The sequence below is a fragment of the Bactrocera latifrons genome, unplaced genomic scaffold (genome assembly GCF_001853355.1).
Source record: "Bactrocera latifrons isolate USDA-ARS-PBARC rearing strain unplaced genomic scaffold, ASM185335v1 scaffold_11, whole genome shotgun sequence".
Classification (NCBI taxonomy): Eukaryota; Metazoa; Arthropoda; class Insecta; order Diptera; family Tephritidae; genus Bactrocera; species Bactrocera latifrons.
The window spans coordinates 30959-103047 of NW_017534519.1; the positions used below are offsets into that span (position 1 = coordinate 30959).

Consider the following 72089-nt stretch of genomic DNA (forward strand, 5'->3'; position numbering starts at 1 on the left):
CTTCAGTCGCTGYCAGTCASCACTTTGGTTAGCCAATGATGGTGGCTTCGATGATATTGGACATTTTTTGCACGATCRGCATAGTGACTAATAAGCAACAAATCATTGTGGACCGAAAGCGATTTCAATTAAAATGTTAGTACTCGCTGGATTTCAATTTTGCGCTAATAATGGTAAACGAATGAAAAGCAACAAGCGCGAAAAATCAAATAACAGGCGTTAAATTGGGCTATATATTCGCTTATGTAAAATGGATACTTATGTATAAAAAAAAACACGTGTTTTGTACCATTGATGTTTTCTGGAATGCCTTGTCCGGTAGTAATTACATCTCGTATGGGGGGGTGTTTCCTAAGATACTGGGAGTTTCGAAAACCAAAGGTGGTGCAATTTCTGAGGCTCTTTACGCGTTTATAAACAGTGATTCATTTCGAGGTTCTCTTCTCTACAAATGAAAACACAGAAATTTTAAATTTCATGTAGTGTTTGAAAGAAYAGCCTTTGGTATTTATTTTTTGAAAATTATCTCTGGCAAATGTTGGCATCCGTTGAGTTCAATTTTCGWTGACTCGTTCGAGCAAGCATTTCAACTGGAAGTTGTAATACCAAAAGAAATTCACGAACGAGTGTTAGAAGTGTATGACTAATTGTTCACCTACAGGTAGAATAGTAGAAAGATGGGTCACGATCCACGTGAAGGACGTCCAAAAAGCGCATCAACACCAGAAATCATAGCCAAACAAAAAAAAAAAAAAAAAGTTAATGGTTTTGGAATATCGTCGATTCATTGAGAGAGATTTAGTAGAGGCTCAATACATCTCATTCGGAGTGTGAGCCGTATTTTAAGTGAAATTTTGGGTTTTAGAAAACTGTGTGCTCAAAAGCATTCGCTAACAATGGAACAAAAACACATTCGAATGCGACTTTCACAGCAACATTTGGAGCATTTTAAAAAGAATAAAGTGGATTTTGTGCGTCGATTCATCACTATGGACGAGACTTGGGTAAATCACTATGATCTTGAATCAGAACTAGAGAGTAAATAGTGGTGTGAACCTAGTTGTTCAGCTTCGAACAAAGTTGGTGTCCCGAAATCGGCCAACAAATGGATTTCTTACAAACTGGTAAATTAATTCTGAATGTTATTGCAACCTTTTGGACCAGTCGAAGGAAAAAAATTCGTGAAAAAGACCCGATTTGCAGAAGAAAAAAATCCTTTTTCATCAGGACATGACACAAGAGCATTTTCACAATGGCTAAAATCCATAAACTAAAGTTCGAAATGCTGGAGCAGGGACTTCGATTTGTTTCCAGAACTTAGAAAATTAGTGCGCGGCAAGCGTTTTTCATCAAAAGACGGCGTCATAACGGCTGTTGAAGGGTATTTTACTGACCTTCCGGATTCTCACTTCAGGGTATTTAAATATATTTTGAGCAATTAAAACACATAAGTACAAATAGGGTAATCTTTACTATGATATCAATATAAGTTATGAATAGTCAAAAGCTTCGGAGAGCTTTATTGCATTTGGACATGCCAAAGAGGTTAGAGGTAGATACTAAACGGTGTTTATATTGCAACCAAGGATATATTGTGTTCTATGTAATGCGTTAGTACACTTTTCTTTTAGAATTTTTCGAATGGGAAAAGGCTTGTGATCAAAAAATTTTCTTCCAGTTTTAAATATGCAAGACTTTTACCCGGTTTCACAGTCCATACTTAAGTTATGCTTAAGTACTGAAAATGTGAGTGTCCGTCCGCTTGCATTCGATGTCAACTTTATACTTGCTCTGACTCGTTAGCGGTGAAATTYGGAGTTGTTTTGTTGTTTTCATCCATTTTCGATATAACTATCCTCTCAAATTGATGTATTGTCTGCTATAATTTAAATATTTCAAACATATTTTTATGGATGGMATTTGTAAAACATATGTTGCCATATATGATAATAAAATTTTATAGAAATTAAGCATTGATTCTAAAACGCAAAAGAACATTGAAACAATGTTTAGCTAAGGTTTTATTTAGGCAAAAYTTAAGTGTGGACTGAGAAACCGGCATTTAAGTTTTTAACAAGTCATCCGCACTATAATATAACACCCAAACAGCAAGAAAAAATATTAAGAGAAATGATTTGCTCATACAAAGCTTTTTAAATAAGCAATCATCGGTCCTCACACATATGGATATTAAGAGTTATTGTGGGATTAACGTCAAATAAGCCAAAGCACAAGGCAATCGCTTCGTAAATAACAAAGCTGCCAAAGGTTACAATGCAAAGGCGAAATACCAATAAGCTGACGCTAGCGCTAACCACAATGCAGCAGAAGCAGCAGCGTCTGTGTGAGCGGTGGGCAGGGTGATTAGCAGCAGCATTGCGCACGCATCTCCGGCATGCAATGTGACGCAAATGTTGCAAAGCCTTCGAGTTGCTGCTGGCGCGTTCGAAGACAGCGGGCAGAGCCTCCCGGTACCAGATGGGCGGCTGATGGCGCGCGGCCGGAACTTTCTGGGTGCCGCGAACAAGCGCGCGAAGAGTGCCAAGAAAGATCATAAATATACCGAAGGCAAACCTTAAGCAACAATTTCTGAGGTTGTTGACTTGTCGCTGCCGCTTAATCTGACGCTGATCTGCATGCCAGCATATACATTTATWAACACATTTCACAAGCGCATGCGCAAACATATGCGTGCATAGAGAAGMCAGTGTGCGCGTGAGTGTAAGGATGTGTGCGCTCATACCTACCAAATGACATAAGCCGTGAGTTGAWGAGCGCAATAGCTAGGCAAATAGCCAACAACAATACCAACAGCAAATCCGCTAAAAGTCAACTAACTGATCAGACCGCCTGCGTGCCGATCAGTGCATCMAAAGCTGGTAACCCCAYCACGCGCTTATTTGTATGCGCAGTTACATGTGCTCGCACACAGGCCCGAACGCGAACACACCCGTAGACRCCGCTCGAATCTGGGGCATTGAAAAGCGAAATGGTTTTCAGATTATGATGACTTGCGATCGCCGAGCGGTGTCTATGCGCCAGCACATAACAAGCATGTAAATTACAAATAAATGCCTCGAGCATTGATTATCCGCTTATTTTGAGCATATTACGAACGGCTTTTGCTGAGTACACGAAATAAACTTAGGGAAAACTAAACAGTGCTCGAGACGCTTTTTTTATAAGACGGGAGCGATTTCGGGAGAAATTAGGGAATTCCTTCGTTTCTTCAGTTTACTTTTTGTTGTCAGTCAAGTCAGTATGAGGGGTATTAAAAACGGAAAATTCATACATATACTTAAATCATAAGAATTTCCTCAGTTAAAGGTAAATAAGCCAGTTTGGATTATATTATTTTCTTTAATTGCTAGTACCAGTACGAATGTAAGATTTGGCAAGGACCTATGTTAAACTGAGTGAAGCTGGCCAGAGTTTGTCAAGGCAATGCGATGCCGCGACTATTTCTTGGAGGAGAATTTTAATTAATTTTCAATTTATATGTCCGTGTGACGCATTTTCTCGCTGACCGGAGCATATTATTGTAGATCTGCTAGAGGCGATCTAGTGATGCCCAGAGCATACTAAAATAATGGAGAGTACACTTTTCTAGCCTGCCGAATGGCAGTGAACGTACAACGCCAGGAAAAGGCGAAGACGATTCCCCAAGCGATGACGATGGACCAGACGTTCCATTGCCTGACTATGAAGAAGTTCGAATAGCGAATACCCACGGGAGCAAATAACTGATAAGAAACGTACATCAGCTTCTTTATAGAATATGGATGGGCGAAAGCATGCCCGACGATTGGAATTTAAGTGTACTGCGCAGAATCCAAAAAAGAGACAGCTCACAATCTGCGCCTACCACTGTGATAGAGCTACGCCCACCATCAACAAACTGATTGGGTCTTATCAGTATGGCTTTAGGTCTGGAATATCAACAACTTACCAGTTAGTCATCATGCGCAAAGTCTTGGAAAAGACCCGTGAAAATAGTATCGAAACACATCATCTCTCCGTCGAAGGCAAAACGAAGTACCTCCTGTCATCAAACAAACACTTGTCGTATTCGCGACTTGGTACACATGCCACTGTTGACAGTCACAAATTCGAAGTCGTAGATAACTTTGTCTATCTTGTAGCCTCAAAATCCAACGCAGAATAACTCTTGCCAACAGGTCCTATTTCGGACTGAGTAGACAATTAAGAAGTAATGGACGATAACAACAACCGATTAGTCGACCTTACGAGTTTTCGACAGAAGAGTTCTACGGAGGGTTTATGGCGAACACCGCAGTCGATGGAACGCTGAACTGTACGAGATATACGACGACATTGACATCGTTCAGAGAATTAAGAGAGAGCGAGTACGCTGGCTAAGTCATGTCGTCCCAATTGATGAACACACTCCAGCTCTGAGAGTATTCGACCAGTACTCGCCGGGGAAGCAGACAAATAGGAAAACATCCTCACTGCACTAATATTCTCTAACAGTGAAAACTAAGAACGACTGGCGCGCTCTTGTAAACTCGGCTACAAACTATATATATAAAGAAGAAGAAAATTTGTACAGAAAATTTTTCCAGTGCATCCACATGCTGCAAGGGCCAACGCTGCGATATTCATTACTCCGCTGAGATTCCGCTAGTTATGAGACGACACGCAACACTGCTGATTTGATGTATTTAGTGCAAATGCTCTAACCATTTGAAGTGTCGAAATTGATTTCACCGTTTTTACAAGCGCTGGCTCCGCTTAAGCTTTTTCATTGTTTAACGGCGGCGCTAATTGCATTTTAATGATGTTTACAGTAACAAATTGCATAGAGATATTCATGTTCATGCGTCTCTGCCAACAAATTATGTCTCCATGAGTGACGAAACTGCCCAAAATTACAACACGAAAACACGACATTTTATTGTAAYTGTCCAGAAAGAAAGCAAAAAGCCTCAAAATCGGCGAATTGTCGGGCAGCGTAATGAGCGGCGCTGGAGTTGCAAAAAGAGATGCGGAACTCAACTTGAAATTAAGGCTCCAACATTTGCGTACACACACTTGCATCGAAGAGTACGTGGATGGCGACAAAATGCAATTTTTGCGTCAGCAAATAGCGGAATTGCCAATTCATTATTGCATTTTTTGCGCCGCGGCCGCGAACGGTTCTAAAAAATACTGCTAGACTTRGCGCGTGTGTGTGCTGGCGCGCATTCGCAATTGTTGGCGGCAAATAGCGGTAAATGCGGCAATTAAAATGCAGCGCATCGCTTGCGACAGCAACACGTCACAACAAMGCSGCGTTGTAGTCGCCGTCGCCGTCGCCGATGCTTAATTGAATGAAAAAGAAGAAAATGAACAAATAAAAAGCGGAATGTGAAGAGCAGAGAGCCAGCAACGGTAGGTGCCGCGGTTACACCCGCCGCCACGCGGTCGCTGCCCACTTTTGCTGTCGTTCAAAAAAGCTGCGCTGTGCTAACGCACAACGGTACTTCATGCATCATTTGTTTGTGCATTAATCAATTCTAGTTTCGTGTCTTCTTCGATTTTCCGTGTCGCTTTAGTCATCGCACACCGCCGCCTCGGCCTTTCGGTAAGCCCATGCAAGTGTGCAGTTGTTTTTGTACGCACCGTGTTGTATAAATTACCAGCGATTAAGTGTAGGCAGGTTTTAATATTTATAAGCGCAGTGCATGTATTYGGGTTTTTAGAAGTGCGCGATCAAATATCCATTAGCCGGAGCTAAAAASGAGAAAAAGGTTAATGTTATGCGAACTTGTGTGAACATGCAACAATTGAATGCATATCAAGCACCAATTTGTTGTTGTTTTGTGGTATGCTCGCAATTAGAAAAACATGCGCCATCCGCTATTTATTTTGGCATCCTTCTAATAGTATTTRAATTTCCTCGTTCTTTCGCACAATTATCCTTCGAAATTGGAGCCATTTTCGAAATCAGAAGGCTTGACAACAGAATCTTTCTAGGAAGRAAACACCTTATGAAATACTCGTATTAGCCCAGTTTAACGGAAGTGAGAAGAATTCAATCTTACGGATTAAATTCAAGGTTTGCAGTGTTTAATCAGATTATTGTCTGCTTAAATTTGATTTTTTATCATAAAAGTATGAATAATCATCGTGTGCTAGATTTATTAGTTTTATTCTAGTTTTGACTGCGCGAACGAAACTATTGTGACAGCAGCTTACCTTTGCAAATCTTATAAAAAATTCAAAAAATAGAATCACATATAAAATTTTGTCGTATTGGTTTCTGAGTGGATACTTCTATTTTTCCATCTTTCTGGCAATTTATAGACTCCGTTCTAAAAAAATTGCGCCCGCTTGGCGGCCAAGAATAAAGCAAGCCAATTTTTGATACCATGTTATGATGTGAAACCTATTCCAATGAGGATATTCTGCATTGACAGGAAAAATTGGAGTAAGAAGGGGGAAGTGTGGGTTGCAAGGCGGGTGAAGCAAAACTTCCCAGCCGTTCCAAATAGATTTTAACCGATCTTGCAACATGAGGCCAAGCAGAATTTTATAATTYAGCACAGTCTTCTGATCGTACCAAATACAGAGGAATACCTTGGGTTCATGTTATTGATTTCGCTGCCGGTCAGTTTCGCATACAATTTTTTGCTTTTAGAGTTGTCATTCACCATCAGTCATAACTCTATGTAAAATGAGTTATTTTAGTAGCGTTCAAGCAGCCTTTCTGACATGCAAACTAATCTGTCTCCTGGCTTCAATTCATATCTGACTCAATTTTCTTGCTTTTGAATGTACNAACTAATCTGTCTCCTGGCTTCAATTCATATCTGACTCAATTTTCTTGCTTTTGAATGTACACATCTGTCTACATTTAAACTTTTTAAAATAGCTGTTTACGGTCTCCATAAGATTCAGCGAGCTTTTGAACTTCATCGAATTTTTGAACTTTATGCACCGCCCAGGCGGTCACAARSTGCCACCAAAGTGCGAYAAATTTCAGCTGAGATTTTCTTCTMATAAAAGCAATGGAGAAGAACTCCGCCCAAAGACATATTTTTAGGCAGAAAGTTCGTCATATTGGAGCGAAAAAATTCTTGTTTAGTTTTCAAATGAATGACACATATTGAAAAGAYGCACATGGTTAGAAGCTTTCCAGCGCAAGTTCGAAATATTGGAACAATGGTAATGGCATCGAGCCTCACGAATATAGCTATAATACATTTTGATTTATAAATTTTAATACAGAATTCTATATATTGTTTCCCAGGAACATTATTTAAAATCGAGACAACTCCCCAATTCCATTTTTCTAAATAACTACAGAAAACAGTGAAGTCAAATTTAATTACTTATTAATATGTATATATTAAGCCTTATATATTTATAAGATATTAATGGGTCATAAGGAACTTAAATTCCACTTCCACTGGTAGTCTCAAAAGCTCAGAGATGATCATATCCATTTGATGATAACACTCTAAACTCATGTCTGCAACTTTTCGTTTGCACTTTTCTTAATGTTGAGCTCCAAATATCAAACAGAAGCAGCAATAAAACATCTGATACCAACTTTATTTGTCTTCGGTAATGGCAATTTGCTCGGCGGGGCCGCCGCCGCTTTCTTCAGCTCCGCTATTATCTTTCGTTAAAGTCTTTTGTGTGGACGTCGTTTTATGTATTTGCGGCACCGCACCCTTGCTGATGCAAGTTTTGCATTATTTAARCAAATTTGTTCAGCTGGAGAAAAAATGCGGTTTCCTTTGTATGTGTGTGTGTGTTGCAATAAATAAAATGTTGATCAGTGAGCAGTATTTTGATTTAATAATTTATTATATAAATCCACAAATAAGCGTGCGTGTATGTATGCCAGTTGGTGAATCGAGAATGTTGTTCACTTTGAGGCGATCGCGGACACAATGGCCACATACCTTATGCAGTTACACCCGAGTAAGTATTGAATGCCGGCTTCGTAGATTGATCTGTATGTACGTGTATATATGTGTGTGTGTGTGAATGCTACTGCTCATATTTATTTTGAGTGTGAACAAGTGTTTCGACAAGAATTATGAGCATTTTTCAACTCTCCTAAAGCACTTTACTGGATTACCTCATGCCGAGTAATTATAGAAAAATTCATATCTGATACATTTGTCAGTAATTGAATTATATTGAAATGAAGAAAAGGTAAGAATGTATAAAATTATAAAACGCAAAGAATGCGAACTTTTGCAAAGTGACTATTTTGCTAGAGTTGAGCAGACTGTCAAAGACGAACATTTTATGCGAAATAATTGTTCGTCCACGATCGAGCGCTAAATCTGTAGCTATGAGCTTCAGGCGCTTTTAAACTTCTCACATTTAATATTCGAGCGGAAGTGAGCTGTAGTGGGTTAATTATTATTATGAAACCAAACGCAATTCGCTGTGACAATTGTCGGTTCAAAACATGTTTGTTAACCACAAAATTAMCAATTTTCGTTTGTTTGTGGAAATAAGTCACCTCCGAACCTTCACGCGATGCGCGCCGAGGGAAACATAAATCATATCTCCAACCTTATTACAGTTAGGTGAATTAATGATATTTTACACACAACGTGAACGCGCTTAACAGCATACGTAATCATTTCGCTTTCATTTACTTTTGCTTTGAGTTTTGGTAAAAGCTTTGCACTTTACTCCGTTGCTGGTCTTTTTGTCTTTAGTGCATCAAAGGGTTGGTAAACGGATGTAATTAGTACGAAATGGAAGCGATTATGTTAGTTCATTGGCTTACATGCAACTTACGGTAAAAAACGAGCACGAGCACGAGCACGAACTCGAGCTACCAGTTTTGGTTACACCCAAAGCACATAACTCTTCCCAAAATTTAAGCGGAAAGSAGAAAAACATGAAATACCGATGTATTGCAAGCCAAACACAAGCGAAAGTACAAAAGATAAATTAACAAAAAACAACAAATATTAGTTTTGAAAATACTGGAACATAATATTTTGCATGAAAGTAAAACTATTTACCAAAAGGGTTTTTCGCGGAGTTGGGCATTCGAACTGCTCGCGTTTGCGTTGAAGTTTGAAAGAAACTTGCGTCAAAGTTGTTGTTTTGGTGATGTAGAAATAAAGATGCAGCAATTAASGAAGCTCTCCAATGATTATGAAGCCCCAGCTGACTTGATAACGAACGGTAGAGGCGCGCTTTTCATCCTCAAAAATCTTAGACAATCTGTCAATCGACAACAGATAATTGCTCCTTGTCCTCAAAAAACATGATTTGAATCAAGAAAAGTGAAGAATCAGATCTCATTAGGTCAGTCTCCATAAATCAACAAATATTTGACACTTCATCGTCACAAAAATAAACARAACGGAAGTCTTAGCTTGGTCGGTGGCATTTCGGTGAAATAAGAAAAGTGCTGCGAAGCAGATTGCGAACGGGTTCGCTTCAAGTAAGGCATAAACGAGTGGATACATGTCTCACAATGCTATTGCAACAATCTGTTGATGGTCAGCCACTATTCAGCGCGCTTGCGAGCAAGCAAGTACAGCTACTAAGCTGCGATCAAACTCATTAATAAATCTACTTTTCATTTTGCGCAAACGAGCTTACATTAAAATGCATAAAAGCATATAATTATTGTGGATGCAACTCGGGCGACCCGCATACCCGCATGCAACCTATACAAGCCGCGCTTGGCTTGCTTGACCGACTGCCCCGACTACATATCTGACTAATMATACCCAAGTAYACACACYCGATCCACATAYAGACCGAATCGGAGCGCAGGTGCGTGTGTGTGTGCAGTRCGTTGCCTTGCAASCAGCGCTGAGAGGCTGTRTCGTGTTGGACCGATTAATSAATGCGAAATGCAATGAAATCAAAAGTGACCTACACGCCGCGCTGGCCAGGGCATTTGCAACGGTTCTATGGCAAGTCATTTTTCTTTCTTAACAATTTCAAGACAGCCCCGCTCTTTCCCTGCRGCAATCGCCTGTTGTTGTTGCGGTCGGAGTCCAGACMCGAACGAACGAACGAATGGAGCCACAGCCAATCGCTGGTCCAAAAAGTGAACTGTAATGAACCATAATGTGATTCAAGGCTTTGGAATTCAGGAAGAGTATTGAATTACCTTTTCAACGCAAAGCAACACCCATGTCAGCGGCTGCGTTGGCTATGAAAATATTTGTGCAGCAAATGGCAACAAGCAAGAGGCGAGAAACAGCAAAAATGAAAAACAGAAAAACTCGTGTGTTGGTCGCAGTCAAGGCAGTTAAGTTTTTCCCGACAACATAGCCACCGCACACACACACACACACATAAGCATTTATACAAGCAAAACGTGGACGTTTGTCGCCATTTACCTATTTTCACACACACACATACACATGCAGTGCATACTCATGTAAACAATGTCTGCAGTGGAATTGCAACACAAAGCAAATAGCTTACGAACACCACTCAGCGAAGATAATCGATCGAGAAGTTGGCTTGCTGCCTCCAAGAGTGGTGAAGAAAGATATTGGTTTGTTGTTGCCATTTGTGTTTGCTAACTGTGTATGCACTCGTGCTTGGCTTCGTGCAGATATTCACCTATCGGAGACTTTGCTCCTTTCCCTTTTCCCTTCACGTCTTCAATACACTTTCAATGCGATCGATTATCGGCGACAGTTGCTAGCTGTACTGGTTTGGCGCTTGCTGCTGTAACCGTTATGTGTGTATTGGCATTTGCTCGCGTTTACATAAAGCCTGTTTGGCCATAAAGATTATGTGATTATTCATACCGAGGCAAATATGGGATAAAATCAACAATTTAGTGAGACGAAATTGCCTGGCTTTCATTAGATCAGGCGATTGCGATCCACGGATTTGTGGGAGAGGTCGGCGTGGAAATTATTTTACTAAACCATTAATTGACCTTTGTGTTTAGTGATCTTTGCTGAGATTTAGATTTTGGATTCTAGCAAACCGGTGATCCGATTTGAAGAGTTTTCTAAATATTTTGTAATTCTGATGACTTTYTTGCCTTTGAAGTGTGAGCTCATCACTACTAAAATAAATGCAACATACATTTTTTAGATATATCGTTGGTTGACTGAACGRCTGTTACAGCTGTTCAAAAATGAGTGAAAATAATGAATTTGCTATATTTTGGAAATTTTGCATAAGAAGGGAAGAATGCCACGCAAGCCACCAATGAAATTTGTCGAGTTTACGGAGACGATGCTTTGTCAGTTCGTGTACCATTAAAAATGATTCGCTCGCTTCCTTTCTGAAAATTTCGATGCGAAGGAGGCACCTCGCTCTGGTCGACCTATCGTTAAAAAAGTGGATGAAATTATGGAAAAAATTGACCAGRACAATCACATGACATCGCTAAGGAATCTAGCATTCAACATCAAATGTTTTTGAACCATTTAAGAAGCGCGATGTTTGGGTACCACATGAATTGTCTGTGAAAAATTTAATGGACCGAATAACATCTGTGATTCTTTGTTGAACGAAATGAAATCTAGCCATTTCTGAAGCGAGTGGTAACAGGGGACGAAAAGTGAATCAAATAYGACAATAATGTGCGAAAAAGAGCATGGTCCAAGCGTGATGAAGCTCAATAAATGTTCGCAAAGCCGGGATTGACGCCTCGTAAGGTTATACTGGGTGTTTGGTGGGATTGGAAAGAAATCCTCCACTATGAGCTGCGCCAGCCGGGTCTCACAATTAATTTTACATTTTACTGTCAACAACTGATAAGATTGAAGCAAGCAATCGAAAAAAACGACCAGAACTGATAATTTTTTTTAAAAATATATGTAGAAGTTTAGKTAGAAATACGGAAAGACTTTTTCGACTACCCAATACTTCCAAAAAATTGTTAGATGAAATATATATATGAATGAAGTAAGAAGGRTTGCGCTTAGCCATTACTCATTGCTTTAAAGTCCCATATTTTTTTGCTGGATTTTTGGAAATGCATACTTTGTGACCTTTGTGTTTCATAGCACCAAATACCCGAAATATTTGACATTTCGTGTAAAAGTTTTAATGAAACACCTCCCAGCGTTGATTTGCATTTTGCACTACAAAGCTGTGCTATTTAATTGATGATATTGGTAGTCATTGACGAGCAGCAAATAGTAGTGATCTCAGCTCACAGCTACCACACTGCGCTCACAAGCAAAAGCGTCGGAGCTTGTGTTCTAGGTAAAGAGACCTTTAAGAAAACYAAGTAACCCAAATATCAAAAGCTAAAGGTTTTTTGTTTCAAGACCCAGCGGCAAAGGGCAGAGTTCAGTATTATTTCAAATGGAGTTGGGATATTTTGCCATGTCACCTCGTTTATTTCAGTTCAGGTGTATGTGAATGTGTATTTTTAGATATTGACACATATGAATTTATATAAATATGTAAAGCAAACAAGTTTCGATTTTATTGACTTCTACTTGTTGTTATTCCCGCATTATTGTGCTTGGCGCGCCGCGGCGTTGCAAAATTCGCAAACTAGTTTGTTCGAAATTTGCGCTTTATTCGCTATTGTTATACTCGCGTTTGTTTGTTTACTATGGAGCTATGGAGCGAAATATCAAGTAAAATCCAGTCGGCCATTTGGACGGCATGTCGCGAGAGCGATAAAGGCCGTTCAGTAGTGCATTGTAAAGCACTGGCACAGAAGACTTAAGGAACGAACGCGCTCTTGCAGAGACACACACTTGCACATCACATGTAAATTATTTCGCTTCAGGCTTTGTGTGTGTGTATGTGCAGATGCCACAAGTAAGCAAGTATATAGCCTTTGTTGAAATCTGTTGGCATTTCTAAAGGCATTTTCTAAATAACTTACTTGCATTTTGATTTGAAATGCATTCCTGGATGTCATGAATATGAATTTGTTACAATAGAAGTATGATCTGCCAATWTTTGTTTCAATCGCTTTATTTTGATTGTGCAATGGAAAAATTAAGGAAATGAGGCTCAAAGTGAAACACTGAAGATCAACAAAGCGATCGACAGTGGAAGGAAGTGAACTAAAAAGTTGCAACTGACTTAATATTTGTACTGTCATGTACTCTAACGGTTGGCCTCTAAGGGGAATACTAGGAAGGGGCAGAGCTACTCAGGCATTCTTATTCTAAGATTTGAAGTCTGAAGATAATTATATCACAAGCATGAAGCAATTAGTTCTGGGCATGTTAATAAACCTAACTCTAACAAGCCTTTATCTGATAAGTGAAAAGCTACAGGAAAATCAATATGGTTAGAGAAAGGGTGCTGAAGACCAATTCGATGTGCTGTACTCATTGCAATTTGATAAAAAAGAAAAGAAAATGATAACTTATAGAAATTCAAAACTAAAACGGCCGTTATTACAGTGCTAGGAGAATATTGCGGTCAAGCGTTCGCAGAGTAGAAAGCAACCCACGACTTACATAGCTGCAATAAAAGGCATTCTAGGCAGAAAGTTGTCGCCCGGACTTTTATGTCAGCCAGKGCGAGTTCTACGCGGCTTTGCGTGCGGAATACAAATCGAAAATTGTAGTTTAATGGCTAGTAGAATGAGCGCCGCTGCTTGGCAGTAGTATGTATGAGTGTTTGGAAAAAGAACGGTTGCGAGAAGTAAAGAGAAATAAACAACGCGCAAAGAATGCATTCCAATGAACGCCAAACGTGTAGTCACCACCCGCGCTAATAAAGTCGCATACGCGCTGCAAGCCAGTGTTGCTGCGCGCTACTCGCGCCGGCAGTTCAACGACAACGCTGCGCATGCGTCACTTGCATAGCGCGAATAGCACAAAGTGTAGGCAAGGCGCGCGCAAATGTTACGCCATGTTTGTGGCTCCAGTGTTTATTAGCTGTGCGAAAGTGGTAACAAAAGCGAACGGCAAACAACTAGCGAAGCAAATGCGAAATGCAGAGCGCTGACTGCCGAAGAAACCGTGGAATAACAAAAGTCACAATGGAAATATGAAACGGCAAAACTACAACTTCAACAGTTAAAACGGCACCAGCTCTTGGCGACTAAAAGCCAGCGCCGCTATTTTCTGCCGCTAGCAAGCTAGGCGCAGTAGCGGCGTCAGAGGAATTTCTTGCGCTCMCCAACGTCAGCAAATTGTATTCGTACTGTGCGCTCAGCTTACATTTGCTTCWTTGGTATTTGCTGTAGCGGTTTTCGGTTTTGTGCTTTATCTTTCGCGCTGGCTTTCGCGTGCTATTTACAAGACAACATAATTTAGCATTTCGTTTTGCTCGCCTCTTTATGGTTTTTTTCCTCCAGCTGCAGTKCTGGCGCGCGCTCACATTGGCGAGAGCGCAAGCGTAAACGCCGATTGACAATTATTGTTGGCTATATTGGCGCGCTCTGCAACGGCAGTGGCGACWGCGGGCGTCAGCAGCAGACGCGCGCAGCGACAGCGACAATTTCTTACATTGATTACTTGGCGTTGTTCGCCTCGCTCCGTCTGCGGCGGAGGCAAGTGAGCGGCGTGGCTTGTCGCCCAGGTGGTTGGCGGCGCACGGGCGCAGACGCGGAGGACGCTGTTGCGCAGCCGTACGCGTGCGCACGCTACACATGGCCGGTATAAAAAGCGAATGTACGTCAACTTACCACACATAGTCGGTCCCAGTGGTTCCCTGTCAGACGTTGTGCATATCAACGGCATCTTTTGGAAAAGCAAACGAAGCAATTAGAGAAAAAGCGAAAAGGAAATTCCATTTTCTAACCAAACGGAATATACCTACGAGTATTTAAGAGCATTAACGCCTACGCAGTCACTTTTTAGCGCGTTAAATTTTGTTAAAAACTAAATCTACTAAAATGAATAAGTTTTTGTTCGTGTTTGTTGCACTYTTTGGAGCCGGTATGTACAAAATCCACCACATATTTTTCTAGAATAAAGTGAAATGAAAAATTGAGAATTATAAAAAAGAGTAAAATTATCATAAGACTTGAAGGAAAAGCGGAACATTTGCTGCTTGTTCGAAAAACTGTATAAAACGAGTATGTAAATATTCGTATTTGTTCGTGCATAGTGTGTTCAGTGCCACGCAAGGATAATGGCGATTGTGAAAATGCTTTGAGAAGTTCATTTTGAAAATGCGCAAAAATTAAAAATGTCTGAGATTGTTTTGCGGAAGTTTTCGAAACAATTTGAGATGAGTTTTCGAAAAAAATTCCATTCGAATAAGAAGTGATTTTTAAGTATTTAGATAATATCTTATTTGTCATTCATTGAAATCAAGTGTTTTGACATCTACTTGATCGATTTATCGCTAWATCATAAATTCTTTTTAATAATATTAATATTTAAATACACTTYTTATTCTACTGGAATACCAAACATCTCACATCTTTACCAAAAGATCTGCGGATCTAATAAAAGAAAAATACGTCCATAAGGACTATATTTTGGTATTTTAAACTTTATCGACCATTTAAGTACAATTTATTTTACGAAAGAGTCTCCAAAATGGGTAGAACTAACCCAAATTACGACCTGATCCATTTACTTGGATTTGGTTAAAGTTTTTTTTTTTAAATTTATTTATTTTTTATTTCAAAGCATGAACATCCATATGATAACCATAAGCCAAAGGTCCTTTGTTATAATAATTGTGTTTTCCTAAATTTTTAAGAATTCTCATTGAACAACTCATCTAGTGGGTCTTAATAGAGCATAAGATCCTCTTGGAATATAGACGAAGTATTCAAAATCCAAACTAAGTTATTCTTGGTGATTTGTTTCCACTAAATATTAGCCGTTTAATTCGATTTGGTTTCCTCTCCAATCTGGTATCTTTGTGTGCGCTTGCACTCAAAGTGCCAAACTCGTATTCCACAACTCTAGCTCTTTGCCTGGAATATGGATTTTCACTATTTGCATAATATATGYRAAATATGTAAATACTAAATTTTAATGTTTGATTGTGCATGTGAGTGCCGAAGAGCATCAGCGCTCCTGTGCTTCTCCAGTGATTTCGTGCATTGCCAAACGCGCTCCGTCGCTTTTCGCTCGAAGCTGTTTATCGCAATTGAATTTTACATAATCGCGCAAATCGCTTGCATTTGGGAAATTGAATAAAATGTTAAGTAATATKGAGTCGAAAAGGAGGAATAAGCTAGTACGCTGCAACTTAGCCTTTGAGAARGAAAGAAGAAGAAAGATGTACTAAATTTACAGCCGTAACATRAGGCACTWACACACATAGCAGAACATAGAAGTTACTGTAAACTCAAAAAACCAAAAAAGTCACCACTCTGTAACTTTYCGCCTCAGTTATCTTGCTATATCTAAAGACAGCAATGCAATTTAATTTAAATATTTTGTTGATCTCCAATGCACGTTTAAGTCAATCACACTCCGCTCAACCTGTTTATTAACTTTTTTTTTTACAATTTACTACAAACGTGAGTAGTTTTTGCTGTTAAGTCTAGTGCCACTTGCCACGCCTAGGCTCCATCCGGCTCGGCGCAATGGGCGTCGCAGATTTCGTGAGTGCCAATGCAGTCGAGTTTTCTAGCTGACAACTTACTATTTTTGTTGTTTTTTTAAAACAAAACCAAAAACCACTTCGTTAAATATCAGGAGCTGCTCGCCCAACCACTGTTAATCAGCTTTTGAGGCATTGAACTTTTACCGCCAACATTTGACAATTGAAGCTTTGGTTTTTACGAAAARTAATCGAAAAAAGTTTAAAATCCAACATTTYYACTAAATCCCATTGAAGAAGCCAGTTAAGCAATTGCCAATAATAGGCTTAACTGGCACACTTATGCTGCCGAAAGATGCCAACTACGGCGTTAGTAAGCGAACAAATTTCGGTAATCAAAGTAAAGAGGTTCAAAGAAATCAGACCTCAACACACACACTTAYATAAGYCGCCGAAGTGGTCCGGTAATCAGCCCTGCTATGACBCATTGCCAGCCAATCTCAGCGAATAGCGCCACTAATGCAGGTGTGCGACTTGGCTTGTGGCGCGCAGCGGCCGCTTTCAATAGGTCCAGCGATTGRGCAATCGTCGTCATGAAACATGAATGCTTCGTCATGAATGCAGCTCAGCGTTTTGACATTTGATTAACGCACAAAGAGCACTTGTCAAGGCGATTGCGCCGAGGGATGATTTGGCGGCTGACGAGACACAATGCGCAGCGRTTACTCAATATGTGCCGCCGGCRYAGTGCACGTCGACCGCAGCTGGCCGATCAGTGCGAAAAGCAAAGGTCAAGTGTGCTCGCACACGTCGCGTCTCCGCTGCGAAGGCGAATGCCACGAGCGAATAAAGAGAAATAATTAATTCCATAAAAAAGGTATAGAAAATGTTGATGTGATAGGACAGATAGCTAAAACGCACTGGTGAAAGGAAAAGTGTGGCAGGTACGCCGGATGACTGGCATTAATTCCTCAATGAACAGTAAGCCGACTGCTAGCGCTTGATTTTGACGCGATGCTTGAATCAAAAACCGAAAATATGCATTATTGCGCAATGATTTAGCATACGAAATCGCCCGTGTAAAATTCGCTCGGGTTTCCTTTGGCAATTAGCCGCCATGCAGTGTTACACAATTTTTTAATGACTTTGTTTTGCTTGCCTAACGCTTTGGACTTTCACTTTCACATTCGATGAATTAGGAAGGGTAATTTTCAAGTGAGTTGCCAGCTGCCACCTGAAAATGTTGGAACTCTGTAATTGGAAATATTCACTTTGAAGCTAAGACTTTTTAAAGTTGAAGGAACAGGTCTTTGCTAAATCGGCGATCATTATCTTAGTGATGCTAATGTTCCTTATTGTTTCTAGTTGCGGTTGCTTAGAAATTGTTTYTGTGTTTTAATGACTCGCTTAAGCGACAAAAGACCTCATTAAGACGAGGCATTCAAAGCTGACACCAAAACCACTCAAAACAATAGCAAATCTTAATGCCAGCCCCAACAATAACAATAACATATATTTAAAATCTTGGAAGTGTGGTGCGAAGAACAATTTCTCACTTGTGGAGGCTAGACGATGGTGGCTAAGTGCTTAAGCGAGTGAGTAAGTACGTTCGATTGTAATGCAGCGTCAACAACAACAGCAACGAAACCAGTTGGCATTGAAGCCAAGCTTGTTGGACTGCAGCGGATCGGTMGACGGCTAACGGCTAACAGCGTCTGGTAATTGTGCGCCAACAACAACGGCAAGCGCAAGAATGTTGCTGCGCAGATTGGTTGGTACAAAAACACTTAATTGCCGTGTTTTTTAATCGAAAAGTGCGGTGGATGGAATTCTTGTGGTTTTTGCGGTTTTTCAGTGGAAATTAAAAGATTCAATATTTTATAYTCTTTGAAGCAGCGAACAATAGAGCTTTGTCCAAAACAAGAGCACTTCATTAGCATGCAAATTTGGATTGCTTCTCACGCGCGAACRTGAATGCGGAATTGTTTCGCATATTTTGCATATTTTTTGGGTTTCASTTCAAGAAGATCTGCTAGCAACAAGTTCAGGCTTCACCACGTGCTGCAGATACTCAAACATGCTATATTTGACTCGTCAGCATCGACTTGGACTTGATGGCTTAGACCGGTTCTGGGTATGCTTGCGCGATTTTTCCAGAAAACGAAAAGCATCTCGTTGACGCGCTTGACGTTTAACTTGCTGACCTGTAGACCTAAATCAGGTTCGGCAGAGTTATAAAAGTGGCACGCTTTTACAAAGATACACTATCGGCCGGTATGCGGCATTAAATAATCGCTGGCATTAAGACTTTTAGCGAGGACGCTTCCTTCTTCATTTACATTTGTAGCTCATAAACAGCGACAAGATTAGCAAACTCATTAATTACCAATTGTATACGCCGCAACTGCGTATCCGGTTCTCTGGCGACGTTTCGAGTCGGCTTTGTGGCTAAATTTAGCAAATCGCTTTGTGGTTGAGTGCCTACCTGAATTCTGTAATATCTTGCTGACAAGTGGAAATAACTGAGGAGCGTGAAGAAACGAGTTTGATGGATTCTGAATCGCATAGCTCGTACGATTGCTTAATGAGGCAGCTAAATGCGAGTTGAAAGCAAAAAACAGGTTCACCTTTGTTTAAAGTAAAGATTTATTCTGCAGACAAAACAGTTTCTTAAGTCACTTGAAAATGATTTTTAAAAACTGAGCTCTTATATAAAAAGAATCTTACGTRTAGTTCTTTGAACATTGTTTCGGGAGAACTTGGTGGCAAGTCAGTACTAATTAGGCGGCAGTAAGGGTGCTTCGTCAGTGAAAGAAATACTTTCGACCTTTGCCTTATTGAGAATCGACGTTGTATAATTAAGTAATTTGAGGTAGTGCACATTTCGAAGCAACTACCGTCGGCGAGTGGGCGGACRTTCGGGCAAATTGTACTTGCCACATTAGATATGCAAGTACGTGAGAGGCCGCAACATGCACGCCACCGCCTCTTTTTCGGTGTGGCTCTGTTTTATGACTTTGCGTGCATTTCCAGCCATAATTCGAGTGCCTTAAATTTACTGCAATATTCACTTCCGTCTGCTRKMYRSYMGTGTAATTGCATACCGCTGCTCCTCCATTCGTGCGCATAGCGTTTCTCAATGCCAGCAGCTAGAGCTGCCATGCATCACTGGGCCGCGTCCCAATATCTATTATGCAYCGAGGGTATTGAGCCGAGACATTCGCGAATCGACGCGCTGCGCACTGGCTGCCGKTTGGCGCTCGAAAGTGTTAATAACRGCCAAAGCAACAACAAAAATACCTCACTTTTCCAATTTTTTCGAAGTGTATCGGTTGCAGGCTGCATATATGTATATCTTWCTTTTCGCGCACTCCGTTATTTTATATTTTCCTTATAAAGTCTGCGCGCTTGCAGTGGCGACGCTGGTGGTGGCACAGCGGCGCGGCAGTGTTGCACAAGTTGGCGTGAAATAAAATCAATTTCCGCGTACTTTGCAACATGCTCCTATTTGCTTTCGAGCACTCTCCGTCTGCTCGCTTTCTTTCGGCTTTTCGTAATGTTTCGCTGATTTCGCTTATTGACTAAACATTGACTAAACCACAAAATGGTTATGCAAAATAAGTGGATCTGTGCAGCAGAGAGCAAAACGGTGCAACAGACGACTGTTGCAGCTGCTACGAAACAGCAACGATTTGTGTGAAAATAAAAGCGAAATTTAGCGGAAAATCGAAACAATGTGGCAAACTTCAATTTCACAATAATGACGTGATGCAAAAATTACCACAACWATGCCATAAAATGCCGTAAAATGCAACTGACAGTTGCACTGCAAACACTTTAGCTAACTTTAGTAATGGCTTGAAATTGCTTCATCGACTTTTTTGTATTCGAATGAAATTGCATTCTTGGCCCAAAAATTAACAATAATTAGAAAATGCAAGTGTGAACACATTTCCCTGACTCATCTCGGCACTTGCCACTCCTTGAAGAAGCTGAAAAGCGCTACTCGTCTACAATAACGATAGAGCTATGCTTTGTTTTTGTACTGAAGTTCTCCAAAGCCCTTTCAGCTATGGCGGTAAGAACGGGTTTTTCCTTTCAAAGTTTCAGCAGCAACACGTTAGAGACCAGAGAAAGCATGCAGACAGGAAATTTAAGAGCTAAGGAAAGGAAATTTAAAGGATCGATAGATGTATATTTGTATATATGTATACACAGTTGTAGTCCATATSTTAATAATAGTTTGATACAAAAGCCGAGATGCTCACTTCTCGTTTAATGCTAATCGTGGTGTGACATATGCCTCGCATCGCTTGTCACTAGCAACCGCTACACCGAACCACAGGTGTCATAGATTATATTTATTGAGACATATAAATATGATAATGGCAAAAGTGACGCGGGTTTGCCCTGTAGGACCCATACTAAAGCGSTATCATACAACAAACTATTAACTTAAGAGTAGCGAATTCAACTGGATTCATCTTTCATGATATGTAATTACTATTTCTTTATAGTAGAACCACACAAGACACTGTATTTAATATTTATTATTACTTGTTTAGCATTTATAAGAACTATGGCTACCGGGTGCCTACAGTTCCGTGTTTGTTGTCATTCATTGGCTTGCCTGCTTTGCTTTTGTTGCTGGCATCTGCGCTGATGCGTTAAATTTGAAAAATATTGCATTGAATGCCGCTACTGAAGTGTGAATTTTGCGCTTCGCTTATGCGATATGAAATCGAAAAGTTTATGCGCTCTGAGCGTAACTACTAACTACTAGCAGATACCTGCATTGAATTGCTACTTTTCCACAATATAGCTTACAGAGAACTTTAATGGAAGCTCAAATGTACAGTTATTTTGATGTGAACAATTCTCAACTAAGTTTTGTAAATAGAAATTTGAAAATAAGTAAAAATGTTCGAACTGCAGCAGAGCTTTGCAAGTGTATTGTGTATTTGCAGAATGTAACGGTATACAGAATAAAACACTGTGGCTTGAATACTTTTCTGCTGCCTAAAATGATAAGAATTGGTTTTTATTCAAATGAATAAATATCAGGAGAGCCTAAATACYTTCTCCACCTTAATTGCAATTTTTTCAAGTCAACGCCTTCGCCTCCAAAGGCATAGTCATGCCTGATTAGACAAGGCAAATGCCTAAAAATAATGCAATAAAAACCGAAAATGCTAATTGCAGTAGCAGCAAAGGTTGCGCCCACACATCCTGTATACATTCAGCCATCGCCTTAGTATTAAGAACCCGTTATATTTCTCTCTAAAGTTTATTTATTTAAAAACCATAAAGGCTGGCTGGATGAAAACAGTGGCAACAAATCTGTGCCGTGCAGGCATTTCACAACCTCGGCTGCCACAATGTGGCCTGTCGTTGGACGGCTAGACGCGCTGTACATAGCATAATGTTTGCCTCTGCRTCYGCAAACGGCAGAAGAAACTAGCAGAAGGGAAAAGCAAAGAAAGGGAAAAATCCAACACTTGTGTTGAAGACGAATACGAAATGCAGTCAACTTGTCTGAGATYATTCCGATGGCAGCGCTTGCACACACCTGCATGCCTTTCGYAGCGCTCTGTGCCGTCCACAAATGGCAATCACAAGTAATTGCGCAGGCATTATTCTCAATCTACATTCATTTATATAAACATATACAATTCACATTATACATTTGTGTGCGCTGGTTGGCTCAAGAATTTGCGCGCCACTGCAGAGATCGCCGCAGCGGAGGCAATCGGTAGACCCAGCAGCTCCAGCAGAAGGGGGCTGGTGTTTAAGACAGCTTAGCTGTTGGAATGCGCCAAGCTTTAAGACTCGAACGGGTGCATACAGCTCGGGTTCGTATGTGTGAGTGTATGTGGTTTGGATATATTTATTTGTCTTGTGTGTCACAACAAGTTCTGCAGGAATGCAGTTATGCAGAGGCGACGTGTTGCTTCTCGCTCTCRCACAAYCGCGGGTCTCAGTACGTATGTGCATACGTGTCTACATRCTGYTAAGAGCTATTTAGACACATCACCATATTTTACTCCACTCTCGGTTCTTTCACTTAGCGAGGGTCATATCTAATTCTTACGTTTTCAATCAAGAAATTGAGCAACAATGTGATGCCGTTTGCGCTTCCAAAAACACGCACATATATATATATATAGTACATGTATTACATAACATATATTCCATATGCATATGGCACACCGAAATGAGGATAAATTTTTCTGTGACATTTTCCGCGCACAAAATGCCAAAAGTTGCCACACGTGCCCAGTGATTGTAGTTTATTGTTGTAATTTATCATGCACAAGCGAATAACAAAGCGTGTCAGCGCGTCGTGTGCCTGTTGTGAGTGTGTTGGTGCGCACGTAAGCAACACATRCTTGTCACACCTAAATTTGCAGCATGACTGGCATTCTTCCGCCAACAGGCCAACAGCTGCTGGCGCAGTGCGCTTCCAATGCCATTATGTTGCAAGTAGGCGTCGGAGTATGCCAAGCCTCGTTACTTTAATTGTTCAACTGATGAGGTTGTAAAGCTATGTTCAAACCACCTACTCTGCATGCCTATTTCCGGCTTTTATGGGATTTGACTTGCGCTTAGAGAAGATAACGAAACACCCACACACACGCTCTAAAAAACGTGCAAAATTCAAAAATTCTTTCAATATTTGTTGCTGCTTTGGATTGCCATCTTTATTGGCGCGCACAGCGCTTTCTCGGTTATAGCCGATTTTACAACAACCAGAGGTCGGTTTTTTCCTTTCATTGGGTTGTTTTTTACTTGGCGGTTCCCACAACCAGTACACAACCCTAGGGCGGGATTGCACTGTTTGTTAAAATTATGAAATAATAATAGCTGGCGAGTAAGAATATAATTAGCACCCAGCAAATTGGCGCCAACCTTTTTGGCCGCTGAAGTTGCATTTGTTTTTGTCTGCTTTTCGCATTCATTTTAAATGCTTTTCATATTATTTTTTAACTCGTCTTCATGTTTCAGTTAGGGAAGCATAAATTAATAAATATCGGCGGCTCAATGAATAAACAAACACTTGGCGGTGCGATTTCCCGGTAATTGGCAGTTTTTTGACCTAATGCTAAGCGCGTTCAACCGCACGTTGACATTCGATACCGTCAATTTACGGCTATGTAAACGAATTTTCCCATTCGCATGGTTGTTGTTGCAGCATTTGCGTTTTTTGTCCCCGCTAAGCATGCTAAATATTTTATTTAATATTTCATTTGGCAAATATCCGACTTATTTGTGTTTAAGTTTCAATATTTGCCCCGCRGACATGCGCGCAAATGCAATTGAGCGAATTAATTATGCTAATTAACTACTAAAATATTAATATATATTAAATTTGCTGCAAACGCGCTCGATGGCGCTGCAGAATTCATGCAAAACTGTGGTAATTGGCCTTTAAGCTCTGCGTTTTTCCTCAATTCCGCCTTTTTCACGGCGCGAGCGCTTGAATGGCGACCAGTGAGCACAGTGTTTGCATTAAGTATGTGCTGGCGATTGCGCTAATTCAATTATGCTGCAACTTGTTGTCACTTGCACGTGAATTTGAGCGTGTGCAAAGAGCAGCAACGAACAAACAATCCAAATGGTCAGATCGTGGTGAGCGCGTGTACTTTCAAAACGGCAATAACGGTAAAAAATAGCCGAAGGTTTGAGTGAACTGGCGCAGCTGCTCAGTGGCAGTTAAATGATCAATTACCGTTGCTGCAAATAGCGTCAGCGAGGGCAAACTCTTGTACATATTGGCTAGATTGCGTCAGCTGCCAATGTTACTCATACRCCACGTGTTCGCTGTCGTTTAAGGATTCCTTATGAAGCGAAAATTAATAATACATAAATGTAGAAAAAAGTTACTTTTATTTAATTATAATTATATTTGCTTCTGAATTATTTAAATATCGTATTCTGCCTCCACAAGTAAACGTAAATATTGTTTACTTTTCTTAATAAAATCGTATAGTAATATTAATTTCAGATTGATTTCTTTAAAACCGTTCATTTTCTTCAAACGTGAAATTCAAAAGCTCAATTTCGTGTTGGTAACAGTCTACCAGTTAAACTGGACTCGCTGAAGATAAGTCGAACTTTAGCTGATCTCTTCAGATTATTCTGCACATTCAGTTAAGTAGAGCCACTGTATCGAATATTTAATAARTTATAATATACTACGTATGTGATAAAGAACAATAATTTTATATTAGATTCTTTATGTATAAACATATTTCGGTTTCAAAATCTCCTCTTCCTCATGAAGCTTCCTCCACAGATGCCGTCACTAGATTTTTAACCATTGTTTTTATTTTTGAAATCAACAAATCAGGTAGTTATCAGTAGTAGTACACAGCTTCATCAAGTCAAATGGCTGCAGAACGAGTTCAAAAGTGAATGGCTTGTGTAGCGGGTTTATCAATGTCAAAGGTCAAATGCTTACACTTACCTACTCCACATAGTAGTTTAAGATTACGTGATCATGTCAAGAACAAGTTATACTTTATTTTAAAGCTTTGTTAAAATAGACGTGACAACTCGACGAAAATACATGAAATTCGCAATAAACAAACGTCAGACATTATAATTAACAATTAACAGTCAAGCGATGCAATTTATAAAAAAATACATACAAAAGGAATTTCACGAAATCCACAACCTCTTCTTTTCTTGTCTACTTAAAATTGTAAATAATTTTTCTAAGCTCGACTGTTATATTTGTAAGCAGTCTCCGACTTATAATTGATTTATCATCGTTAGAAGCTGCAGAAATAAGCGAGCAAAAAACGTTCACGAGTTCCGCTTATGGCCAAGAGCGATTTAGGCGCGTCGCTACTCGCAAGAATGTCGCTTGTTTACTTCAAAATTACTTTAARCAAAAACTGAAAAACATAGCATAAGCACAAATGCGAAGCATACACAAACTCACAACAACCACAAAAGCTACAAAGCTGCTGATATTCTTAAGAAAACCCAGCGAAAATGCGAAGCYATCGCAAAAATATTTGCACATCAAAAGCGAAGACAATAACAAAGCTTGCTAAGCACGKCTAGTAGCCAGTCTATGAAAACGGCAACAACGAAAACGAGTACCGAGACACGCTTGACGTTGAACAGCAGACCGGTTCTGCTGGCGCGGCGAAGCGAAAAACGTAAATGAAGTGTTCTACATACACAGCCACGCTGAGAAGTCAACCAAAAATGGTTAACAAAACAAAGATTGTGAAGCGCAAAAGAAAAAAGCCAACAATCAACAGATAAAAGTAGCACACTAGCGCCGAAAATTACATAACACAGCCGCTGCTCGGGCGCCACGCGCAGGTTGCGACGCAAAAGCGCCGTAAGAAGCCGAATTTATCTGTGTGGCGTGCTTGTCGGCGAAGAAGCTGCGCAGCARGCGGTGTGGCTGGCCGCCTGTCTGTTGTTGCTGTTGTGATAGTTTTATCTGCTTCTTGTTGGCCCCCAACGAAAAGAAAAGTTGAATTAATTGCGCAGCGCATGAATAAGGTACTAAGCTACGTTGCAAGAAAGGGAAATCAGACCGATCAGTTCGTTAGCACCACCGCTCAGTAACCTAGAAAACTGCTCAGCGCAAGAACACGTACACCAACACTCAGAGAGAGAGAAAGGCGCGCGTTGCATGCACTTCGGCGCAAATTTGCTTTCGATGGTCGACTTTGCTTGGCCAGCGGTTGATACGCGCTCATGTAACCCAGTCAGGGGTACAGTTATAGGGGCTAGCTAATAGTTAGGTATGCAGCAGCACTTGCGCTCATATATTGGCGCTGCTTAGGCGAAATTTCGACCACGCTTGATATGTGGCACGCCCAGTTTATTATATATGCAACACTTTGGCTTGCGCACTTGTTTACTTGCCATTTAATGATTGTTGTAATAGTTGTTGTTGTTGCTGCTGTCAGTGACATAATGACGGCAACAACATTACAGCAGATCTATATTGCATTTCGCAGGCACACACACGCGCAAATGATGTCAATATGTTCGATACGTATATGTGTGTGTGTGTGTGTGGCTGTGTGTTTGCTAATTGAAAAGCGAGAGTAAAAGCAAACAGCATTAAGCGAGCGTGTGCTGGAGACGTAATCGATTACGCGAAAGGGTAAATAAATAATTGARCAACTCCGACAGTTCGTTCAAGCGGTTAACTGTACATCAGGTTTGCGGCAAAACCAGAAACAACACCAACAAAAAAGGCATTGAATAAACAGTACTGCAGGTGAAACACCAAGTCGGAAAATTAGGTTCAGCGCATTGCAAATATTAGACGCTGATGGACTCAGCGCACAGACATAAACATAGATAGGCGCATACATACAACCATATCTACAAAATTCCTAGACTTAACTCCTCCACCTCAATTGGAAAATGAACTGTCAGTAAAGCTGAGGCCTTCCAACCGACTCATGTTCGATGCGTTTTATAAAGTTACCGTTATATATTGGCATCACGGCAAAAATTTGAATTTCCGTTTGTAAAAGACAGCAAAGTTTTCTGTTTCTACATGGCAATGCTGGCGCTCAACAAATAGAACTAACAACAATTGCATCTGCAACAATTATTCAAGTTGTCATTGCTGCAGCATATCCGCAGGTAGCGCCGCACTCTAATTTGCCTTTGCCATCGCCTGCGATTGTAAGCGAGCATAAATGAGTACTTGCACGTGCAGTAGTGTCTCACCAGCCACACCAGTCTCAACCATTGGCTGCTGTCGCTTTTCTCACATGAATGCTTTCATTGTTGTTATTTGTTGCAACTTCCATTGACTCAATGACTAACAACATAATGCTCCATATGTGTTGTGTTGCACTAAACCCTTATGTTATCTCCATTTGTTTCGCACGCTCGAACCAGCACCGCACCGCCACCCGCCTGCAGCWGCCACATATGTTGCTGCRTACGCGATCCGTACCGCAAAAGGAAGCATACGGACGCAAGCAACGATTGCGCTGCTCGCACGTTCTGCACTCGTCGCGCGCAGTTGCTGAGCTTATGTTGCGCTTGGCACTTAGCGTTGAATGTCGGTTGGTGTCGTTACACATATTTTCCCTATTTCATGCAACATTAGTGTAGCGCGCTGCTGTAGCACACGAGCTAGACCACTTGAGCGCGCAGTGTTGCTGTTGTTGCTCRCCACACACAAKCCAAGCGCCATTGTGTAGGGCTGGCGGGCAGCAATATTTATGCTGTTGTTTTTAAACGCATTAGGATCGTCTAACAAGCGACCGACCGACCGACTACCAACGGCCACTTTAAAGTGGAAGCAACAGCGACGGCAACCTGATGTTTGCCGGCAGCGCACGAGTAATTGAGTAGAGTATCTGCTGCTGCTTCTGTGCTGCAGCAACATTTGTTGAACAAACACGTGTACAAATTGAAAGCTCACATGTATGCTCCACACGCACACACACACGAGCGCACACAATAGCTGATACAATAAAGCTGGTGGGTGGGGCTGGCGAACGTGTTGTGCGGATAAATACTCACACCCTCCGAATGTTGCAATAAACAGCTCGGCAGCATGCTACACATTTTGCTGYCATTTGGCCTTTCGCTGGTCGCTGTGTGTGTGTGCGGTTGTTGGTACTTTTAATACTTATTTATTTATGTGTGTTGTTGTTGTGTTGTAGCATGTTGTTTTCATTTAATTTACAGCACTCATTGCACGACTTCWGCTGTGCATTCACCTATTTGCAACATTGCCGCAAATACTTGAGGTGGCCACCGCTTACATTGTCTGSACGTCTGCGCGGTTTAGGCAAATAAGCTTACACATATATTTTGCTTATGTTTGAAAATTGTATGCTTCCAAATTCCCGAAATCACTAAAGAAATGCGAAATAGTTCGGGCTTAAAGCTCTCATAGAGTTTGTATAGAGCACAAAAGTTTTAAAATTTTCATAAAAGCGGTGCTAAGCGGAACACTCATTCACTTCTACAGGCCTCCATGCAGCCCGCTTTTAATTCGAATATTCAAACTAATTTGCAACAAATTGTCGCACGTTCGCACGCCGCTTAACGGCCGATAGTTTTATCAAATAGTTTGTAATTATTTAACACACACACACATGTGAAAGCCTGAATCAGCTGGCGAACAACAACATCCATGTGAGGAGTAATATTGCATTCGCTAACGGTAACTGCGTGATTGCCATGCCAATTGGAGCGCAACGTCAGCGACGGCGACAATGACCGCGGCGTGAGTTGTAATCAGCACACTTAACCACTGTTTTTGTTATTGTTATGCTTTCTTTCTTTTACGCATGTTTTAAGGCCAAGCAATACAGCACCATGTTGTAATCACAATGGTAATTGTTGCTGTTATTGAACACTTATGTAAAGTTGTTAATAACTGCCTTGATTGCTGCTCCAAATAGCTGAARGCCTATAGTTTGCTTTACTTTTGAATTTATCAAAGAGATGTCAGCGAGCATTGCCACACAGCCATTCTTCAAGAGTTTCGGGATTTTTATACTCTCGCAACAAAGTTGCTAAGGAGAGYATTATAGTTTTGTTCACATAACGGTTGTTTGTAAGTCCTAAMACTAAGAGTCAGATATAGGATTACATATACCAAAATGATCAGGGTGACGAGTAGAGWTGAAATCCGGATGTCTGTCTGTCCGTTCGTCCGTCTCACCGTCCGTCCATCCGTGCAAGCTGTAACTTAAGTAAAAATTGAGATATCGTGATGAACCTTGGTACACGTATTTCATGGCTCCATAAAAAGGTTAAGTTCGAAGATGGGCAAAATCGGTCCACTGCCACGCCCACAAAATGGTGAAAACCGAAAACCTATAAAGTGTCATAACTAAGCTATAAATAAMGATATTCAAGTGAAAGGGGAGGGACATATTTGGACGTAATTTTTTGGAAAAGTGGGCGTGGCCCCGCCCCCTACTAAGCTTTTTGTACATATCTCGGAAACTACTGTAGCTATGTCAACCAAACTCTATAGAGTCATTTCCTTCAGGCATTTCCATACACAGTTCAAAAATGGAAGAAATCTAATAATAGCCACGCCCACCTCCCATACAAAGGTTATGTTGAAAATCACTAAAAGTGCGTTAACCGGCTAACAATATAACGCTATTTTGAATTCCATCTGATGCCTTCTCTGTATAATATATACATTAGGAACCAATGATGATGGCATAATATAACTTTACACAAATGCTGTATTTGAGCTGAGGTATCCCTTGTGGAAAAATTGACGTGATCGGACTATAACTTTTCAGGGCCCCTGATATCGAACACGAAGAACTCAGTGCCTAACCTAACCTAACCTAATTTTTCACCGAAAATATCGGTAAATCTCTCAGATATTTTCATGTAATTCAGAGGGCATCATTTTTATACTCTCGCAATAAAGTTGATAATAACGGTATATATCGTCATATGTATGGTTACATATACCAAAGTGATCAGGGTGACGAGTAGAGTTGAAATCCGGATGTCTGTCTGTCCGTCCGTCCGTCTGTCCGTCCGTCCGTCCGTAATTTGAGCGGAAATGCCTGCGATAAATGAGAGTGAAATGACACCAGCAAACCACTCAGCAGTTGTAGCCTGCTAACGCCGGTGGAGCAGTAAGCACTTTAAGGTACTTTCGCTTATATCAATCATTTTCGTAGTTGTAGCGGTTCCGATTTCAGAGAAAGTAAAAGTTTTCAAAATAATAAAAGAAAATCTGAGGCAGAAGAATAATGAAACATTTGGATTCAAGAGACTCTTCTCTGCAAGCGAGAAAAAAATGAAAAAAAATGCAGAAAATGCAAAAGAGAATGTTAAAATGAAGCTAAAAAATTCAGCTTTTCAACATTCTATRGTACGACAAAATGCGAGATATACGACTGTAACGACATCTAATGACAAAATACGAAAAGACTTTTTCGACTACCCAATAGAGTAAAGAAAATAGATTATCTCAACATTCGGAGCAAATTTAATTTAATTATAATTTAATTAGACCTCTCGCATAATGAATGCCTGGCGRCATCAAAAAATACATTGTTTGGTCACATAAAAAATGATATAAAAAAATTATATATTTTAGATATAAATAGCATGACTATACCAAATATATAGAGGCCGGAGCCATGCTTGTACATGTGTAAGTGTGTGTGTATAAAGGTCGTGAGGCGTGGCAATTGTTTCGCGTGTTAATTGTTGGAATTGTTGAGAAATTGCAACAACAACACCACTGACCAAGCGTAAAAAATTGCTAAACCATCAAGCAATTATTATTGCTAATGAATGCAAACTTGTTAAATGTTGGCTAGTGAAAATTTAACAACAACAATTTGCAGCATGTAATTTTATAATTAGAGCAGCCGCTAAGTAAGCGTTGGGAAARGTGCATGCAACATACGCGTWSAGTAAGGTCCGCGTGCGTGTACGYGTACTTCACGCCAAGGTGAACTGCTGGACGGACCCAATTGTGGCTTTGTTGCGTGCGGCAAGTCTGACCTTTCAAATTGGAGTTAATTTGCAGCGCACTCCTTTGTGCCCTGACTTCACCATGACTTTGTTTTTAGCCTAGTTTGTCACTCAAGGTACCTTAAAGAGATSTACGCAGCTGAAACCCGTTTTCCCTTCAGGCCCTTGCCACATCACCGCTTTGCAGAATTTTCCAATTAATTACATTTTATGTACGCAATAATTAYATAACAGTTTGCATGTCGAATCTCCTGCGCGCTTATCGACAACGYATACACGCCATACATGCACACACACACACCCACTTGGCTTTTAGCGATTTTTGCTGCTTTTCTGCTTTGGCGCACTVCTGTTAATTAGTTGTCCGCGCCGTTGTCGCTCGATCACGCCTCCGGAGATGCACCGCCGGCGATAAGTGCAGCAATTTTAATGCACATTTTTTACCGTTGTTCCAGTTGTTTTCGCAAAGCGTGCCACGCAAATGTTGTTAGAATGTGTGTGTGTGTGTTGGTAGCTTAATATGCTTGTAGTTATGTACAGTTAGCGCAAGACTCCGCATTTTCGCATGTTTCGCTTTTTGCACATTTTCGTGTTTCTCGTGCTTTACGCTGCCATAAAATTAGCGTGCAACAGGTAAACGGGCGAAAAAATGTGTTAAAAATCTTGAGCCATCCTCTCGCCAAGCAACGCGCCACAAGTGTAATTTTGGCAGATGACTTTGAAGTGCRGCAGCTGCAATTACAAGCAATAAGCTGCCACAAGGTTGCGACATCAACAAGCCGTAAACGGGCATGTTCGCACACAAAGTAAAAGGCAGTCGGCGGTCGGCAGCCTGCCACAGCAACAAGTCGGCAAAAAGCGGCTTCTGCCGTGAAGACACACTCGTGCAGCAGAAAGAAGCAAGAAAAAATTGTAAAAACTTTAAAAGGAAGGGGAAACCAATTGCCTGGCAAACTTGTTGTCTGCTCTTCTGCCAGTGCCCCCTTCCGCTGTCTGTGCCCACTTGTCACTCTGCGGCGAAGTGCCTGGCTGTGGCATGACCTCTTTTCGTACCTTCCTTTCGGCATGCATTTGCTCATTGCAACATCGACAGCAACCGACCACACATGCACACGCACTCGTCAACAGCAGCGCTGCAGACACCTTCGCCTTTCCTTTCCCTTTCGCTTCGGCWCTTGTAGGTGTATCTTATCTGTCGCCGGCAATCGCCATGAAGGACGTGCAGTTTTTTCGATATTCATTATTAAAGTTTTTGCTGTTTGCTRTTGCTTTTGCATTGCGTAACAACTGGAGTACCTTGAATGGGGCTTAATGTGTCATTATGCAATACTTGCGAACCGTTAAATTGCATGCACACACCGGCGCACAAAGTGTCGCTTTTTTTCAACTGCGGTCCAAACCCGTTCGCTGCCTTCACTTCGTGGCGCCGAGGCTGGTGACACAGGTCAATTTTTTCTCGTCACTTTGCCTTCTGTTGGCACTGTTTTTATATGCTCGCACTCTCTTACGCTACTAATTAACGGTAATTAAACAATGATCATTAGGCAATAACTGGTTTGAGATGCTCTGCCTACGTCCATTACTCTGACGATTCATTTGAGACGATTGCTGGCGCTATTATTAAATATCAAATGAAGAACTAGAAGATATGCCGGGCTGGTGAAGACACTTACGTATATCGTGAACGAGCTCTTTAGAACATGACTTTATGAAATATATGTATATGTAACACACATATACGAGGAGTAAATTTTGATTTCGACTRTAGCCCTTTGAAAAAATCGAAGACTACCGTTTATTTTAGTTAAGGCTACCAGTTCAGGGAGGAAGTTAAGTGGAACTCATTTTGAGGCTGAAATATTTGGCAATTTCGCTCGGTAGAAATCTCGCAATTTTGGCACAAAAATATTTCTTCGAAACACATTTGGAGCTGCACTTTTTGCTTACCGAAATCAATTAAATGCAAATAGATTTAGTGGCGAACCGCATTTTAGAATAATCGCGGGCATTAATGGAAATTGAATTCGCACAAAAAGTTACGCAATAGASAGCAGCAAAAAAACGAGTGACATTAAGGTTTTTCATACATATACACATGCACTTATGTGTATGTGCGTGTAGTCATAATAGAAATACATATTTTTGCTAGAAATTTCAAGTTTTTCGCTCGATTAAATTAAGCGAAGGCAATCGGCAATGTGGCGCGCTGTAACGGGATTGTTCAAACACACAGCGTAAACGCGGTTCTATCGTGTTGCAACAACACACACATGTACACAGGAGCACAGGCTCTTCAATAGATATTTGTTCGAGTGACTAGAGGCTGCCTTTCGCCCGCATACGGCTGCCTGATGAGCGATAACCTAATTGCGAAACCGCAAAAGTGTGGCAACGCTCATCATGCACACTTTAAACGCGTGCGCCACCAATTCGTATGTGCCGTTGCGCTGAAGTTGGCAAATGCTGTTGGCTAGCGGTAAAACAACYAAACGCTACTCAATCCAACCAACATTTGACTGATTGCCAACAAAACAAACAGCCAACAAATGAAACATAAACATGAAGGCAACAACAACAACAAGCACTTGCTTGCCACGCCAAGCGGAGAGTACGACTCGGTGGCTGTTTGCGGGCAGTGCCCACTTCTATGCCAATGTCTGTGGGAAAGTGTGCCCGYTGAAAAAACAACACAAACAAATGCTGCAACAGCAAATAAACTCGGGAAAAATAGAAATAATTGTGTTTGCTAGYACATTTGATCAAAAGTTAAAAGCTTAGTTAGCGACCGCAGAAACGAACGGCCAAACCAGCGGCAAATAGAGGCATAAACAATCGCAGTAGRCGTCTASATGGACGCTCGAAGCGGAAAAARWTATGTCTGAAATTCCAGCGGACCAAAAARCTGTAAACTAAATTGTGTGATAGTTGTTTATTGGCCAAGAAATTACCGTTAACCCGCYAGCTTATGCACTTTCAATATTTTTCAATAACTAAAATGCCTTCTCGTACTTTCGGAGGTCTCCGCCGGTGAAGGCGGAAGTTTTTGGACAAAATTGAAGCGCGTCAAGGTTTYCATTGTCGTYCTTGGTTAAATACCTGCCAAAATGAGTTTGTTTTACAACAAGTGCAACAGCAACAACCACGGGGCAAGTTGGAAAACCGTTTGCAGCACTCGCTAGCGCGGCCRTCAAACCGTTAGACCGTCAATTGAACAAACCGACCACCAGCGGTTGCAGTGGTATTTTCTGATTTACAGTTACTATTTGTTTACACTCCCACTGTACGGTATTTTTTCGGTTTKTTGTTTTAATTTTTGTTATTGTTGGTTTGCGGTTTTTGTTTATGTTGGCTAACTGACAAGCGGCCACAAAAGACTGGCACTAAAATACACACCAGCCGCGCAGCGCACACTGTGGCAGGGGAGCGTTGCATGCAACGGACAGGCGTTGCTATTAAATTGCAAAAGTGACTGTATTGCAAACAGTTGTTGTTGTTATTGCTACTATTGGCAGGCGCCGCGCCACCGTCCCTGGCTATTAATATTGAACACACTTTGATGCTGCCATTATAATTTATTTATTTATTTTGTTTTTTTCTCCATTTTGTATTTATTTGCGTCGTGTTTGCTCTTGCTTTTGGCGGAATTTTAATTAAATATTTTCAGTGAAAGCAATTTAATTGTAACGAAAATCAGCGTGATAGTGCCGCCTCACAGCCATGCATGCTGATATATGGGAAATATAGGAAATAAAGGCGCCACTTGCCAGGCGCCATGCTTGCCACATGCAATATGACACATACTAGCGGACGCGGTGATAAATATTTGCGTTGTGCGAGTTTCAGGGGCGCTGTGGGGCTCGTGCGAATTYGCGTTGTTAAATTTGTGTTTTAGTATTCGCAAATGCTTTAAAAATAGTGAGGATATTTTAGAAAATTACAACAAACATTTAATTTTTTTTTTTTTCAAATAATTTCTTGAAATTTTGGTGATTATCGAAAAATGGTCCCTCCATAAGTATTTTCGAAACAAACACCTGTTTTGTTTAGGAAACAAATTTTTAAAACAAAAAAAATTATCGCATCAAAATATAATTTACCGAAATTTTGCCGTGAAAATTTGCATTTTGATCGCAGCGCGTTGCACAATCGTCGTGCCACACAGCGCTTACGCAGTAGAGGGCCGCCAATGGCAAATAATTCAATCACCTAGCGGAAATTTTCGAATTTGCAGAGTTCAGTTGCTGCTGGCGGCAGATGCGCGCCGCCATGCAATTCCATTTTAGTTGCTTATCTTAAAACAACGCCATTAGAATTGCATTACACATTGCTTACTGCCGATGTGTGTGGGTGCGCGTGTGTGTGGGTGCGCGAGTAGTGTTAGAGCGCTGTCAGCCATGCTCTGCCGACACACAAACAAACATAAATGTGTCAGTCGTCTATGGCAACGACAGCCTAACTGATGGGTTTATATCTGCCACAAATTACAATGTTGCCTCATTTTCCATTACCGACAATTCGTAAAATGGGTGCATCAGCAAGCACTCACTTTACCAACAACTTTGATAAATATATTCATTATTGCAACACCAAGCTTTAGAAAGAGAGAGAGAGAGCGAGAGAGAGAGAGTTGTGCCAACTTCATGGCTTTGTTCCGCTTTTCCTGTTTGAAAACAACTTTTTATAAGTTTTTGTTTTTGTCACTACTTAGTTCGATATTAGTTTATTGTTAGTTTTCATGATTGCGCCAATCGTTGCTAATTATTTGCTTCATTTTACTTTCTGTTTTGCAGCCGTTGCTCAGGATAACTTCAAGTGTCCCGATGACTTCGGTTTCTACCCACATGAYGTTTCTTGCGACAAATACTGGAAGTGCGACAACAATGTTGCGGAGTTGAAGACCTGCGGCAATGGTCTTGCCTTCGATGCCTCAGACCCGAAATTCCTCACGGAGAACTGCGACTACTTGCACAATGTGGATTGCGGCGATCGCTCTCAATTGGGTGAGTCGACATTTCATCCTTTCAGAAGACTTTGGATACTGTGACCTTATTTCGGAACTTCACGCATTAATATTAATATTCTATCTGCCTTAGAACCACCAATTTCGACCCCACATTGTTCCCGCTTGTACGGTATATTCCCCGATGAGAACAAATGCGAYGTCTTCTGGAACTGTTGGAACGGCGAACCATCCAGATACCAGTGCTCTCCCGGTCTTGCCTACGATCGTGATGCCCGTGTATGCATGTGGGCCGATCAAGTGCCAGAATGCAAAAACGAAGGTAAACTATTCTAGACTTAGCTTCGGTTTGCTCTTCTAATGCCACTAAAATTTTCTTCTTTGTTGATGTAGAAGTCGCCAATGGTTTCAGTTGCCCCGCCGCCGGAGAACTTGCCAACGCTGGTTCCTTCTCGAGACATGCTCACCCTGAGGATTGCCGCAAGTATTACATCTGCTTGGAGGGTGTTGCTCGTGAATATGGTTGCCCCATTGGCACAGTTTTCAAAATTGGCGATTCTGATGGCAGTGGCAACTGCGAAGACCCAGAGGATGTTCCCGGATGGTGAGTAGTAAAGCTAATGTTATTTTTCGGCTCTGTTTGCATGTATTGAGGCTAATAATTTCCAGTATTTTGGTACTTACTAACAACATTAACGATTTTCCTTTCAATTTATTTACTAACTTTCAAACACTATCCCCTGACTTTTTATATCCGCCTAACTTATTTTAAAGAGGCTTTCAGTGGTCTACAACCTAGGAGGTGCTCTATTMAACTGCACTTACATTATTTGTTTCCTTGCATTCCTTTACTCATAAGACTTTGCACGACTCAGCTTCCCTACACACAACATATTTTTTAAGTTTGCGATTCGCAAGATATCCTCTAACCCGTTTTACCTTTTCTACCATCTCCACATTATACAATTACAGCGAAGACTACTACGGTGATTTGGACTTGAAGAGCATCCGCAAAAGTGAACTCTTAGCTGGATTGAATAGCGAAGGTCGCACAAAGAACGCATCAAAAACCAAAGCAGCCGCTGCTTCCTCCTAAAAAACTCTAAAAAATCTCTTCCACGCAATTTTCGTGAAACTCTGACTTTGTCCCCACTTTCTCACACATACACACACAAAAGAGATGTATATTCACCTTGTACTTCATAAATACTTCCACACAGCGATGCGCCGAAGCATTCGACTGTACCTTTCCTCCTACAAAATTTGTTTCGCTATCTCACCAATGGGCAGCTACATTTCTCTTTGAGACAGCTGCTGCCCTTTCAGAAGCGATTTTCATACCGAAATCATGAACAAGCTTTGAAACATTCACTTTATTTATATAGAAACTCCATTTTTGTGTGGAAAATCCCAAAATAGTATTCATGGTTTACAAAACAATTCAAAAGAGGGAAAGAAAAGTTAAAAATCGGGAAGCGTCTCWCTCTTTCTGAGGGAGAAATGCTGAGCTTTTAAAGATATCACTTCAGTTTGGAGGAATAATGACTTGGCCGGTGAAATTAAATCGCTGAAGGTGAAATAACAAAAGATACATTAATAAGAAAAGTTGAGTGTAATCTGAAATTGTCGCGTTAATTTTAGAGATTTTGTACGTTTAAGTGATTATTGATTGTAAGTTTATAATTTTATTATATAAAGAGAAAAGAAAAATAATGAAAAACCCAAAATAAAAAAAAAATTAATAAAATACAACTTCTGTTTTCATCTAGAATGGTAATTGAACAAAGGTAATGAAACATTTAGCTGCGCAGGCCCTCAGTCGCCAAAGCTTGTTTGAAATTTCTCTTTCAGTCTGTAAATAAAGAAAAAGTAGCATGACTGTAAATACGTATGCCTAAGCAGCCCTGTAAAGATAAAATTTCTCCCCATAAATAGCTCAGTCGTTTTAAATAACTTCTCAGCTCCGGAAAATATTAACGAATTAACGATCATTTCTACTCTCCAAAGATTTTGTACATAAATGCGACACTCGAACACTGTACCTCTCTTCCAAACAAGAAAAAAAATTAAAAAAAAAATACAATAATTTCACCCTTCTCAGACACTTGTCTCTACATACTTCAAAGTCTTCACCTCAGATATTCCATCCCACTTGTAGTTACTGTCTAACATTTGGTCAGAAATTTTCAAACGAAATCCTGGATCATTTCTGTCAATATTTTCTAATTATATGTGTATTTATGTTTAAACGTATGTTCTTGAAATTGTCTCTAACCCGTCCATTTTTCTAAAACTGTGATTAATTTTGTGTTTATTTGTAACTGCTTTTTAACAATACAATATATGAAATATTTTCTCTTTGGTGAAGTATATGGTAACACAAGTATGGACTTTACTTACATATTATTATTCCTACAAACAGATTAAGGGCTCATATCTYTCACTGTTTTAAAACTTTTTTTCGGTTGATGAGGTCGAAGGTCATACGGAACGAGTTCAACGATATGTCGACCGTCTTTAAAGGCATTATACCACTTGTGTGCTCTCGTTTTTATTAAAATTAAATTTATTTTTTWAATTTTTTCCTTTTCAAATATTTGTAAAAAAAAACTTCATCCAACATTTTATGAACATCGGTTGAGTAGTTCTCAAGAAATCTTGCCAACCGACTTCAAAATCAGTTTCGAGAAAAGACGTTAAAGGCGGCGCACTTAGYCTAGCTAGCCTMGAGYGCACCAGATCGCGATTCTGTATCTCCGAACTTGAAAATTTAGTAAACCCATGGTAGCCCTTAAGGACAGTCCTACCAACTTAGCAAAACACATTTTTTGAAATATCATTTATCCGGCCGCTTGCCCCAATGTATGTTCGTTTAATATTTATTTAGTCTGAGATATCTTGAAAACTCTAATTCGTGGTCATCCAAATTCATTTCCGTCGATTACGGCCTCTTTTGGATGTCGAGTGGGTTCATCATCTTCGGCCCAACGGTATGCCAATGTATCTGTCGCCGCGCATACAGTTGTTCCACATACCCTTAGTTTCACCCCTCGGCCTTGGATAAGGCAAGAAAATGGTAACATTTTTCATTACATTSATATTAAGATAGCACCATATATTATCTAAGAAATGTTCCCTTATTTAACCTTACAAATCTATGGCTTTTGCTAATAACTGAAAGAAAAGTATGAGGATTGTGTAGTTTTAATTAAATTAAGGGATCTACCTTTCGCTGAAATGAGAGAGTTAAAGCGGATTCACATTTCCTCCGAACAACATTGATCAACAGCTAAACGGTTTAGTAATAAAATRTTACAGAATAAATAAATTCATAAACGAAATGTTCTCTCAGATTTTTTCAAAACATGCTCTGTTGTGTGTACGTATGTGCTGCGGTAGTGTGCTTAACCGCTATGCCTGGCTCTGAAGCTGCCAAGCTAGATGAAAAGTAATAAATGCAAACCTGCAGTTAGTTTCCACAGCTGAAAGTAATCACAATTACCCTGCATTACTTAAATAAACATTTGTGTRCTTTTCGACAAAAAGAGAAAGCACGAGAAATGTGTAAAAAGCTAAAGGCTGAGAGCAGCCTGAAATCTGATTGCACTTTTGCCTGATGCTTAAGTTAATAGAAAGTTAATGTTGACGCAATAAAAAGTCATGAGGCATGAAAACCACAGGCGACGCAGCGCTGTTAAGGCACCGAACTATTATAAAGTGTAGTAAACAACTGCACAAATAAAAGCACCGGCATCGCATCGCATCWACAACACACAAAACCAAAACAACAAACAACCGTTGTTGCGTGCGCRTGWGTGTGTGTGTGAGCAAAGGCGAAAAACGCATTGCGCTAAGCATAAAGCTCAAAGTAAAGTGACACACGAACAACAGAAACACAAATGGCAACACAGCCACACACACACACGCACGCACACATGCAGGTGGACCGGGCTGGAGCCGGAGCGGGAGCATGGCATTTGCAAAGGACTGCGAATGAGGTTAAAAAGTGTTTATGTTTAGTCACAATTAAAAGTTAAATTCGCTTTGTGTGTTCGCATGCAAATAAGCAGGGGCGAGAGTGGCGAGCGGGGGAGGGCAGCTGTCGACAGGAAAGCAGCAAAGTGTAACCACATTCTTCTATTTGCAATGCATTTATTGTCGGTCTGTTGTCGGTGGCTGGCGACGGTTGAGCCGGTGGCTTGCCAGTTGCTTAGTTGACTGGTCGGTGGAGTAGTTGTGAGGCTAATGTGGCRAAACTGGCTGGTGTGTTTAGCTCGTACAGTTATTAGCAGATTTGACCAGAAAAAATGGCAAACCCCGCGTGTATGGGTTCGTGAACGGTGCGGGGATAGATGGCCATGCAGCAAGTCGCAACGAAAAAATGGCTCTGCGCAAGTACAAAGAAGAACGCTGCGTGAATAAACGCAGACAAAGTGTAATTGCACGCAATTTCTTGCGCACTAACATAATTTAGCCACGAGAACAAGGAGAATGTGTTCTCTACTTTCGGCRACGCTAAAAACAGTCGAACAAAGAATTCCACAAAAAACGAACGTCGCAGCAAATGCCAAAATGGCAAATGTGTGCAAAACATTGAATACACAGAGATGGCCGCAAAGTCCAAATTTATCTGACCACTTTTGACATTAATTATTTTTAATTGTGTTAGCAAAGTGCACAAAACCTATTATCTTAGCCTGGGAATAGCAATACAAAGAGAAATTAGGTGCAGATCACAAGGGGACATAGATTTACCGGCTCACATATTGTAGGCCTTTGTAGGGGATCTTTAGGCTCAGACCACGTCATTGGTCATCTTGAGTCTTCCAACAATTTCCATTTTATCCATTCAACTTGGCGCCTAAATAAAATGAGAGATTCTTAAGAGTTGTCGAAAGACTATACAATATTGGGGACATGAATGACTCMCCAGAGCGACTAGTGTTGTATTACTTCGATACTCACTACTCTTTCATGACCGAGAGCCTCTAAAATGCTTGCGTTCTCAGTAAGATAGACTTGCAGAAACACTTTCGCAACATTTTCAATAAAACTGTCAGAGGARTTATGGTGATCCAAATGCTTGAGTCACAAACACGAATCCCGAGAAAACGCCAACATTCATAAAAACTTCTCACTAAAATCCATCAAGGTTCGAAATAAAGCCATAATGTTTTCAGTATTTTCTAAATTATCATGAGGCGCACTGGACTCACATACTGTGAACGTGCATTCTATTTGTTAATATTCATGTACTTCCACCTAAAGTCAACATGTTGTTCATCGATGTGCACAGACACTCGCTGTTTTAATAAAAAAAGAAGACAAGAAATGTCAAAGTCAGAGAAAAATATCCAGCTAATTCCACAAAGCTGACTACAAATCAGCACAAACATACCGAACAACAACAAACACAACTAAGCAACAATAACAACAAATGAGCCAACAGCCAGTTTGRCCTGAAAGGGATTTCATGTGCACGTTTTCAAGGCTCCGTTACGTCCACTCTGACAGCTGAAATCTTCAGCGCCAACTTTATACGGCTGTCATGTTRGCTTTAGCGACTAGAAGCGCCCTATCTACACATATGTTTGCTTGTGTGTGTGTGTGCGCGCTTGCAACCCATGTCCTTGGAGCGCTTCATAGTCAATCTGCGAAGTCGCTGGCGAGTGAAAGCAACAACAAGCAGCTTTTTGTTTTGTTGCTGCTCTTGCTTACTCATATTTTCAGAGAAAATCTGCTTTCATTCGTTTACCGTTAGTTTTGTTATAACAACYGTTGTTGTTGCTATTGTGAAGTCTTGCGCCAAGCGCTCTCTTTACTGCGTTCGCAACAAGACGGTCTCGCTTTGGTCAATTTAATTTAATTGAATTTTATTTAATATATTTTGCGCTTGACAATTTTGTTGCCCGACCTGCTGGCGCCCTGTAGGAAAAGCACTGCCTTAAGGTTTTGTTGTACTTGAAGTGAAATATGAAATATGAGCTGTATGAGATATATGACGACATTGACAGAGTTCAGCGAACTAGAGACACAACTACGCTGGCTAGGTCATGTTGTCCGAATGGATGAAAACAMTCCAGCTTTGAAAGTATTCGACACTGTACCTGCCGGGGGAAGCAAAAGAWGAGGAAGACCTYCWCTCCGTTGGAAGGACCAGGTGAAGAAGAACTGGYGCGCTGTTGATAACTCGGCTTTAMTCACGTWAGCGGTGGCTACGACAATTAAGAAGAAGAAATTKTTTTCATTCCATTCTAAGCAAAAAGGAGAGTAAGATATGRAAATCATTTGTCACAGTCAGTTAGCCAGTTCAGTTTCTATATCCCGTATGACCATTTACTGAAATATGTATATGGAAATTTGTGTATTGACAGATCGCAGTCCCTCAGTCTGAAAGCTTCAGAAACTTTGAGTTATGGGCTGGACTTCTTTCTGTATGACACTCTGTGATTTTGTTTCATAAATTTCAAACTTTTGCTCCGACTTCTTACACCTACCTCGTATTAGTCCTCCTGATATGTTTACTTTTTTCTTCTTCTCTGAGCTTAGGTCTCGTCGAGATTCCTCTTGCGCTTGTCATAGTAGAATGTAGTGAAACATATGCGTCACGTGTTCAACGATAACATTGTTGTGCATTATATAAAGCAACAGCAAACTATGACAGTATTATTTCAGCCATTTTAAGTACTAGGTAAATTGGCTTGCCTTCACCACACTGTTTGCCAACGAATTATAGGTTTGCTAAGCATTCGCTCTTCTTTGTCCCTTTAACATTTATTGCAGTGAGAATTTTTCGATTTTCGAGAAACAGCTGGTTTGTAAGAAACATGATTATGTGGGGTTTTGTTCAATTTACTCTATCTGTTTACTTTAGAAGTTCAGTTTTCATTTTCAATTTCATTCAACGAGGTTAACTCTAAAATAGGCTAAGGGGTTACATAGGTTTCCTCGGTAAGAATTAGATATTAAGACCTGTGTAAAATTTCATGAAGATCGGTTGAGTAGTTTTTGAGAAATCTTGCCAACCGACTTCAAAAACACATTTTCGAGAAAAACGCGTTTTAAGACGGCGCACTTAGCCAGCTAGCCTCGACCACAAAAGTTCTCGGGGCTRTATCTCCGAAACTATTACCCGGATCAATTTAAAAAGTTAGAATAATATTCTAGAGATATTGTAAAATTTAATATGATAAATGTAATTTTTTTKAAACCCCTTATCCCAGTTAACCTCTTAATCCTTTGACACCTATTTTGAAAGATTCTTTTTCAAGATTTAATTCCCTCATTTCCTTCCTCCTCAAGAACTAAAGGTTTTCAGAGCAACCTTGGTCATTTTGTGACTTTCTGGAAATTGTTAAGAGGAGTGTATAAGCTGTTGCTATTTCCAGTCCAGAATCAAAATCTTCACGTATTTGCAGGCCACAGAACGTATTGTCTTTAATACTCCTAGCATTATGACTAAGCCAAAAYTGTTTGCTTTTTAGCAAAGCTTTTATTCCTAAAATTTCTTTATTACTCTAATCAAAACGAATATCCTTTCCATAATTCCTTTGTAACTAATAAATATTCATTAGTATTTGTAACTTTGTGTAGTTGTGTGTATTTTKTTGTAATTTTGTTAATATTTTTAAAACACAATGTCTATATACAAAGCAAAGATAGTCTGTAAGCGCATGAGATGCGTATGAAACCAAAAAAGTACTAAGTAACGGATTCAAACCACTAACGGAAAGTGCAATTAAAGTCAAGCAAAATGAAAAATTCTATGCCAGCAAATAAAAATTAAATTAAACTAATTAAAGCGAATCAACAAAGAAATGGTCAGAAGTGAAAAAATAGCCACAAATGAAAAAACAGAGAAAAAAAAAAAAGGCCAAGATAATAAAGAATAAAATCGTTTCCCCTTTGTTTATTCAATGTTTTCTTTCCACATTTTTATAGCGAGGATTACTATGGTGATGTAGATCTGAAGGCTCTAAAAAAATTGGGCTATTAAAGAGTCCAAAGCGGCCTTCGGGCGGGTGAGGCTGTGCTCGGTGACGACCAAAAGAGATTAACTGCAAAGTAACGGACTCGCAACGAAGGAAGTACGAAAGTGGAAGACGAAAATGTATGTGTGGGAGGGAAAGATAGCATTACCAAAAAACGTAGACCATTTAGAAATGCAGCGAAATTAACAAACACAAACACAGAAGCGAACTCATGGGCGCTTCGCAATCAACACAAAGTCACACGCTTCTAAGACTGAGTTACAACMATAACAGCAGCGGACAACAAATTCGTTACCACAATTCTCCGCAAAGAATTTCCATTTAAATTGACGTCACTGAGACAAATAAAATGCACAAAGAAGCTTCGCTCCAATTCAGTCTGCCAAAGTGGAGAGCCAGTAGGCCGGAACTCATACTACAATTGTGTGTGTGGGTGTGGGTGTGTGGGGTCCACCGTTAATGCGTATGAGCTCACGCTTGTGTGTTCATGCGCTTAAGTGCGTCTGTGTATGTAAATGCAATAATAAGCAGAGCAATAAACGATCGCATTTAATTTGTCATTAGCCACACCACATCCAGCTTTCCGATATTTATTGCTAATACTTTGATAGCAGCATGTTAATTTATTAATTAAAATCACACCCTCCAACTGCATTCGGTTCAAATGCACAAGCACCGCACACACACCGCACACACCCACTTGCCAGCACAGCGAGTGCGAAGCTCAAATCTAACGGTCACGTACTAATAAATGCTCAAATTCCCAAATTCTGTTAGATAAAGCGTGTGCGCACACACTCACCCACACCACACATACTTTAAATAGCAAATAAGCGTTCTAATACACACACATCTATATATATTTGTATATATGGTATATAATCTGTATAAATTGTATTGTATTGTACATTAATGTATACTTATAGTATGTACTCTTAAGTGTTGATAAATGGCAGGATCAGTGCAACAGAGTCAATATAATTTAGTATTTCGTATTTAAGTTATGAATAAATCGAGAATAAATGCGAAAACAATTTATAAACACATAAAATTAAATTTCTACATTCGGCTAATGAATACCAAAGGTGAGAGAGTAACTGAGYGAGCGAAACTTTTAAACAATTTTCCCACAGCTGGGAGGGCCTTTAAGGTACGACTAATAAATAGTTGTTTTAGTTCTCGAAAATTTGTTTAAATCCCTTGAAATATCAGTTATGGATAYGGAGCAGAAAGTGGGAAAGAACGAGACTGGCAGCAMGCAACAGAAATGCGCCACGCCAAGCAACTATTGGGAGGTTACAACATAGCAAGATTTAGAGATGCTCTAGAACATCTTATTCTTGATTGACCCAGCAATTTGTAGAAGCAGGCTGAAAGGCCTTGGAWCCATTCGCGCCATTATTTTCTATCTAAATATCTAAAATTACCATTATATAAACATAAATGTTTAAGTTTCTAAAATCATTCCCTCATTATACTTGTAAAAGGCGACTGCGTGTTGCTGCCGATTGGAATTGCTCAGTTGTTCTGCGAGAAATGTTTGAAGTTTACTACTATCATTCTACAAGAAGAAGGTATGTATATGTATATCTAGAACTATCAAATAAAGTTTAATCAATTTAATAAGATCAATCGGAACACATTAAAATTGCTTGAAACTATAGTGATTTGATATAAACCATTTCTGCAGAGACTGAAAAAGCTCTCCAAACAAGAACTTTATTCCGACTAACTGGTGCAAAACTTCACACCGATACTTTAAAACTGAGGGACTAGTTCATGGATATAAAGGCAGATGGATAAACAGATAGACGGCTCCTTTTCACTGTTACAAGTTTCGTGGCAAACTTAGTATATCCTCTTCTGTTAATARAAATACCGAAATGAAGATAAAGATAGAGTCAATTTCCTAAAAGGTATATGAGATATTTTATGTTATATATAGCATATTAACGTGGCATGAGGAAAATGATCRGATGACGACCAGCAACCTCGATCGCGGATCAATGAATCGCCAGTAAGCAGTAGTATCAGCCACCTGCATTTGGTGACAATTTGCACAGTGGAAATAAAATAAGGTTATTGTAATAAATTTCAAGGCCAACGTCAGAGAAATTACTCAAAAAGAGTATAAATAACAAATGGCAATTGTGAATGCGAATGAATGAATTGTTTTAGTGGTCTTAACAGGCACAAGTTATCGAATGATAGTTAAAAACATACGAGAAATTTGCTTTCGCCTCATGGGTGCACACGATAAAGCCACGGCATGAAAAGGCAAATAATAACTGTTGGTATCTTAAAATAATGGAAGTAAACACTTGATGCACAAACTTATTGTGCTGTAGGGGCTTATGAATGCGGGTCTAGTTGCAGTCTTTGTTTGCTTAGATGAACAAAGCTAATAGATCGGAGTGCCATTGTTGCTATTCAATAATTGCTATGACAATGATATCATGATATACTTAATTGACGGCGACTAGGAACACTGAAAAAAATTTAGAATAATTTTCTACACTCAGCGGATTACATCGCAGCATAATATTTAATGTATTCTAGAAAAMCGATAGATTTGTTAATCTCATATATATTCTTAGTGTTGGAGCATCTCTCTTGAGAAGTATTTGTTTTTCAGGGCATATAATAGAACACTGGAAATCAAATGGACAAAATGCTTTGCCTTAAAAAAGAGACTGTACTCTTTCTWTGTCCTATAATAATTATAAAGAGTTTTGAACATATTTTGTTTCTTTCGCTATATCTTTCAACAGAAGAGCTAAGAGAGATGTATGCCAAAGCCCTTCCTCTCCTTTTCGAATTTTAAAATTTCCCGTCAATTTTTGCGTTATAGACTACTAACTGTTCAATAATGGCCAAAGCTCCTACAAAAGCCTTCCTAGTTCATATCACCATAAAAAAAAAAAACTGAAGTCTACATTTATGAGCTGGGCCTAGAACAAATTTTTTAAAGCGAGATTCTTTTTCCCGTATCAAATGAAAAAGAGCTTCAACAATTGATGCAAAAGGACAAATTGTGTTGAAAATAGAGACCGTCTAGATTATTTAAAAAATATTTCTTTGAGTGAGCGTAACAACGAATGCATTGTTGCCATACATATAGACCTTGTGATCGGCCTTATCGTCGTTATTGTCATGGTTGTGTCTATTATTATTGTGATTTTTGTTGCACTCATTGTTGCGGCATTGATGTTGGCAATGTCGATAAAATGTCCACCATSAAATGTGAAGTTGCAGTTGTTACTGTTACTACTGTTGTTGCTGATGTAAACGCTGTTGCCACTGTAGCTGTCATGCTGTTGTTGTTGTTGCATGCWATTTTTGTCCGCACCTACTGGTCTAATTTGCCTTTATTTGCTCTCCCATGTATGCTAAAAACCGCACTGTGTCCTATTGATGGCATAAATACGACTACAACAGCAGCGGCAACAACAACAAACTAGCACGTGTAGAGAAGTAGCAAAATCAAAACAAAGCGAAACAAAGGAAGCGCCGAACATGATGCGAATATGCGCCGGTCATTCCGATCGACATGCCWGTGTCACTTGTTTGTGAAAATGTGGGCACAACAACACCAACAGTGGCAAATTTACAATAATGCATAGAGCAACCATAATGTTGGTTGGAGTAGCAGTGCCGCCAATAATGCCGATAGCAGTCGCAACAAGACAAGTAAACAGTTATGCAACAACAAAATCAAACAACCAAGTGAAAGCAGGCTAAAGAGAAAATTATACTTGCAGCAACATTAACATGTGTGCCTCGGAATTTATTTGGCAATTTCTTTTGCTTCCCCGTTGCCGTGCTGTACACTTGTTTTTGCAAACGGATGAGTCGTAATGATGCCCAGGCGCCTATATGTATGCAGAGGTTGCCACCRTATCTTCCGTCTCTCTCCCCCTTTGGACTGCAGCTCAGCGTCATGCTCCCACATAACGGTCYGGCTAATGTACGAGTACATCCAGTGCTTAAAAAATGTATTTTGATCTAACACACACACTCACACAAAGGCCTGTATAGCTAGCCAACCCATAGGGGTGCGCATGTTGCGCTGTGCGTGCGTCATGTTGTTGCTGTTATGCCAACCACAGGCGAATGCAACATGCCGCATTCTCTGTGCAAATGCATGGCTAAGTGATTGGTAGCACCGATGTTGCACCGAAACCACAACAACATCATATCGCCAATGCCATGTTGTCGGTTCTTTTATTTGTGGAGCAGAAAGTGTGGCATGCGAAGTCCATATGGCTATTGATGAGGTAATTGCTGCTGCAGAAATAGCACAATGTGTTGGCACGTCGTTAGTCAAGTAATTGGTGTAACGTGAATGAGGTATATAGTGCGTGGGAGACTTGTTTCCAAGACGACTATGACAAGATCCAATTATAAATGGGACCATAGTAATACGAGTACTTATAGTAGACTTCGGAGACATAAACATTATTTTAAGAGACTCGATCCCATGAAGCCTGAGAACATTGCCACTTTTTTCTTCAGGTTGCCGAATAAAACTGGAGGATATTAGAACGGGGACTATTTTACAGGGCCTTTCAAAAATATTGACTTATTTAAAATCAATTTTGGTATACTATACATTTAACAAAAAAAAAAAAAGTTTGAAACAAATTTGGCTTAATGACGAATGTCCGCAGTGAAATATCCCCCAAACCAAAGAAAAATGCCCGACGATTTTAACGGTACACGTGTTTGAATCCCTCATCGCTGCAATCATTTCAATGTACATTTCATATTTGGATATATGCCGTTTAAAGTCTAACATTTCGTTTACCTGTGTACAGCTTTTYCGAAGCCGAGAAAAACACATAAATAACTTCGAACCGGCCGCGTTGACAACTTAGCAACGCTAAATGCGTGATAAATGTGTGCTGTTGTGGTGTTGGTAGACCGAAGCGGCTGCTTTCAAACAGCAGCAGCGACTATGTCTATGSACTTTATTTTATGATTACGGTTTTCGAACAAACGAATGTACGCAACGCTCAGCGATAGTCGGCAATTGGTGCGCGCACTGACGAAAACCTGCAGGAATACAGACRGATAGGCGAATGTAATATGCGCGCCTAAAAGCTCATTATCATATTGTCGACAGGGCGTATGAGTAACAATTCGCCAATGTGCATAAAAATATGTAAAACCACACGCCCTACAAACATTAACGTCGTCGCTAACTTTTTTTTTGAGGAAATGAGTATACAAATTYTTTTCTTCAAATTCTTATTGAAATCATACTCAATCGATTTATTAGTAGCTTAAACTTGAATTATWATATAAAGAATTTGTTTGACATTATTAAAAGTTTTTGTAACATTTCTACATATTATTGCTTCAGTTTGACTCAATGCTGCAATGGAATGCTGATTAATCAAACTTTTGGGTCCTCCCTAGTGTTAGCAACCTAATAAAGTGAGCCAGTGCATGTAGCAATATGGAATTATCAGTACCCCAAAAATTCAAAAGCAATGCRCACATTTGATTTTGTCTGGCGYACRACAGAGTAAGTGAATATTAAGAACAGTGGTGTGCCAGGGCTTTGTTTTCATCGCCTGAATGTCCGTCTGACATGTGTGTGAAAGCAACTTATTGTTCGCTTGGCGCTGAATTCATGAAATGGCTGTAGCCAAATTCCTCAGCACCAAGTCAGTTAGTTAGAAGTCCATAAAAACGGAATGGAGAACATAACGACAAAAGCRAAGAAACGAAATGGTGCTACTCACCATTACGAAGCTCAATTATTTACTTGGATTCATTATTACAACGCTTATCTGCGAATGCGACGACGCGCAGCAGTGCCGCTCTGCCAAACGAACGCGGGAGCAGCGGCAACTCCCTGCCTGCATTGTTTGTTGATTCCATTGTGTCGTTTATAATACTTTATGATGTTTGCCATTGAACTTTGTGCGTTATAAGCATAAACTGCGCAATGCAAAGATTTCTAACTTCCACCACTTGGCATTCGAACAGTTTCTATCTTCATCCGTGTGTTGGCTGAGCAAGAAATAGCGCTGGAAAGTAAACGCATTTTGTGTGCGAAGCTGCCAAGGAATGTTTGCGAGCACTGCACACACCCCTGACCTCCGCAACCACTAGCTCCTGGCTTGGCACGCATTGCACTCCACTCGCACGCACACACGCTCGGCCGCCGGAGAGCTGCTCAGCTTGGCAGTTTCACCTTCACGAAGTCCGCCACAGCCAATGTCAACTGCTGCGACACCACTGGTAGACTCAATTGTGCTGCAGCACTCACACCGGCGCACATTCATTGGCCCTTTTGAGCTGTGCTGTTGGCAAGCAAATCCCAGCATCGCCGTCGCTTTCATTGTTGTTACGTAATTGCATTCCGCTATCGCTGATATTTATAGCTCCCCATGCGGTCAAATATTTATTCTTTGGCAGCACATTGCGAGAAGCAGTTGTTGCCACCTCTTTTTGAATTACTAGAAGTTATTGTTGTTCTTATTATTATTCCTTCGCTTCAGAAGCCACAGTCAACCGCAGCATGAACAATTGCGACAGGCTGCGAAGGTTGCGGTCTATTAAATATATATGTCGGCCAGCATAACAAACACATATCTGTGTGTGTGTGTGTGTGTGTGTGAATATGTACAATTGCGTTAGTAGGTGGCGGTATCGGTGGGCAGCGGTGCCCCCATTGTGTGCTGAACGGCTTGACCAAAAACCGATGAAGCGCCGCTTTTGTGCTGCGCTTTGCGGTCGGAAAGCAATTTGCTAAACAAAAAGTAAAAATCAAAAGCAAGCGCTTGTAAAAATCACCGCTTGATACAAAAATGCGGTTACTTTCATGACATATCAATAAAATAGCAAAAGGAAATACTCAATTGAAAATATGGCTATAAAAATTTTCAAAAACACCAAACCACAAATATCGGCAATCTGCTAAATCAAAGTAAAAATTTGATGATTTTGGATTTCTGCTTATAAGTCGGTGGATCGGTGCATGCGATGCAAAGAGTTGTGAATACTCAGAAAAAAGTTAAAAAGATTGATGGAGAAAATAACGAAAATCATGAATAGAAATAAATGCAATATTGTGTAGAAACAGTTTTCATTCATTCCCAGTTTTGTATGTGCGTGTGGGCAGAGGCGTAATTGTGGAATGATAATTGGTCAGCTAAATCTTGACACTTGGCTTAAAGTTTGATATTGTGTATATAGCAGAAAACGTCATAGAAATGTGCAGTTTGGAGAATGTCATTCGAAGAAAAGCTTAAATTCAAACATAAATGAAATTCTTGCCTCTAAATTCAATATAAATGATAGAGTTTTAGGTGTCCACTAAGCTAACATCATCTGTTTTTTAGCCCTTCAAAAGACGCTTGTATAAATTTGACAACTGTCAGATGATTAGTTTGTAAATTATATAATTTTGAGTGAAGCAACTTTTGTTATTGTTAAAAAATGGATTTGAAAGAATTTCGCGTGTTGACAAAATGATGTTTTGTGAAGCGAAAAAATTGAGTTGATGCAAAAGCTTGGTTTGATGACTAGTTTTCAGGCACTGCCCAAGAAAGGATTGATATGCAAAGTTTAGAGGTGTTGAATTGAGCAAGGAAGAGCCTGAACAATGTGGACGCTCAAAAGAGTTTGTTACCGGACGAACACAGCAAGAAAACCCACAACATAATTTTGAATGATGGTAAAGTGAAGGTTTTCGAGATACCACGTACTTTGAAGATATTTATTAAAGGAGAACAGCATATACTTCACGAATATTTGGATACGAGAAGAAGAAGAAAAAGAGTATTTGTGCAAAGTGGTTTCAGCGGGAGCTTACTTTTGACCAAAAACAACGACGAGTTGATGACTCGGAGCAGCGTGTGGACTGCATACGACGAACACGCCCCAAGGCGTGGAAAAATGCAACAGCTGGTAAAATTATGACGTATGTATTTTGATGAATCGTTTGAAGGACGAGTCCCCGAAAAACAGCAAGTTGGAAGAAAGGATAGTGGCTGTCTTCTGTTCTCAGATCTCAAAAGAATGCACGCTAGGAGGAAATTTTCGTTGAATGTAGAAGTGATCGCCGAAACAGAGGTCTATTTTTAAGCAAAGGATAAATCACACTACAAAGAAGGTTGTTATAATCCATGCATCACCCTTGAAGGGGTTGAATAAATGATCCGAATTTTGTCAGAAACCTTTTCAATTGAGCTCTTAGCTCAGTAATTGGACCCAGTTTTATATTTTTTGCTTCATTTTTATTTCTACTTCTTTCCTTTTATTACGGCGGATATTTATTAGACTAAAATGTTCTTTAAAAATCTTGCCATGCTGTCCATAACACAAATTAAGCGGGGGTACAAGTATGTTAGTGTTATGGAGAGGCTTTTGGGACCAGATAATCCTGTGACTATGAATACTTGTAAGTGGCTAATAGCGGATTGCATAGKGAAGTTAAAGTGCAGATTTGGAAAAAGTAAGGATAATTTAAGACGCTGTTCGAATAAGGGCGAAGGCTACAAACCAAAACAGATAATGCTCCGCATATCTGCACCACCTGTCTTTAATGGCTCCTCACCTCACCCCAGTGGAAAAAAGAGCCGTTTACAATTATTTTACTTTTAACTCTTCCTTATGCCTAGAAATTACAGTAATGTATTGTACTAATATAATCTGCAACTATTTCCGGAACATTTTATAGGTGAAACATATACACCATTGAAAATGGTGCTTGACCCAAAGCAAAGCAAGAAAATAAAACGAAGTTCGTGAATCTATTACAGCAGAAAAGGATAAACGACGTATGCCAATTGAGGTATGTAAATAAGCAGCACACAACCTTGGTGAAAGGCATGCCACGTTCCATCAGTTCGGTTTGTGTTTCGGAATGAAAGTCAATTATTGTGCACTCAAGCGGCGCAAATCAAGTTGATTTCTGAAATGGCTGAGCCCCACTTCAAGCGGCAGAAACGCTTTACTCATGGCTGACTCTTTGTAGGTTTGACTCCAATTCCATGAAGAAAAAATAGTCACTTCTTTCAAGAAAGATGGCGGAAGTCTGCGAACGAGCGTGTGCGTAAATGGCGATTTACAAAATTGCTGCTTCACTTGCCCCACTTAACCTCCGGCATAACTTAACCATTGCAGTCAGCAGCACTGCATGTCAGGAAACAAAAACAATCACACACACGCCACGCCACGCCACATCACACCGGCTGAGCGGACGGAGGTGAGCTCGCATGCGATTCGTATGTAAAAATCGCAAAATCACAAATTCTCAAATTCGTTTGCTTGTTTGCCTGTTTGCCAACAGCAAAGAGCAAGTCGGGATGTAATCAAAAACAAAAGCGTATGGAAAGCGAAAACCGAAAAGCGACAAGATATTGCGAAGGCATGAGTGGAGAATCCATCTATTTACATGTGAGTGCCATGGAAATCTGCTTGAACCTAGCGCCTTGGCATATGCAATGATTTTCATTTTCCCGTTTCTTTTTGCCTTTGCCATTCACACAGCAACTGCTGTGAAATCATTCGTGAACAATAACGATCAGCAAACAACATAATAAGCAAAAAGTAGCTTAAAGATGGCATTAATAACTAGGAACGAAAGACGATGCACAAAAAGCGCTTGGCTTTGAAGTGCTCGTCAGTAGGGAATGACGGCACTGAAGCCGCTTAGGCTTTGTGAGGTAAGCATTACAGCGGTGAGCAGTAATGCAGCAACAAAGTACTTAAAAATGCCTAAGCGTGTAATACCTAATTCCCTGAAATGTAATTGAACCGCTTTGTTCTCACGGTTTCCTCTGAAAGTGAAAGAAACGAAACCTATGCACGAGMATGTCAGCCTAATTTAATTAACATTCAAATGCTTTAGAAATTAAATATGTACTTTTCAGTTGAAAAAATATTATAATATTAATAAAATATATATATATATATATATAATATTATAAATAAAATATATTTCTGAGAAAGTTGTTTAATAATCGCAGAGTTAAAAATCGTTTGAAAACTTTGAAACAGTCGGGGAAATTGTTTTTAGTTAGCTACGACAACTCATGTGCTTTCTGTGTCTCCAAAATCAGTTAGCTATGAAGAAGAACAAGTGCGAAGAATTAGAAATTGCTTCAATATCAACAAAGGATTAAAAAACAGTTTATTGGTTACCCATAAATCTTGAACAGCAATCGATGTGTTGCATCCGCTAAACTGGGCTTCTTAGTTAACTATTGCAAGACGCCTGGGATGAATGCACCATGAACACATATAGAGGATGTGGACAGAACATTAAAAGCCCTTAGAAACTCCTTTGCTCTCATGGGCGGGATAACTTTTGTATTTGTTGGATGTTTCCGACAGACTCTGCCTGTGATTAACAGAGGTACGCGAACAGATATCATCAAAGCAACCCTAATATCGTTGCCCTAATGAACGTCGATTGAAAATATAAAATTACGGACGAATATGAGAGCTCAGAAATTTGAATAGATCCCTGACATCGAGAAGTTGCTCTAAAAGAAATTTCATTGGTTGTGTTTTAGGGTCACCCAGGAATGATAGTGTCAACGAAATAAACGATTTAATTATTCAAAAACTTTCCGCAGAAATAAAAATATGTCAATCGATAGACACTGTGACTAATATCGAAGACCATGTCCATTATCCTCAAGAGTTTTTAAACTCATTAAAACCCTACTGGACTGCCACCACATGAATCGGCTCAGCAGCTGGTCAACTATCTCATATGCCGAGAATTCCAAGTCCCAAGGCCAAACTTTCGAATTAGTAGGGATTGCCCTTCGAAAAGAATGTTTTACTAATGGCCAACTGTATATTGGTCTATCGTGGGGCAAAGGTCAAAAGTCAAATATCAAATAGTTCTGACTCAATAAATAATCTTTCAGGAGCAGAGAGGGTAAGATTTATTATATATCTTTTTTTACAAAAATAAAAATAAAAAAATTATAATAATAATACAAAAAATACACTTTCATGTTCGAAATTCTTTCATTTAACTAATATTTAATAACCCCACGCAAAAATGAGAAATTATKTCTGGAAAAGTGTATACAAAATTACCATATAACTTTTGAAATGATTCCAATAACTATTCTAAGGTTTAAAATTGCTTCTTCATTTGACAGCAACTTATTAAACTAAATTTGACTGTCGGATACCAACAGCTCTTCTTATTTGTTATGTTCTTGAGGTCCGAAGACTTTTCGTTATAACTATCACAGAAAACAAGTCTCTACTATTAAATCATAAATATCAAGATAACTTACAAGTTATATATTTTCAAAAAGCTTTTACGAAGTTCAGTTAATTGAGCACATTCGAATTCAGAGATTTCTCAAAACTATGAGCAATTTAACGAACTCTCCTTATACAAAATTAACTTTAATATTTGTTGAGGAAATTTTTTTCATCTCACTGAAAGACAAAAACAAAAAAAAAATATTCCAATATGGCTTCCATCTTAATTTCATTTAATTTGCAAAAGTGTTGGTGTTCTCAGTAATAAAAAATTCCACTTTGTCAATTCGAAAAGGAAAGAAAAGCCATTGACATACCATAATCAGAGAGTGATCAGCTGTGATGGCTATCACTGCGAAGTCCAMGATGTGGCATTCATATGACTTCTATTGCAGGATTTATGCAAATTGAAGGAAGAATTCCTAGAAAATTATAAAATTCTTGTTGCACGTTTTTGATGTTGCAGCTGCCGAACATGGCACAGAAGGCTCACTTACCCACACATACATACAGGCAGCAGTGGCCAAAACGTACTGCGTTATACGCTTGAGTAGCGCAGGTGATAATTGTGTATGCAACATAGAGCAGGGCTGCATTCATATCTGACTTAAATTTTTACCGTAATCACACAATGTACACGTTCGGCTGCAATCGCTGCTGCTCTTCTTGCTTCAACCCCTCCATGACGTAGCTGTCTGGTAGGTTCTTTTGTAGGTTCGAAAAATTTCGACAAGTACTCCCAAAGAATTGTTCTATTTGTGGCTGTTGCATGCAACATGCTCTGATGGCCCGTTTTATTGCAATTGTTGCATACTCCTTTGGYTTGCTCTCTCTCATATCCGTCTTTGCCAATGTCATTTTCATTTTCATTTTTGTTGATTTTGATACTTTCGATGTTGTTTCTGTTTGCATTGCACGCCTGGTTAGGTGATATTGTTCACTGAAGAATGTCGCTTGTTGGTGTGCATCATGCATATTCAAGGGCCATCATTGACCACCACCACCCAATTGGTCAAWCCATCAGTCAATCAAACTGGCAGACATTTAAGGCACCGGACAGTTCTTTACTCCGCCAGTTGGTGCATTGCCTGCCCTTCAATTTGACAATGTGGCAATTGCAACGCCCCCATACGCAAGAGGGTGATACGGTGGCATACTCATTCTCACTCAAATATCTTTCAACTCTACATCCGGTGCAGTCGAGCTGCCATTCTGACCGCCGTCATGCGATGCCTCTGTGTGTACAGTCGTGCATAAGTACTTGAAACGGTAACATCTTAAACATTTTTATAGCTTCAGCATACAGAGTTACTCACCGATATGTTGGTAATGAATTTCCAGTGGAGCTTGCGAATTTGCCTGGAGCGAAAGCGAACTAACGGCGACGGTGTCGGTGGCAGGGTGGAGCAAGAACTTCGACGTCAGCATTCACRCCCCCTAAGGTGMACACAATGGTGGCTGTAGAATAGTCCGACTGCATTKTGAATGCGGCGGACGGTGGTTGAGTKTGAGCGAACACCTGCAGTGAAGTCCACCTTCTGAAGCTGCAACGCACACACACACATGTCACACAAYCTGCTCAATGAATAATGGCAGTGCGATTGCATATAAAATTACAATATCTGCAGCAATCATCACTTCGACATTTCACTTTCGCATTTCACTCCGCTTTTGTGTATTTTATAAGTTTTCGTATCATCAGATATTCGTGCTTTTGCTGTAAGCAGATTACACGAGGCTTTGCCGGCGATTGACGATTGCAGTTTGAAGAAAGTTGAATGAGGTCATRAGGATATTTGGATTAAAGATTTATTATTATTTATTTTTCATTGGAAGAAATCATAAMAGAGCCGAAGATCGGAAAATGTCTTGAAATAAATGTCGGTTGCAACGCTTCGCTGATATCCGGCGAGAGAAAAGTGAGTTCAAAAATTGTTCAAGTGTTCAAGTGGTCAGCGGCTCCGGCTCCGGCACCAAACGATATACTGGTATAACAGACAAATGAAGAAATAAGAAAAGACCAAGTTCGATTTCTCGTATTCTCAGTTGCTGAAAAAGCTTTTAAATAGAGAGATGTTAAGGTAACTTTATAAAATGGTTAATCCTGTTTTTTACATATTAGAACTTGTCTTATCTGGCTATTGTGGAGCAAACGTCCAAAAGATCAAAACAAAATTTCATTTGAGCCATCGCAACTACCTAAACAAGTGATAGTTGTCATACAACGGCGTGGAGCGTTCTTCACTTGGATGATTTTTTGCATTTTTCTAGTGGATGTTTTGGAAGTCATTCCCAAGTCATAAAAAAACACGACGATGCAATAAGTGTTAAGGTAAACACAAATGAGGAAGGGTTAACTGATTTCGGGTATTATCGAATATTTTATACTGCTGCAACTTGCAGGAAGGAAAGCCGAGAACTTACTTTACAATATATTTAACATAGAGCATATTACTTTTGGAACTAGTGTCCAGATATTTCGTATGTGAGGCTTGTACAGTTGGTAGTTCGATGCATTCACTGGTGCTGGATTTGATTAATTTTATTGTGGAAAGTAGGCATGGTTGTTATTTCCATTTTTGCACTGCAGCATCAGAATATCAAAATAATGCTYTGTACTATATTTGATTCAAATTGGTAGAGCCGGTCACGAGATACATGYTTTCAATATGAACTCTTATAAAGCTTGGTTGTATCATCTCGGGTGCTGGATTTAGTGTCTCTGAAAAGCGTCATTCATTGAGTCATAACACTTTTAGWAGTTTTCATCATTTATGGGATTTCGATAAATGACCTTTTATGAGCGTGGCCATGGTCCGTTTCTGTCCATCTGCATTACCTGGTTTAGTCAAATTACAACTTACTGGGATAGACAGAAAGACAGACGGATGACAGTCACTCGGTCTTCAACTCATCACATCTTCCTGATCATGTATGTACGTTTGTTTTAACCCTATATCTATATCGATTAACATTACTATCTGCAGCAACATGTTGCAAGAATAAAATTCATAATAAAAAGAAAGTATATCACTTTTTTTGAGATTTGAACCCACAATTTATTGATGGGTGGACACGTACCTCGTTACAACCAGACATATGTTGCAAAGATAGAAATAAATAGTTAAAGTATTATCCGTCTCACATTTATAAAATTCAAAGAGTAAACTACCCTCTATGGCTGAGGTACTCTTATACGCCGCGTGAGAGCAAAGTTGAGTCATAACACGACTCCGCTTTCCATTCAGCAAAGACAAAGAGCATAGTGGGATATTACGACCTCTATTCAAATCGGCAAACGAGTAAGGTAAGCAAATAACTGACCTAGATGTGTTCGTCTCGAGTGAGTACCGTTAGTATGTGGATGAGGTATACATTGGAAAACTGTAATGACCCAACGAAGGTGTTGCAAGTATAAGGGAGCAAAGAGAGTTGGTTTTTGTAACCAARTGCTAAGAGAGAATGTCCTCATTTGTTAACAAAGTAAAGCAACGAAGCAGTGAAAATCAGAGCCGAAGCTTCGCAATGTAGTTTAGTATGCGTAATTGTTGATGTTTGTGTATACAAATTATTATTGCTGATATGCGTGGAGAATGTGTTCAAACTATTCTGCCAAATACAAAGTATCAGTATTGTATTCGCTGGTGAAGCTCCGCTATAAATAAAGTTAGGAATATTGGGAGTTTAAACTAGCAGGAAATACTGAAAGAAACTATCTTGAAGTAATAATATTTCTACTTACGTYATGTGCCTTCTGCCTTTCTGATCTTTCAATCAATGAACCAAAAAAAAGAAAAACACTAAAACTAAATTAAAAAAAGTACCACTGAGCCTCTTGTCCGAACAATTTACATATTATATGTTYTCCAGATAGTCCTTGAAGATGAAAACGTTTTTTATGAGAGACATAATATTATACTTTAGAAATCAGTGGGAGTGAAGTAAGGAGCTCAATACTTCTGTCCACTGCCACTTTCAGACTCACAGAAGAGCACAGTTGGCGTTCAAGCATTTAAACACTCATTGTATTTATTTCTACGGTCGGCTAATTGTTTGGCCACTAGTTTCACGTCTGTGGGTTGCTGTCTTCTTAGCACCCCGTCATAYATGAGATTCCATAATGGTGGGCCTAACACTGACCCTTGGGTTCCGTTATTATGGTATTGAGGTATTCAAGGGCGCGTATTTTATCCAGGGCTTGATTATGTGTGCCCATTTTACCGCGTTGAACGCCACTTTTCCGTCTTTTGCCACTTACTTCACATTACGCAGTATCGACGCCTTCTTCTAGWGGCAATACGCCAATAGTGGATCTCTTTTTTATAAAGCCGAATTGTCTCTMTGATAGTCCGCTGGCTTTATGGACTGCTAACTCCAGCAGGTTTGTTTCGATATTTTCGTACACTTTCCTAATTATGTCCAGCATTCACAGAGGTCGGTACGATGAAGGGCCTTCAGGTGGTTTCTTTGATTTCGSGTGCAGAACTAAACGCTGTCTCCTTCTTTTATGCAAGCGTTGCACATTTTAGCGAACAGTTGAGGTTTTGAGCTGTGTTGGATATGCCATCCAAACCAGGAGCTTTGGTGTGTTGAATTTTTTTTGCTATTACCATACGGTGATACCTTGTGTTGTGTAGTAAGTAGTACCAGGGTCGCCAGTTTTTTACCGGATAGGCTCAGCTCATTTAAACAATATCATTTTTAATAGCTCAACTGTGTCGATAATGAGTTGGTTGGTAGATAACACTTTCAAAGAGTGATGTTTTCATTATACAACTACGACTGTGAAATAAAGACCTAAAACGGTTTTGCATTGCAAATTGACTTGGATCACTAAAAGTGATGAAAACTTATTGAATGGGATTTTCGTAAAACAATGTAAATATGTTGTTTTATTTTTGGGCATTTCGAAAAAAAAATCCTTAAAAAAATTACATCTTTTTAAGTCTAACACAGTGCCTTTTTACTAGTAAAAAGAATTAATGGTTTTACGATATCCGGCAAACTAACGTAGTCCATTCATATTTATTGGTTCGTGCAAATTTCCTTCAATTACTTTTCATCAAAGAGTGAGAGTGCATTTGAATTCAATAATACAAAGAAGAGCAACAAAAATGCATTGTGAGGACGAAAAAATAACTGCCTCATTCGGTTTGGCAGGCTAAAGCCGATACGATGACGATGAATTCGGGAAAGAATCACATGATGCCACTTGTATTCACTCAAAACAAGTTGCAAGCCTGTCATTCGAATAATATAATGCAGCCAGTGTGATTGCAGCTGCGTGTGTTGGTGTGAGTTCATAGGTGGGGGCTGATGCACAAGAAATTGATGCAGAAAATGCCAAAAACCAATTAGGAAGTTTGCGGCACACACACCGAACCTCGAAAAACTGCTTGCCACATGCATACCGTTATATGCTGTTATGTGTAAACACATGCATTGAAGAAAGAGCGCAGCAAAGTTGTGTATGTGTGCATATTGTCATTCGAGTTGTTCAGTCATGTGCGCAATTGCAACTGCATATGTGGGCGCGATGCATGGCAGGGTTGCACGCTTTGTCGTTGCAAGCAATTAACGGAATTTCYGGCTGAGTTGGAAGCAGCAAAACCACTGTGCTGTTGAATAGCAGCGCTAKCAATAAAACATTTTGGCAACGCCATTGCACATAACGGGAGCATGCACATAAATGATTATCTCTGCGCGAAGAAGGCGACGACAGCAGTGAAGCAGGTGACAGAGAGGTGAGTGTGTCAACACCTCAAAAATGGATTTATGTTCAGGCATGTGCAGCTTTGCTAAGGTGGGATCACAAAGCTGGCATCACTTCCAGGTATTTGCTTGAAAGGTAGCTGTTGTTTTTTAAGTTGAAAAAGGTTACGAATGCGGAGTGGAGCGCGGAGTTTATAATTTGGCAAGTGAAATATTGTCTGTGTTTCTTCACTTCGTTTCCAAGAAATTAGAGCATTTTTGTCATAAACTGCAAATTGTGGCTAGGACCAGATATGGTTATGCTGAAGTAAATCTCTGATTGAAGCATAGCCTAACGTAAACTTACATACATTCCGAGTAATAACAGTTAGTTGAAGAAAGAAGAGAAGAGCTTTGCAACCAATTTTTTGTGSTCAATTCAAACAAGGAAAACGCTGGCTTGAGCTATGACACGCCTACTTCATTACATCTTTACAAGGAATTACGAAAATAGAGRACATGCCTGTGAAGGGGAGATAATAATAGAAGAAAATAATAATCAGTCAGAAAATGTACATGGACATGGCAAAGGTATCGTCACTCATCCATGGTGATAATCATCAATCACGACGCTTCTGATTAACTGCTCTGCAAGCGCTCGCCTCTCCGTGAGCACTTTCTTGGCTTATGCCAGTGGGGCCAGTGCTTGAATCTCACAAAGCTACTGTGCTATTGGCCATTGATTTTGGATCTAACAATGACGATGACTCGGCATGTGACAATGATGAAGCCGTCCGTGATAATAGATAGATGAGTATGTAGTCAGTATAGTATATATCATAGACTGAATAGCATACATTCATACATACATACACATATATAAAATGTATATATCGTCGGCTTGGCACTTAAAAAGCCATTCGATTGATGCTGTCAAATTAATAATGACAATCAGCACGTCGCCGTTAGTACATTGGTCGGGTCACAATACAAACTAGCACAAGGGCTAGTGGAAAGTGAGGTTGCTCGGAGGCCGGCTTTCGAACATTTTTTTTTTTTGTGCTCACGATGTCTGAAGCGGAAATGTGGTGTAAGTGGTATGAATGTCAAAGTGAAAATAGTATGAATATTTTCTTTGTGTGTATGTGTCTGCATGAACAGAGGTCTTTCCTTGTCCATTTCTATTTCTGTGCAATATTGTGGCATTAGTGCGACATCATGGCCACACAACCGCAATTATCGCAATTCACAGTTATTTTGGATTTACTGTCTTGACGTAGTTAACTTGGAAAGGGCGTCAACMCGAAAATTATTATAGATTAAAATCAATTGTTTCATTAAGTAGTTGAATCCCCTTGTGAGTTTCAAAAAATAAAAAAAAAATTTATTTTACGAAAATTTTGCRCACACTTACACTTTGATATTCCACCATGGACTGATAGACAAGGCATTGTCAACAAGGGAGATCAACATTTTTATATGCCAAAAGGAAATTTCAGAGAGCCTATTAAGAATGTGACGGGTGATGATTTGATTTCAAACTGCCGTTTCGGTTATTTTTAACATGCCATGATCTGTAATTTGAAGTTTTTTTTTTTTTTTTTTTTTTTTGTATCAGTAATAACATCGTGGAAATATATATGCAAGAAAAACGATTCAAAAGTGTTAAATTTTATTATGAAAATAAAAAAACAAGCAATTAAAAATAATGTTCTCCGATGAGGTTCATTGTCATCTGAGTGGTGCGGTAAATGAACCAAACCATCGATTCTGCTGCGAAGAAAATCCACAAATTGTTMATGAACAAACATTACATTCACGTAATTTGGCAGTTTGGTGTGGTTTTTGGTCTGGTATAATCATCGGTCCGTACTTCCTTCGAAATGAGATGGTGTCAACTTTGGTTCCAACAAGACGAGGCTACGTGAAACACAGCACGTGCAACAACCGAATTAGTGCAAAAAAGTTAGGAGTTTCGACTTTTTCCAGAAATTTTTACATTGAATGGTCCCCAAAAAGTTGGGATTTAACACCATTGGRCTACTCCATGTGTGGTCATCAAAGGCTATTAGTGTTTCGTAATACACTAAACTCTCTTCAATCATTAGAAGTCAATAATCAACRTGCTGTTCATGAYATACGACTTGATTTAGTGAAAGAAGTACTCGAAAATTGGGTTCATCGAATTCGCTCCTGCAAAAGAAGTAGAGGAGTTTATTTAAARGATGTTATAGATATCAGAACTTAATTGTACCGATTGTCTTTTAAATTCAGTTAAAAACATTTGAGTTTGCYTAACAATACCTGAGTGTTTTTGTTTAATCAAATCAMTCTTATTGGAAACCCCAGTATATATATTAGATCAGATAACATGGTTKATTTAGCCCTGTTAGTCCGCTTGTCCGTTCGTCCAGATATCGATCGGAAATTTGGTACCAGTCCGTTTCTTACCAGGAACTTACTCATTTGTCGGAGCAGTCCATATCRGACTTTTATAACAGAAAGCTGCCATACAAACTGAACGATCTCAATGAAGTGCTTTTATGGAAAACTTTTTTTGTTTGACGAGATATCTTCACGGYATTTAGCATGAGTTAATGTCTAAGGCAATAATTGGAAAACTCCACTGATGGGTCTATAGTATACCCATATATCTGCTATACTTCGGTGGATAGCAACCGAACATAACGTTTCTTTCTTTTTTATTATGTTCCGCTTCAGTTTTGTGCTATCAGGGCTTGACTGTGRCCATACTTGAACTATTTACACTATGTTAAGGGGGCGACTGTCATCTTCCAGAACCTTCCACCCACCCAAAGTATGATATTTTGACTTATCCATTTTGAATCAAATAACGGGTTTACTACTTTTTGAGGAATCATGTTTTGTCAGCACTCTTTAGACGGACAGACATTTAGAAATGCATTTTTTCGTCATATTTAAATCATTTTTTGTTCTGTTATATAATCTTATGTCCAACTTGATTATTTTAACGAGTTACAAACAAGGGCGAGGAACTAGTACAATCTTGTGCAACATGTTGCGAGAACACAATTATAATATACATACGTATGTACACACTAATATGACAGCTTCCCAGCTGCTCCGCATTCATGATGGGTTCCTGTTTCTATAAGCAGCTTGTCCATGTCACATTTAATTTTTTCTGTTCATGCTAAAGCTCACAAGCTGTTCTAAGAGCGGCGACACACAATGCCGAAGCAAAACTAATTTTTTTACAATTGTATTGTTTTGGTCGCAGTGAGGAAGGCAGAAAGCCACGTGGGATGCGCGGGTATGCGAGGGTTTGTGGCATATTTGTGCACCTGCCACACACATTTGCGTATAACTGTGCACATGAAAGCAGCGATAGAAACTGCACAATGCAGCCATGAGGTGGTGTTGCATACACATCCCCTTACCTGCCACACACACATATGCATTTTCGCGTGGAACGACATTTCTGTATTGCTTTTATTATCACATTTTTTGTTCAATATTGATAACCGGAAGCCATTAAAGTGCGGAACAATGAACTTGATCACATTTACGAGCGCGACAGAAGTTAACGGGGAGGGGGACGGGGAAGGGCTGGTGTTGCCTCAACAGCTTCTGTGCAGCTTCMGATAGACTTTGTTGCGCTGCTTGCGTTGTGTTGCAACTGTTTTCATTGCGAAAAATCACAATGCACAGTGTGTAAGCGCAAAGCGTATTATTGCTGTTATTATTATCCTTTATTGGGGCATGCCAACGACGTTCGATATGCAGTGAATGGCGCGCTGTAGCTTATAGAAATGGCGCTGCACATTAGTGAGGCGCCCGCACAAGCGCCTGAAGAGAAGGGGAAGCGTGGACAATATTTTCGGTACTGTGTTACTAATAYTATGGAATTTACTTTGGTGTTAATGTCAAAATGATAATTATGACACATTTTGCTCAGTATATTGAAAGGATATAGAACTTGGGGAATAAATGATTATGCAAGTTTTAAAATTTGGTTGATGTTTGCGAGTTTTTTCTATAAATCTTCGATGTAAAAGTAGGACAGCTTTGTGGATACCACTCTAATGCTTAGACACCTATATGTAGGYAAATATCTGTCAGCGTTTGTCGGGGCTTGTATTGGCTTTTGTGCGGCACACAGCCGTACGGCAACTCTAAGCTGCTTTGGTGCGTTGATCTGCGCGTCGTCACAGCATTTCAATTTCTCTAATGCTTTTRCAGCAACCTGCAACCGCTGCAGCCTCCTTAAAAGCGGCGCCTACAAAACCCGTACCACCTGCACCAAAGCGCCAARCACACGCATCCTCCAAGCAACTGTACACATACGTACATATATAGCGGTGTGATTATGATTTCTTTCAACTCCGCTCAAGAATGGTTGTTTACACTTAGCACGCAATATTCGTGCTGCGAAAGGAATTGTAAAGAAAGCGCCGCCGATGAATAGCATATTTTCAAGGCGGCATCAGAAGACAGCAGCCGAGCCAGCTTCTCGCGCCTTTGATCTGTCACTGGTTTCCTTCAGTGCTTCCGAAGTTTGTTTATGTTTCTGCATTAGCGCTCATATCTTCCCTAGAAAAGTGTCGTTGCATGTGATTAAATGTACAGTTGCTTACGTACACATGTGTAATCGTACTTACATAAATATATTGGATAGGCGAAAAAGTCCTTTCGTATTTCTAATAAAATTTCTACTTTTTTTATTTTTATAGTGAACTTTAATGTACTAAATATGTACAATTTCTACTACTTTTGCCGTTTTTCCGCTAGAAACATTATTCCATCGGTGTAAAACTTCTCTGGTTTCTCGGTGAAAACTTGCGAAAAATAAATTTCACAAGCTTCTCTTGAAGATAACTTTATTCCCCTAAGAGAATTATGCTCTTTTTTCGTACATTATTGTATGTGATGCACTTTTCGTCCCTGTTAACAGTTGCTTCAGAAATGGTTCGATTTCATTTCCTTTCAGCAAAGAATCGCAGATGTTAATTTGGTCTCTCAATTCATGTGGTACCCAAACATCGAGCTTCTTTTTGTAGCCTGACCTTTTTAAATGGGTCCAAACCGTTTGATGATGAATGTTAAGTTCTTTAGAGATGTAATGGGTACTTATGTGACGGTCCTGGTTAATCTTTTCCATAATTTCATCGGCTTCTTCAACGATAGGACGACCAGAGCGTGGTGCATCTTCCACATCGATATTTCCAAAACGGAAGCGAGCGAAACATTGTAGTGCTACACGAACTGTTACAGCATCGTCTCCGTAATCTTCACAGACTTCATGCGTGGCTTGCGTGGCATTATTTTTTATATAAAAATTTCAAAATAAAGTGAATTTCTTCATTCTTTTCACTCATTTCTGAGCAGCTACTTTTTTTTTGAATTTTCCCGAATTATTTTTTGGTATAACACAATGTGATTGGTAGCACTTTAGATATACGGCAGCAATGACATCTATTGACAAAATGCAAAAAGACTTTTTCGAATACCCAAAAATCATTCAAATAAGCGAAAACTTTTCCATTTTCATTTGGTGAAAAAGTTGTATGAAACGTCTCAAGTCTCACATGTAAAAAACACATTTTCGAATAATCAAAAAATTGCAAGAATAATTGGTAGAGCCAAGGATCGTAAATTGCAACCGTTTTATGTCTTCATTGTTCCTCTGCTCGATTTTTGAAGCAAAATCGTTTTGAACATTAAAAGCATCAAACATTTTCTAAAGCTCTTCAGCTTTCAAGGCTTCTGCTACTACTTCCACTACGATGTCTTATTAATATTTGCTTAATCACATTAAAACTTTGCGTAGACGCGGAGTATTTGCTTGGACAGGTGCCTGGAACAGTTATAAATACGTGTGTCCGTATCAATAAAAAACACTAATTCACTAATTCACTTGTTTGCATTCGCCAATGGATGCTTTCCCATTTTGTAGTGATTAATCCAATTAAAATGAAAAGCAAAGCACTCCAAAGCATCAGTAGCATAATGAATGGCCTACAAAAACACAATAAACGTCAAAATAATCCTTCAAACGAAATGCTAAGGAAACCAGAGGGACTTATGGTACAATTGCAAAAACATGATCCTAATGGCGGCGACTGCAAGGAGGGGAGCTGCACATATTTTTAGGCTTGAGTTGATTTTGCCAAGTTTGTATAATTAAATTTCTTAGGTATGAAATTATGCGCACTTGAAACAAGTGGAATTACGTCAAAGGCGATGTGGAGTCAAGCCTGATTGCTGCCTTGGAAACAAAAGCAAAAAGCGTTATTAATAAAACACTTCGTCACTACAATAAAATAGAAGAAGTATTTCGGTGGTGGGAGGCCGTCCACTTGAAACGACCGAACAATAGCTGCTGGCATCGTCAGACGACAGGCGTACGAGCGTCAGGAAACCAAGGCAGCGTGCCAGGGGGCGCAAATCACTCAACCGCTTCATAATTCACCTTGAATCCTTGAATCAAATAATCTGCAGTTGGCGTTGGCAGCGCATCCTCTGTCATAACTAATAATCGTCTTGGCGTAAGTGTCTCCATGCCTACACAACTACACGCGCAAAGCGCCATGATCCGTCCGACCGGCCGACCTATGATTCCGCGAGCGCTTGTAGTGTTCTTTATCTCAGTGCCTGCTGTCAAGCAATACACCTCGTCTCCCGCGCTCATGCTTTACATCCACTTGACAGTTAACATAGGGCAATAGCGAAAGGCGGACATAGAGAAAGAGCGCGAGTTTGAGTGATTACAAGGCGTTTACGATGTTGACTTTTAATTATTATTGATGAATGCTCGGCGTTTTCCTGTTGTTTGCATTCACTACCTCAACATGTACGCGTGTAATTTTATTTATTCGGTGTTATTTACGTCTTGTAATTTACGCTGCCGCAAATCACCATAAAAGCGGTGTAAGAAATAGATAAGTTTTAGAAGTTCAACGCAAATAAAAACAGTACTCAAAAGATTGAGGCAATCCTTTTGCATGACCTATATGTATGTGTGTGTATATGCTAGATAAATTTCACGGAATTTCTCACGGTTATTTCTAAAGTTATTTTTGATTTACCACAAACACCTTCTGAAGTTTCAGCTCTTGCCCTAAAATACAATCTAAGGATCCAACGTAAACAATCTCGCTATTTGAAATTAAAAGTGGAGTTAAATTAGTCTAAAGGAATACACCAAAATCTAAACAAAAAATTCCAATATGAAATTTTCTGCTTCAAAACAATTTTTTTTTTTCATAAAAACGTTTATTGAAAAGTTGCCCGCGGTTACAGTTATGCATCAAGTGTTGCCTAAGTTGACCCAACCACTGGATAATATTGTAACGAGTAATCCAAGAAGTATTTTTTAATAGCTTTTTTTTCTGTATTGCTGGGCATTTCATCATGAAAAGTCTTTAAGCGTAAATTCACTTTATTAAGAAMATTCACGTTCTGCAAAGAAAATGTTTCACGCGCTTAGCTCAACTTATGGTTAATATATTCGGCCTACTGAGCAAAATATTCGCCACACCACGACCCATTTCAAGCACAGCATTCTATATTGAATACTATTCGATCGAATAGACCACGTTCAGCACTCAGTGAAGAAAATATAGCAGACATAGTTGAGAGTGTACASGMAGAMMGCGGWGAGTGGGTTCRGCGCCGACGTACGGAACGACATTTTACGTCGAGATCTTAAATTGAAAGAAAATCCAGCTTGTGCAAAAACTCTAGCTGTTCGACCTTCCCAGTGACATCACTTCGCRCTGTGGGCCCATGAAAAGTTCCAAAAAGATCCACTTCACACAAATTTATTCACGTTTTGGGCAGGTTGGACTGGGGATATRTAAAGCTTAAAGTCCATTCCGACAWTCCCGTTTCGACTCAGACCTCGTTATTCCTTAGTTACTAGACGAAATGCTCGAACKAGTCAACGAAAATTGGACTCAACAGATGGACTATCTGAAGCGTAGCCGCGGCCAATATTTAAAAAAGATAATCTTCAATGAAAAGTGGCAAATAATGTCTTTTGAATGACAACAAAATTTCCCCAAAATTTGAAGTTCCACCTCTAAATGGATGACCTTTACTTCTATATTGGGAGGCTCTACCAGCAACTCTTTAACATACACGTAAAGCTTAGTTTTTCTTAAGAAATTACCGGTGACATTTTCTATTTTTATGTTCTATACAAATAATCGACACGATTTTAGCAACTTTCGTTTACAAGAAAAAAAAAAAAGTCATTGCCCCATCGTTAAGCTGGATACTGACGCGTGGACGTGAGAGTTTGGCAGAAAGTTTTGCAATTGACCGGAGATCTAAAGCGCGGTCAAATAACATGCTATGCCAAATATTCYCTAAACTTCGGCTTACAACTATGCATTTTTACTAATATTAATGTCAATATACTAGCGCACACGAGTTTGTGCTCACACTTATTGCACGAAGACTGTTTATTAATTTATATTTATTGAGGTGAATGGGAAGGTCTGTGCTAAATCCCGTATTTTAATCATGTTATTAATATGAATTTCGTGCAAATGTGGAATGTATTTATATTTGTGCATTTGTTTGTTTTAAGTGTGTGTGTGTGTGTGTGTGTGTACGAGAGGCGTCAGCAAGGGCTTAGACTAATCATACGTATAATGGCTTAACAGAACAGCGACAAATATGCTGAAAACACGTACGCACACGGCCAAGAATATACAAGTGTGTGTGCGTATATTAAGGTGGTCCTTAATGCCAAACTATTGTTTCAAATATTATGCATAAAGTTGGTTCGTGGTTACAGAGCGTTATGGCATGCCGTTATTTGCAAAAGTTCAGATTACCGTTGCTGCTTTGGATTGAGACTGAAATATTTGGAATAAGAGACCATAGAAATATCCATATGGTCCAAATTTTGCTCGGTTTTTTTTTGGTATATGGTTTCACAGTGATTGGGATTTGTTACGAAAACGTCAGATAAAATCAAAGAGACATAAGTTACTATATATATACTATATATCGGAGCCAATCAAWGGATTCTCAATTTTAAACATATACAAAAGTAGCACACAACATTTCTATGTATACGGGATTTTTGGTCTTGGTCATTAAATCGACTAATCACAGCGGTGAGTCACCGTAACAACGTGAAACTCACAGCAACATCGTCAGCCAATATCGCAGTACAGAACCCGCTACAGCTACAATAAAGCAGCCAACTCCCGCCTCTCTTATCACACATYCTTAGCGCCCATTTACCATTGTATTCAAAATAAACAATAGCGAAAATGTCAAACATAACAATGGCAAGCCGAGTACTATAACGCACAATAGTTGAATGGCGAAAAGGACGAATTCTTTGCGACCATTGTTTGAGCCRCTCGCCTCTCCCACGTCTTACCTTGATGTTTCACTTCTTAGCGCGTCGCTCACAATGATGATGACGAATGCCTGTAAGGCGATGAAGGTGGAAAAGTCGCTTTGTTGTTAGTTGGACGAACGTTCGTGGGTTTATGGGGACACTGTTGACGATGACGATGACGATGACGGTGACGGTGACGGTGACGGTGACTGCGTGAATTTATGGCCCTCAATGCAAAGCACAAAACCGAAAGCGGTTTCACATGCTATGCGCGTAGCAGCGCAGCGCCCCCCACCGCACGGCAATCAACGCCAATCGCATAACAGTGAAGCCGTCGCCCGTCAACTATGGCATGAATAAGCTGATCTATGCGCTAGCCAAGCTCTGAACGCTGGCGAGGATGTCGGGTAGCATTGTGCATGAATTGCCATAGAAATTCTCATATGCCGCATAGCACAGGTGAAGGCAAATTACTCGCCGCTTGCTTACTCACAAAGATGGCACGTGTGTGTGTCAGTGGGAGAATGATAAGCCAAATGGCTCAGAAATGTAGATAACAGTATGCAACATAGGTAAGTGAAAATAGTAGTGATATAGTAAACGTCTTAGAAAAACAACTATTACGGATTACAAGTACAAACTACGAACCCTACGAAGTTTGTAACGTTTAGAAGGAATCCCTTTCAAATGTATAATATAATATGTATATATAAAATTTCAGCATGACGAGTTGAGTTAAATCTCTCAGTTTTTGAAATATCGAACAGAAATTTGGCTCWCAACCTTTCCTCTCCAAGAAACTGYTCATTCGACGGAACCGCCAACTTTTATATCAGAAGAGAACACTGTGCCATATCAGCCGACTAATCAAAGTGTATGGAAATTTTTTTATTTAAGAAGGGTGTTCTAACTTCTGATCGTACCTCTATTATGATAATTATAAAATTTAAAATTATTGAACTTCCTCTCATATTTTATTTTAAGCTATAATATTTGAAGCCTGAGCTCAAATCAACTTGAGCTCATATATCTCTTGAATAACATTCCGTTAGACCGCAAAATATTTCCGCGCATTTTATTGTGTAGAACGGTGTTGAGCCGCACATATTCAAATGACTAAACATTACAGCAGATCGGCCGTTTGGGTGAACAAATTCTATTGCCATCATCACTGGCGGCGGCGTGTGGCATGCAATATTACTTGAGCGCACTGAGGTATGCTTTATTATAAATACGAAACATATTTCCTAACAAATGACTTCTGAAAGTCTTATTTAGCCCAGGTACTATGAAAGCAAGAAGCTCAGCTCTTTCGGTGAGTTTATTGCTCAGGATGCACGTCGGTCTATTTGTATGCGCCATGGCATGCTCTGTCATCATAGTCATTAGAGTTGCCAGCTTGCTAAAAAAAAGTGACATGTTACTGTGAAGTTTATTTTTTCTTCATTGTTATTATTGTTCAGCTCAGTGATGTTGTTATTAGCCTTTGCCAGCTTTTTATTCAACACACTTTTATGTTGCGCCTTTTCCCAGCGAAAGCTCGACGTGTACTGTCATGGGCAGCGTTAATAGTTTTTGACGGCACTTTTGTTGTTGCGATTTCTGCTCATTTAGCCACAATACTTCACTCAAAGTTATTTCATTTTATGCGCCTCGGCATTATTGGCGGTTGTTTTCTTGCTTTGTTGCTCTAATTTCAGTCAATATTACTTAATRGTTATGTTCTAGCATTTCACTTACCCTCACTTTCATATTCCTCCCAAAATAGAAAAGAAAAGAAAAATTAATAACAATAGCATTAGCATAGCTTCGGTTGTTTTATTTTATTTCTACCTCAAATAATATTTATTGTTGATTTTCGTTTTAGTTTTACTCAAGAATTTTCCGCTCGCCCGCATTTGTCGACTTCGACACACACGCGCACGTGTGTCAGCTCCAACTAGGATTATAAGCACACTCTAATGCATGTTTGTGGCAC

The 72089-nt window shown here is 39.7% G+C and overlaps 1 protein-coding gene across 2 annotated transcripts; it reads left to right on the top strand.

Annotated features, from left to right (window-relative positions):
* The first annotated feature begins 14594 nt into the window (after positions 1-14594).
* Positions 14595-44858, top strand: LOC108973107. 2 transcript variants are annotated; one of them, XM_018940143.1, is made up of 5 exons: positions 14595-14831; positions 35664-35873; positions 35967-36155; positions 36227-36437; positions 43775-44858. In XM_018940143.1, exons 1-5 carry the CDS (start codon positions 14789-14791, stop codon positions 43827-43829), a joined length of 708 nt encoding a protein of 235 aa, XP_018795688.1. In that variant the 5' UTR covers positions 14595-14788; the 3' UTR covers positions 43830-44858. The 2 variants fall into 2 exon arrangements, with proteins under 2 accessions (XP_018795688.1, XP_018795679.1); XM_018940134.1 differs by lacking the exon at positions 43775-44858 and adding an exon at positions 36806-37405.
* The last annotated feature ends 27231 nt before the right edge of the window (positions 44859-72089 follow it).